This window comes from Pezoporus flaviventris, unplaced genomic scaffold, assembly GCF_033815535.1.
Source record: "Pezoporus flaviventris isolate CSIRO_AGI_PZ_B2104156 unplaced genomic scaffold, CSIRO_AGI_Pfla_v1 ptg000020l, whole genome shotgun sequence".
NCBI classification, from domain to species: Eukaryota; Metazoa; Chordata; class Aves; order Psittaciformes; family Psittacidae; genus Pezoporus; species Pezoporus flaviventris.
The window spans coordinates 6294386-6366474 of NW_026892568.1; the positions used below are offsets into that span (position 1 = coordinate 6294386).

The 72089-nt window shown below is 46.2% G+C and overlaps 1 long non-coding RNA gene across 2 annotated transcripts; it reads right to left on the reverse strand.

Moving 5' to 3' along the window:
* Positions 1-5029: 5029 nt before the first annotated feature.
* On the reverse strand, positions 5030-47647 carry LOC133270388 (uncharacterized). Of its 2 annotated transcripts, none has more exons than XR_009743756.1 (3): positions 47375-47647; positions 46310-46438; positions 5030-5485 (listed from the first exon to the last, which is right to left on the reverse strand). It is a non-coding gene; the product is annotated as an uncharacterized LOC133270388 (long non-coding RNA). The 2 variants fall into 2 exon arrangements; XR_009743755.1 differs by having other exon boundaries at positions 5030-5481; positions 46302-46438.
* Positions 47648-72089: the final 24442 nt, after the last annotated feature.

The window sequence follows — 72089 nt, forward strand, 5'->3', positions numbered from 1 at the left end:
GACACTTGCAATAATATCTGTGCCCCTCATCAGTGGAAAAGGTGGTCCTGGGTGAGGGCTGGCGGCATTCCCCAAGGTGTTGGAAGGGGATTTAGGACAATCGAGAGAGATGAATTCTCCACTTCCTTTGCTCACCTGTCTGTTGACATTGGAGGAAGCCCAGATTTAGTTACTTGGGATGAACTCTTCTCCAAGGACAAGTCTCTGCCCCAAGGAAGGCAAAGGCACCCAAACTCAAACTGAAGCTCTATCTGCCCCATTGATACTGAACTCCTTTAGCTCTGGTCCTACCAGACCCCTAATGCAAGTCAATCAAATCAAAAGGAAACCTCATCAATTCAAACAAGCTTTGGATCAGACCTACAGAGCCCGTGTAGGTGGAAATAAAGCCACATACCTCACAAATGCAGGGCAATGAGAAGCTGCATCTTTATCATGTAGGGTCATACACATATTTATTACATTTTCTTTCAGTTCTGATTTTTTTGTATTAATCCATTTCTTCTGGACCTGTAACTTAACAAAGCCAAAACCTGCAGTAGCAAGGTGCAGCCAAGCTATTGCAGAAAAATACCTACACTACAGCACATGAACTTCCCATTATAAAGGCTGTATATGCACACTGATTGATCCCTAAACTGGCATTTCACTTTATTTCCCACTGGAGGACTCATTCATTATGGAGAAATAAGACTATTAAATGCATGATAAAGCACATGCATCAATAGATGAAGCTGGTGGTTACTTTACTGTACCTATCTAAACTAGCTGGTAAATAAATCTATTTGTGATCACATAGGACCTTTTAAAATGAATAAAGAAGCAGTAATTATTAAGCAGCGGATTACAAAAAAGGCAAGTAATTGCTTGCCAGCATTACCACCATGCACACACACACAGAGCACATTTTGCTGCTGCAGCTGTGACTGCAGGGCAAAGGCAGGTCAGATGCACAGATTGCAAGGAAACTACCAACAGAGCTGCTCAGAGCCCCAGTGGCCTCTTTCAGAGGCGTGCAGGTATGTGTGTGCTTATATGGGAGCAAGCTCTTATCTCCAGCAGCAGGGAAAGATGCCCAGAGGAGAACACACAAGATGTTTGGTTCAAGAATATGAGTGCCCATACTGCAGTGGATGAAGGCAACAAAAAGAGAACCTGAGCACATCCATGGTAGGGGAAGGATCCTTACATCATGGTCTTTCTTACCTGGCGAATGAGCCTCTCCCTCTCTCCTCACTTTCTACAGCCATTTCCCCTTCAACACACTGCCTTGCAGGATCTCCTTCCCAGCTTTTGGCCTCCGAGTCCTGCTGCTTCTTATTGCTTCATCTTCTCGCTTTGAGAAGATGCTCGAGACCACTTACATTGACCTTGACTCACTATTAGGCCTCTTGTCCCAGACCCTGGTGTGCAATTGTTTCTGCCTTGCCAGGAATGCCTGGCAGCAGGATTTACCCTTTGTCTACAGTCAAAGATACAACAGCTTGGAGTAAAACTGGTAACTGTGATTGTGGTTGGGTGCTGGGTGAGGAGTGATGAAAATGGAGCAGCTGGATGGGAGCACCAAACAGTGCCCTCATCCCTTGGTGCTAAAGATTGCCTACTCTCCTGTCAGTTTTGGTGAGTTAAGGGTTGGCATCAGGGAAACTTACCCAAATCGGATGTAAAGCTACTGCTCCCATTTGTTCTACTGAATCCCCTTTAAAGTTTGAAGGGTTGAAACAAAAGCTAAAACACAACCCCAGATTCTGGAGATAAAGAGCTCCCTGAATTCTTCACGGAAGTCATGGAGATTTCAGATGAAACATCTGCCACTGAAATAGCTAAAAAGTTATTTCCACATCTGGTCAACATTTCCTTCTGCTGATCAGATCTCATTTTTACCTTGCTGCTAAACAAGCTCTTAATGTTTATCACTAGGTAACAGTGGAGAACCTGGGACAAGCTGAGGTGATCTGCTTCAAAAGGGACAGGAAAGGTGGAGATGGCAGCGACAGACAAGACAATGAGAAAGGAAGAGGAAGAAGGATGAAGAAATGAACTGTTCTAAAATGAAGAGATACGAGTCCACAAGAGTCTGAAATGGGACATAAGAAGCAGCAGTGGCCAGAGTCAACTTTCCTTGAAACTGTTGTTCAAATCGAACCAGACTGGTCCTTTCTGTGCCCATTTTTGAGGACGCTGAAAAGTCCCAAAACTGCTCCAACAATCCATGAAAAAAAAAACTATGCCCACATTTTTTTTCTTTAAATAAAAAAGGGCACTAAACCCCCCCAAAACAACCACCATGTTGTTGGTCATGTTCTTAGACCTCCAAGAAACCAATGTCAAGCTAAATAGATGGGACGTAACTCAGCAGAATTGAACGATAAGCCATTACTTTATGGCCAAGTGTTCCAAAGCCTGCCTAATTCCTTACCCAGCAGACAGTGATTTACCAGGACACAGTGGGCAGGGTGGGCTATGCACCTTCCAGGGACCATTCCAGGTCGTGGTGGTCAGGAACCATCTCAGCTGAGCAGGCTGGTGGTGCTGAGCGTCTGAGGACAGACTGCAGAGCTATAACCAAATGCCCTCACGCGCTGATTTAAGTGAAACAGAGGGGGGAAGCAGTGACACACGAATGGCCGTTGTGGTCTCCATCCTCAGATAAATCAGTTATCTGTTTTCTCTCACTGCACAGGCAATGGCAGTTTATGAAGCAGCTGTCTGAAAGGAAATTTACTGGACAATTAAAAGTGCTGACTTTCAAGCAGTGCTCTCGAGGTGGAGTCTAAAATTATTGGGTGTGAAATGCAAATAGATTTAACAGTTTTACTCCTATTTAGGTGACGCTCACCCATTCCCAGCTATTTTTCCTCCCCTCTTTTTTTTTCCTCTTTGCTCTGATTTTAAATGGCCCCAACTTTCACGGGTTTTAGCAATCTCAGACTCACGCAGTAAAACCTGAAGCATGCTCCAAGGCTGAACGAACCCACACCAGCGGTGTGTGCAGTGCAGGAAAGTGGGTGAAAGCAAATCCTATCCCCAAACCCTAACAAAATATGAATTTAGAAATAAGCTGGTAATTGCATTCAGCTTTGGGTCTGCCCCACAATCCTCTGAGGCGGTTCTTATTCAATAAGCGTTTGGCCAGGCCCCAACAAACTCGAATAATCACAAATTGACCAGACTAGCTGCTCTAGGAAAACCTTCCCTAAGGAGGGATGTGGGAACCCCCAGCCTGGCGGTTGGTCAGGCTCCGGGGCAATCGTGTTCCCATGGGAGCACCCATTCCCATAGATGCTCCCCTGAGGTTCAGCGTGATCTGTCAGAGCTAGGATGGAGTTTTTATGAGGCTTAACTCCCTGCCTGCTCCATTACATTAATGACCAAAACAGTCCATGGCTTAATTAAAGATTAACTGTTAAGATCAGGAAAGCAAGATTGTCTCAGCTTGGCCAGGCAGGGCCCTTGAAGAAGTGTGAAGGGATGAAAAACAGTGGGAGAAGCAAAGTGAAGCAGCCCCTACAGAGCCTCCAGCACTGCAGAATTAGGAGTTTCATGCCTTTTGGCTCATCTAACTTCCTAGTTTAATCGAGGGCAAGTATCTATTATCCCTGCATACCTCCTCCTGCATCTCACTTCATGAAAGGTGCCACCAAAATGCTTGCTACAAAGGATTTTCTGTGCTACTTGTAATGATACTCATGTACATGTAATATCTGGTGCTACAAGATTTACCACTGCTAGGGAGAAATATTTGCATCTCAGACATTCTAGGTTACTTGTGAGATCTATTGTACCCAGATAGCTCTAATCTCAACCTAGCTTGTAGCCAACTCAGCACATTTCTTTGCTTATCTTATGGTTTCCGTGCTTATGGCTTTCATTATCTTTCATGGAAGGGATCAACAGCCTCCCCTAAGAGAATCTCGCATCCCTATCTTGTTTGTAAAGTCCTATTTGTAACTGCTGGAAGATGACCACAGCTGAATTCACATATCCTGTTTATTTGCTGTTAGCATGTTCAGATAGGCACATACACCACCTCACCTGTCCACCTGCCATTCCACCACTGACACCACAGTTCTGCACCATTAACTCTAATAAATAGATGTACCTACACCAGAGTCCATACAAAACCCACCCATTTGCCTCTCTTTCCTATGGAGAACTCTATTCATTTTATTGCATTTCTTTTGTATCTTTCTCTTTGCATCCAGCCCTGGTGAGAAAGATTTGGCAAACAAGTGTTTAAGTAAAACCATAAATGTGATTTGTCTTGATTTAGTCTCACCAAGGGGCTCACATCCCATCATCTCTCCTCTGCACTAGATGTTCCCCAGCTATGGTGAGGACATATGGTGAGACACTCTTCTAGGCATCGCAGATACAACCTACCTGAACCAAAAGCAAGAACCAAGTAAAACACCATATCTATCTCTCTGCAGTATGCCAAGGTGTCTGCAATCAGTTTCACTGTGGCCCTAGATACTATCTGAGAGTCAGCACCTATTTGCCATGGTCTGGGGTTGAACAGAGAGCTGATAGACTGGGACAACCTTCAGCAGGTCTCTCTCTTCCTCCTCCAACCCCCCAAGCGGTGAATCTGAACCACAACTCTGTTTGCAGCTCCAGTCGCAGAGAGCTCTTCAGTTTTTCCTCCATTTCTCCTTCTATAGAAATCAAATCTGATGTGGAGAAAGCAGAGCAGTGCCTTGAATGTGAATGCCTTTCCCTCCACACTTCTGTTACAGAGCTCATGTTCCTGTAACTCACCCATCAAGATAACCCCCCCCAAGATCCTTCCCTGCAATGCAATAAATAATAACAACCCTTCTACCAACTCATATTTCTGCAAGCTGGCACTGATTTATCCTTTTTGGCTCTCACATCTGAAATAACTGAAAATATTCAATGGGATAATGAAAAATCTCACTTTTAATTCCGAAGCAAAGTTTGCCAACCTGGAAGGGCTTTAATAATGATTTTCTGATGAACATACACTCACTGGGTCTCCATTTGGCAGCTACATTTTGATTAAATCCCTCTATATCTGTATATAATATATGCAAATGTAATTATAGTCAGCTGGGGGGGGCTGAACTGTACAAATTTGAGATCTCACTCAAATAGCCTTGACCTAGAAGAAATTATGCTCCTAATACAAATAAATAGGACAGTTCAGTGAAAACCATGCCCATGCCAAAGGGACTGTGCTCCTGGTGCACAGCAGAGCAGGAGTGCTCACAAGCACTTTTATCATATTTATGTCTGGGGTTTCCCAGCTGGAAATGTCTGTGCTTGCAGTGTATAGCTTGCAGGCGATGAGTCTGACTCCTCCAAGAAGCATCACAGCCACTGCTCCACCTCTGTATATGGCGAGCAGTGTATGTGTGCTCATGGGGTATGGCTGTTGTGCACAGAAGCTATCAGCCTTATAAACAGCACACTGAAGCTCTGGTGTTCCCAAACAGAAGAGGACACATCCAGGAAAATCTGCCTGACGGCCGTGACCAAAAATAAGGAGTAAATGAAATGCTTCCTGCATGCACTGGAATACCTGGACATAGCAGATTCACATCCCAAGTGTCAGGCACCCAAAGTTTGGGGCTCCCCAGACTGGCTGCAGAGCTCCCAGGGCAAGGAATGGCCATACACGTGCAGCCCCAAGAGCCATGTGCCTGAACCTCATGCTCCATAGACAAGTCTCTGTACATCTTTCACCAAGTGCTGGACATGATGTGATGGATACTTCAAGGGTGGGTCCTACTGAATTGGGGTTTGGTGAAAATGATGTCAACAGCAGAGCAGACAGCGTTAAGAGCAATGTTCTTGTTTTCAAGTGCACTCTTAGCTGCTACTTGTGTAGGGTCAATGGGGGCTATTTTCTGTTGTGCAGAAATGTGATAACCCCAGATCTTTGGTGGTACTTCCCAAATCCCTAAATGAGTGATGAGGGGGAATATGAAAAAATGTTGAAATTACAGGATGGGCAGCTAATAAATATAATAATAAATAGTAATAATAGTAAATAAATGTCTGGACTTCCTCCTGTATACCTTGGATTCATTCCCTTGGGATTCTGTGGGAAACAAAGTGCAAATGAAAAGTGAGCTGCGCTCCTGATAAACACACATATACATAAACGTATGTATAGAAATATATCTCTATATTATTATTTTGCTGTGAAAGAGTGGTCTTTAATTCTTTGCCTGTGTTCCCTAGCCTCCCACCCAGCAATTCCAGGCTGTAACATATCCCATACTGGCCTCTTGGAGAGGGGGAAGGTCCTTATCTTTTCCTGGTTTGCATTTCCCAAGAAGAACCATTTGGAAAACAAAATCATGTCTGGCCTGCATGAGATTTTCTATTAACCAGAACAAATTAATACAACCTTCAAGTCATGGTCCAAGTAGTGAAGAAAGTAAAAGGAAGGAAAACCAGAGCAGAGCTAAAGGGTTGCCTCGGGCATGTGATTTCATCGCTGCTGAAATAGCAAAGTACAAGCCCATACCATGGGATGGGGACAGACACTTCAGGATGGGCTTGTAATCTCAGAGGGGATTTCTAGATGGGATTTCATGGTGAATGGAAGATACGGACCAACAGAGAGGAAATATTTTAACCACAAAAATACAAATTGAACTTTTGGGAAGAAATTAGGGGCGGGGGGTCAGAAAAGAAAGGGAATAATGCGTAAAGTTGTGTTTGATCATTCTGGATCAGCAATTAGCAGGAAGAAATCCAGGCACTACCTGTCTCCCATCTAAGGTATGGGCTAGCCATATGTTAACAGAGAATATGAGACATCTCTGATCTATTGGTTTAATAAGCGGAGATCAAGCAAGAGCTACACATGCTTCCCTAAGGAAAGTGACCACATTCAGTGGTCAGTGCTGAGCCAACCTTCTTATCAAATGTGGCCATTGAACCAAAAGAAGTCTAACCACCACATCTGGAATGAAACAGCTGGCAACCAAGCAGGAGTGGAAGGGGGAGCAGGGCGGGTAAAACCTCTCCCATAAGGCTATTTCATTTCAACAGTGTAAAAGGATTTTGTTTCAAGTGTCACATTGATTCATTTCATTTTGACTTTTATATTAAACCACTAATTGTATTATATATAAATGTTGACATTCTATTAATATATTAATACGTTAATACTGTGGTATAATATAACACTCCATACAAAACGAATGGGAATGGCAGTGCACATACCAGATGTTTCATTCTAGATAGGGCTCGCACACCTCACAGCCACAAACATTTTCAGCATTTCTTTCTGCCTCCTATTTCGTCTGTTTCTCCCATATTGGATCAGCTCAGATTGTCTCAGAGTTTCAAGAAAGAAGCATGTAGATTGGCTTCTAATAATTGCACATCCTGTGCGGGTTCCCACATGTCCTCCCGTATCCCAGGGCAGAAGACATTTAGACAGAAGTCCTAATCCCTCAGTCTCATTTTAAATGTGTGGCCCTTTTCCACATCTTCCTTCTCTCTTTTTCATTTCCAGGTTCCTGGGGTCCCCTCTTCCATGCTCCCTTCAGCCCATCATGCCCCACAGAACACTTTTAGTATGAAAACCTTCATACTAAAGAGGACCAGTGCCATCCTCTTCTGATGACATTGAGAGGAAAGGGAGACAGTGCAACTGCTTGAGCATTGGTATGAGAAATGGAAAAGCTTTAACCCGAAACAAAATCCAATGAATCTGCAAAAGTTTTGGGTTTTGGCTGCACTCCTGGCAACAGCTTCTGCCCTTGCGCACGATTTATGCAGAGCTTTGCTGTAGTTAAGTACCCACTAACACTCATTTTCTTGTGAGCATCTAGGGCTGGTTTGAAAGAGGGTCCCCTCCAGCACATGGAAAATATGGCCACATTTTTCCTTAATTTTTAAACAAAACTAAAAAGAAAAAAAAAGTAATGTTTGGGCCTCTTGGATTTTGGAAAAACAAAAACTTTGGTTTTTTTTTTCAGTTGAATCCCAGATTTTAATCTGCTGCCAAACCCCCCAAGCTTTTGGATTTTTGTCCAAAAAAATAATACAATTGGGTTTTGAGGTATTCTTTTGGCAAGAAAGCAACATTCTGAGGCGAGCAGATGCTTTCCGTAGGAAAATGTCATCTTGTCAAAAGCACAATCTTCCTTCTTAAAGGACATTTATGCCAGAAAGTATTTGATCAGCTCTGTTAGCATCCCTTATCCTCTTCCAGGGATAGCGACATGGTGACTGCTTTTTAACAAGATGAGCCTTCCAAGAATAGTTACTGAGGAATCATGAATTTCTGATCATATCTGGGCTTGGTACATGGGATGACAAAAGGAACCAGTCTTATATTCCAAACCATAGGATCCACCTATAGCATGGTGTGCGATTGCTGTTAATAAAGTGACTCCATACTTAAATGCAATTCCTCTGTTGTATAAATATATATTTCCTCTGCGGGACGTTGTGGTTACTCTGAGAAGCTGGAAGACATCAGAGCATCACGTTCCAAGCTTGGCATTGAACAAGAAGCCACCAGAATTAAATCAAAGTGCTTCTTTCTGGCAGGCGAAGCAAGTGTAATGAAAATTCCAAGCCTTGATCCTCTGCCAGGGGTAGGCAGCAAACTGAGTGCATGCCTACCACTCCCAAACTGAAGTCCTTCAGCCTTGCCTGGGATGCCAGCTACCAGAAGTACAAAAGATGAAAACAATCTTCCAGACACAGCAAACCAAAGCGCACTCTTCATTAAGAAGAGCTTATTACTTTCTTCCAGCTCCACCCATGAGCACAAATCCACCCTGCTCAGTCTTGTTGGGAACTAATGAAGGGAGGTTGCCTGCTCTTGGTGAGCTTGGTATTCCAGGAAAGCTTCTGAGGTGTCTCCTTCAGCCACCGGGACCTGCCCTGATCCCCTCCCCAAAAGGTTCACATTCTTTCCAACTACAAGGTACAAGATCTCTGTGGTTATAAAGGCAATATCCCTTGAGGTTAGATGGAGAACCAAGGGGAAATGTCAGCAGGAGGAAAGGAGACTTAGTTTAGAGAGGAGGCAGGTTCACAAGGCTGGTTTACTTTCTCTCAGTCTCAAAGATCTGAGTAATATCAATTATTAAGAGGAAGCGAAGCTGCCTTTCTTCAAAGCAAAAGTATTTTACTAGTGGGACATGATGTATACATTGCAGCTGGTGCTATGGGGCTGTGTCAGACTGGCAGCTGCCCCTCCACTGATGACAGAGGGAGCCATGGTCCAACCTCTGCAGAGAGTAAGGAGCCTCAACTGTGCACCCAGCCCTCCAAAACAGACATCATAGCAGTCACAACTGGTATTTGAGAGCAATATTCAGATCACCTGCCTTTTGATGCTGGTGTGCTGAGATTTCCCATCTCACTGATGGGTTCCCTCCACCCCCAGCCTCCTCTCACCCTCCACCTACATGAAACACACATTCACACACGTTGCACAATGCTCATACCACCACCCACTCCTGTGCTCGGCACATGGGCCCAAGACATCTGATGGGAGAGGGGCAAAGACAAAATCCTTAGCTGGAGAAAATCATACTTTGCCTTCATGCACCTTGTGCCTCCAGAGCATCTCTGCCAAGGCTAGAGATTTGCTCCAAATTAGTAGAAAGGAGGCTAAAAAGCAAGCTTTACCTGCTGGCCTGATGGAGCTGCACTTAAAATCTTGGGAATATTGCTATAATACTGGAATCAGGGGGGCAAGGGAAGAGCTTTTGAAATGGCTCAGACCTATTTTCCTAGGGACTGCGGTGAGAACAGGGTTAGATCAACACTGGGTGCTTCTGAAGGTGCCACCCTGCACTGAGCAAGAAAGCGAGGCTTTGAAAATACTGAACAAAAAAAGGGGCCTTTGAGATTTTTATCTGAAAGGTGGAAGCAGCAGCAGCAGATCCCGATCAGTGAACCCCCCCTTTAGAACCCCCCCGCAGCCGTCTGCATCTATACATTCATTTCAAGAAACGTGGCCATTTAATAATTAATGTCTATAAGTGCCTGGCTATGAAAATGCAAAATGAAATATTAACTAGCGTCGGAACCAAATGGGAGGACTTCCGAAAGAGAATGAACAAGAGCCATGTCATACACTATTCCCTGGGAGCAGCCTCGAGGATCTAGAGCAGAACGAATCCAGGTGGATGAATACAAAGTGCTTGGTAGCAGAAGAGAAGGTGGGTCTCTGATATTATTATCAGAAGCCCTGGTCCCTCCAGAGGTCAGATATAGGAGACAAATCACTCCCAGCCATGGTTGCCTTGTTCCCTGCGCCATATTTAGCCCAGATTTTGGATATCAGCATACCTTCTGTGTCACCAACTGGTAAGGCCTGCAGCTGAATATGAATAATGAAGAGTGCAGCTCATGGAGATAACAGTGCATGCAGAGATGCACGTTTAAAATCCCTCCCCATCCACTTGTAAGCTCCTGATCCACTTCTGATAGAGAGGATGCTTTGAAGTGACCTGAGAGTAATCAGCCTTAAGTCAGAGCAAACCATTTCTACTGTCACTGCTGGTGAGAGCCAAGGCTGTTAATTGTCTCAAGACTAAGAAAACCTGGGTTAAGATGTTGGTACAGATTATCAGGAGTATTTAGTGCAATAAACAGCTTGGAAGTTAAACCTCACACTCCAGAGCTCAAACAAATCACTCTTAGAAACCAAGCTGGAATTACTGTGGGTTGCAGATAACCACATTTCTGCTTTCGCTAGGAGTTTTACATCTTTGCCTGGCAGAAGCAGCAGTTTTGGGAAGACAAATTCTTTTCAGGTTTCCTTGGCCATTCCTCCTTAGAAGTTTTATGGGGGAAGGAGAGAGGGGTTACCTGTGTTTTGGTTTTCCCGGATTCCCAATTGGAGCAGATGTTTAGCATCTCCAGCCAAGCTGATGACTAGCAAGGCATGTGCCAACCAACAAACAGTATGTCTGTGGTAGATCCAACACTTTGGGTAAGTGCTGGCCTTACCACAAGTGTATCACAGCGGTGCTGGCTGCACATCAGCCTCCAGAAAGGCTGGACATGAGCCCCACATCTGTCTGGGAAACCCTCAACCGATGTGCAGCAGCGCTGGGTATTGGCAGTGAGATGTAGGCTGTGTTTGACAGCTCTGTTCCCATGCCTAAACTCATCTCTGTGCCTTTACGAAGTGCTGCTTTATAGTATGCAAGTGCAGCAGGGTGCCTGCCCCATCATATGGGCTTTGATTTCCAACTATACCTATATATAGGTACCCTCCATGATGAGACTGTTCTCTGCCTTCAATAGGCACTGCTACAGATAACACCAGCAGGTAGGTGCTACAGTGCTGTGTGTGGAGGGGTAGGAGCAAACACAGATATACAGAGCATGAGAAGAAGCCTGCAAGACAGAAGGATGTGGCTCTGATGTGGGATGCGCTGCAGCCATTTCCAGCAGCAGCAGGAGCTGATCAAAACATGGGATTTTTAGGGAAAAGTAAAGACATTGCGTTGACTACAAGCAGAATAAGGAACCAACTCGGGGCACAGGGCAGCTCTCCCTCACTTGGGCTTTGTAGGCCAATTCCACACATCAAAAAGGGCTTCCTTGAAAGTAAAGAAGAGACTCTGGAATCCCATTTCATAACATGGGGCTGAGTTTTCAGTTGGCTGAAATCTCCATGAGGCAAACCTAGCAAATTTACAACCAGCTCAGATATGTCATGTGCAGCCTGAAAATGAGAACCTCCTCATATGTTTGCTCTCCAACGCGTCACAACGAATACTCTGAATCATCCCCAGCCAACTGTATATTCCTTATTTTCTGTATTTATTTACAACTCCAGGGTTAAGCAAGTGACTCCAGTACTATGGCATCCATACAATTAAACGTATCATTTTCCCATCAACTGCCTGGCTGTGCCAAGCCGGGCAGCTTGGATCCTGGTGCCATATGGAATGCATCTCTGCCTGCGCAAGACTCAAATGTGGCAATTAGAAATGGGCTGGGCTTTTCCCCTACCTCCATAAGCAATAAGGGACTCTGGAAGCATTTAGTGGGGCTGAGAGGACTTCGATTAGCAGAGCAAAGGGTATTTATCAGCCCTTTCAACTGAACCATGGGCTTTAACTGATAGCCCTTATGGGAGGTGATGTGGACGTGATTTTCCTTATCCCCTTTACTGGAACAGAAGGTGCTCTGCAGTAAAACAGCACCATGAAGGTTTAACTGCAAAGCAAGTGCTTGGCACCATGCAAAGAGCACTAAGAGACGACTCTTTTGCCAGAATCATGGCAGATCCTGCTCATCTCATGCTCATCTTCCATCAGATGATCTCTGGAGAAAAAGAGACTCTGCTCTGCAGGGCAAACTGCTGCCAATGGCCTTTCACAGACATGGACATGACAGAAGAATTAACCTGAGCTGCTCTGCAGTTATGGAACCAGGTCTGACCTTCTCTTTTGCAACCTCCTGTGATGACCTTGAACATATTCATGTTCCCACTGCTCCTGAGGTTGGGCTCTGGACTCTGTTTTAAGTCTCCCATGAATAACAGTGTCAGATCTTCACACAGCTATCTCAGGAATGTGGTCAGGCTGATCCCCATGCTTACTCAAGGTGACATTGATTCATTCTCCCTCTCACTGGCCAGATTACATTATGAGAATGTGCTTCATAACATCCTTGCTTACCACCACCCGGCTCCCATCCCTGACCTCCACCTTTGTCAGCCCCCCAGTCTGGGGTTTAGGGTTTTCTCACCAACAGAACATGCAACCACTAAGGGTTTGGGAACAGGCTGAGAGATTACATTTAGAGAAGCATCAGAGGTCAGGGTTTGAACTGAGGCCCTATACCTACACTCCAATCATTTCGTGCTCACACACCAATGCAGAAACCAGGCGTATCTCCAAGGAAGGCGAAGAGCTGGGGATGAGAGGACCATGCCCAGATTCAGATTCATCCGTAGGGGAGGAATTGCCTCTTAAGTGATTTGCAAGCAATTGCTTTCATATTCAAAGTTCTCATACAGATCTGCAGCCTATTGCCTTTTCATGGCCTGGACCCAACATCGCCTTGTGAGTATCTATGCTTGAGGCACCACATAAAAAAGAGACATCTCTTCTTACCCACAGAGGTGATGTATTTATGATACATGGCTGAAAGGTGTTTAGACAAAGGACTTTAGGGTTTTGAAACACATCCAGGTCTTTGTTTTTTCCAGGCTTGTGTGGAAAGCTTAAATAAAGGATTCAGCTTTGGAAAAAGAAAATAAAACAAGGAAAAAAGACAGACATCTGGATGATGAACAAGGCCCTCTCCTCAGGCTGACCTACTTCTGGCGTTTGGGGAGAGCGTTACAAGCCTGTTCAACAGGAGGAACAAGCAACAGAGGATTGAATTCAGCCTCGGAGTAAACAAACACAGCTCTCCCCACGTGAGCTCTGCCCTTTTCCACCAGGTCTCCATCCGATCACCATCATCGCATCCGGCAGGGAATGGCATTCCGGAGCAAGCGCTCCTGCCCACCTGATGCCAGGAGAGCCCGGATACAGCATCCCCATGGTTGATGTATGTGCCCATGGCTGACAGAGCTCTCCCCAGCCCAGCCCTGTGGCTTCTTGTGCACAAACAACAGGGAGGCCAAACAAACAGGCAGAGCCTCTGCCAAGGGAAACAGCAGCAGGAGCAGCCCTGCCTCTTCCCTGCTCCATGTGTGGCCCTGGAGACGCAAGTCCTGTGGCAGTGACAATGCCACACCACAGCCTGTGTCCAAGTCAAGGATGCCAGGGCAGAGCCATGCCCTGCTCCCTGCTGCGTGCCCAGCTTTTGCTGTGGGTGTTCCTCACCGTAGGGCAAAGGAGGTTCAGCATGAAAGTCACAGCAATGCCCTGGAATGAGGGCAAGACCAGCCACATGAAGAGCATGCCATTGCATTGTCACTTGCTGGGGGCAAAGGCTGCCATGCTCTGCAAACCCAGCAGGGTGTTGGGTTGACTCCACGTGTAAGGAAAGTTCCAACCAAGACTCCAACAGTAAGGTTCATTTCTTGATCTTTTGGTTGCAGGCATTGAATGGAGGAAGCAGAGAGGGTAAAGCAGATGTGGGGGCACGAATGTGAGACGTGGGCTGATGCCAAAGACCACCTCCTAATGAATGAATGGTGGAATCTAAGGTAGAAGGCCACAAACACTACTGCCATGCTATGACACTGGTCAGGGAAATCGGCCATCTTCAATCTGGCTCAGAGAAGCAATTCTAGCTCTCAACAAAACTCCCTTTAGCAAGGAGCAGGAAAAATACCCCAAAATCTTGGAAATCAACCGAAATTCTAGTTCACTGCCTGCATTCCAAATGTTGACAAAGGGCCCTCCTTCATGTGAAATTATTGCTGAAATATCAGCAAGTTCCCTGCACATAAAAAAATAGGAACTAATAGTGGTGCCCCCAGGACCTTCTTTGCAGGTTGAAGTCCATCCACAGCCTGCCCTGGGAGAGCTGGGGCAAAGGGCAGGTTTGATTAGACATTGCCAAATAAACCTGCTGGGATTTCTTTATACTCGACCTTCTCTCTTCCAACTCGCTACTGACAACCTTTACCAAACCCATTTCAACTTAAAATCGTGTTGTTGACAGTAAAAGAGGTCAGCCTGGCTGTTCCCTGCGATCCGGCTGTTGTCCCCTTAAAATCACACATTGCTTCTAAAAGGCAACGTTTCATAAAGCAAGCTGCTCATGGTATTTTGGCACGAAGCCTACCAGTTGTGATCAGGATAACACAGGCAACACAGAAGTGAGATAAACAAAAGGCTTGTTTTGGAAACACGTGGGTTTAAATCAGTGCTTTGGCCATCACGCCGGCTCAGAGATAACTTGCGCGGTTCTTGCCCAACGCAGAGCAAACTTGGGAAAACGTTCTCCGATAAAAAGGGGTCAGAGGCAGGAATTCCTGAACTGAAAAGATAAAGTCAAGGAGAAGAAGTCAGGGTGAAGCCGCTGGGCCCTCAGGAAGGGGTCAAAGAGGAGAAAGCTATTTAGTCACAGGCAAAACAAGCCCAAACATCTCCGCCTGCGAAGCCCTGGAGAGATGCCATGCACTGTAAACGCCACCTCCCAGGTCAGTGTCCTTCAATTCATGACCAGGACAATTTGTACTGTTAATTTAGCTGTGAGGGATGTGCACTCTGGACAGACAAGAAACCCAGTGTTTGCTGTAACAGCCTCCCCTTCCCGATAAGGGCTGCCCTTGGAATAGTCCCATCAGTCTCCAAAACAACCAGACCGCCTGTTAGTGCTCAGAAGCACCCCAATAAGCAATTTATTTCCTATTATATCTTAAGACAGTTCACAATATGCCCATAGGCTGCAGCACATTGTGTCAGACCAAAACCACATTTCTATTAATATCTTCACTCCCTTCTCCCCACAAAACCTGCTCGTGTTTTTTCTTTCATTCTAAACACAGAAAAGCCTGGCCTAATAAAAGAAAAGGCTGAGGAGCAAAGGCAGGACTCCTCTTCAGATTTGAGCATTAAAATAGCTCAGGGATCTTGGCACTCTCTAAACCTGGTCTAGATGTGATGCTATTTGGGGCTTGCTTTGCAGCGGGTCCTTAGAATAAACCAATTTTAAGCAAAGAAAGGAAAAACAAACCCAAAAGCTCAGCTCCTCATTGCCCCAGAACAAAACCAGATTCTTTCTCTTTTAACAAAACCTCATCATTGAGGTGAAAAATGTAAGTTCAGGAGGAAAATGTGGGGCCTGCTGGTGAGATGATTCAGGGTTTATTTTATTAAAAGCAACCAAACAGGCTGGTTTGAAACTTTCCAGCTTTCCCTGTGTTTTCCTTTGCTGCTCATCTTAAGATTGCATCCACATAGTTTGGACCCCTCCTTTTGAAAAGCCACAGACAGCTTGCTAAATGCAGCTTAGAGCTGTGCCCAAGCCACTCTTCTCCCATTATCCCTCTCCCATGTTTATGGGGCTGTGGGGAGCCAGTGGTACCCTCTGGACCTTAAATATTCCTGCTGGGCTGCTGATGCTGCCTTGGGAGAAGCCTCATGCTGGGCAAGCTCATGGTTGTCACTCACATGATGCTCTGAGAGCAGCACCCAGCTGCAGGCTCCCCTCTGCATCCTGCAACCCCTGTGATGGACACAGGTGGCCACTCACTCTGCCAACCTGACATCCATGGATGAGGACTGTGCAAGTCTGTTTGCTTCCAAGAGCACCATTGGAGACAAACACCCCCCGCTGCAGCACAGAGCTGATGCTGGGGGCTGTGACTGACTTTGGTTGAAGGTACAGGGGCCCACATTCAAACACATGATACCAAGAACAAGACAAGGGAGCGGCAGGTGACAAATATACCCAAATACACCCTTCCTGCTGATATCCAGCCCTTTTCTTCTACTGCCTGTGAATGTGTCCACCACCCAAACCCACCTCAGAACCCACAGCAGCCATGGGGTAATGAGAGCCAATGCCACCCCTGAGGCAGCAGTGCCAGCGGTACAGCCATGCTTTCCTTTCAGGCCACTGCGAAAGGAAGGTCCTTTTTTGCTGGTGATGAACAGACAGTTTATCCTTGCTCAGCACAGAACGTGCCTCCCGCTGCCCCATATCACGTGTGCGAGCAGAGGTGGCACAGTCTGCCCGCAGCCTGATAAAGGCACACTGTGCAGTCCAAACAAAGATAACTCTGGGGGCACCGGGTCAGAAAAAGCTGTGTTTTTCCTTCAGGCTGAGCCCCTGTAAAAGAAGAGCCAGACTCATTTCAGGCCAAGTGAGAACTTGTAAAAAGAGCCTTTCTCCATGCCCACTGGGATGCTAAAAGCTTACAGCAACTGCCCTCAAAACAAAGAACAGCAATGAGTGAAAGAGCATAGAATGGAGCGTTCCGGGCGGCAGAGCACCCACTGGTAGGAAGTGAATCAGTGCTGATCAAAGGGAAAGGGTAAGCCTTGCACGATGCAAAAGCCAGTCCCGCTGTTCAGAACAGGTTGCACCAGGAGTCAGCAGGGAGCTTTCTACTGGAGTTGGGGCTTTTTTTTTCTGATAGAAAATAAGATTTCTACAAAGCTGAACTATGTCATGGGAAATTCTTTCTTTTGCCTCCGCACAACTAAATTGAATTGTTCATCCAGCAAATCAAAATGGAACATTTCCTTTTGGGCTAGTTTAAGTCAAAAGGAATGTTTAATTTTGTTGGAATTACCTGAAATGCTGTATTTTGAAAGCGGGCCCTATAAAATCCAGCTCCATTTCCCTGTTAGCTATTGCCTACTCAAAGGTTTCTTCTCTCACATACTCCTCTTTTCCACCTAGGACTGATCCCCCTGAGAAGCTACTTCTCCCATCAAGTACTACGCACCTGGGGAGCCGTTTCACCCCACCAGACCCCTGGTACAGCAGATGGGTTCAAATAGAAACAGGGGAAGTTCAGGTTAGATATAAGGCAGAGTTCTTTACTGTGAGGGTGGTGAGGCACTGGCACAGGGTGCCCAAAGAAGTTGTGAATGCTCCATCCCTGGCAGTGTTCAAGGCCAGGCTGGACAGAGCCTTGGGTGACATGGTGTGAGGTGTCCCTGCCCAAGGCAGGGGGTTGGAACTGAGTGATGTTAAGGTCCTTCCCAACCCAAACCCTTCTGTGATTTCTAAACAAACACCTCCCCAGCTCAACACATCAAAGCAGAATACGTGACCCACGCTTGCAGCATCCTCCATCCCCCAAAGCAATCTTCCCAGCTATATCTAATGTTCCTTTAAAACAGTCTTTCAGCTCCATTAATAATCTAAACAGATACCAGGGCTCTAATTAACAGGCTAACTGGAGAGCACAGTTGGGCCTGTACTCAGGCAGGAATCACAGTGAATATATTGTCAGTGGCAATGAGCAAAGAAGAAACACTCCTTTGCACCAAGGGCCTGGTTTGATCACGGATTTATAGTCAAGGTCTCAACTACACAAATAGAGCCTTGGTGTAAAGCACTATTTGACCACAACGAGAAATAGCTGAGAAACACCTTGGCTTCACCACCAAGGATTTTATACATGCGTCCATGAATTTCACATCCCACACACTATTTAAAGAGACTTTCCAAACAGCTTTCCAATTTGTATGACACTGGTGGGGGGACTCTGTTGTCTAAGACTTTCCAGAAGTTTCAGTTATGTCATGTATGTGTCACACAAATGTACAGCACAGGAAATAGCTGAATTTCAACACCTAAAATTAAACATTTTCCAGGGTAGCATTCCCCTTAGCAGCCTGCAGGAAAACATCCTCTTATTTCACTCCTCGAGGTTAGCATTAGGTGAGATGCAAGGTCCTTGTAGCGTGGATCTCCTGTGGTGTTAAGGGCTCTTTTCACTGCTATAAACTCATACATGCATACACCATCTCATCAAGTAAACAATTCCAATCAAACACCAGTTTCTCTGCCTGGGAGTTGGAAATTATTCCTGCCCTGCAAATATGTTTGATGCTTTAATAATACCTAAGTCCCCTTAAAAACTGGAATTTCCACTTCACTGCCTCTTCTTGTCAGTTCAGCCTCAAATTGCACCCATACGGGTGATGCTGCCCCTGCTCTGTGTCCTGCTCAGATCTCACAGCAGCAAAGCCATGTCCTCAGGGACATATTTCAGGTCAGGGAGTAAACATGAATTACTCCTGAACTGAAGTTTTTCCATTCCCTTTGGGGAATGAACTGTTTCACTAAACCTCAAGTGAAAGGCGCTGGTTTTTCCTGATGGGAATTCGTGTTTTAATCGAAGCCCTGGTTTTGTGGGAAGCGTGTTTTTCCTACCCCTTCAGCAGCAAAATCCTTGGCAAGCTTCGTTATTCCATCAAGGCCACACTTAAAGGATGCCACAGCCTTGGGAATGCCACGTGGCATTGGCAGCACCACACGTGCTCCAGCCCTGTGGAAAGGCTGACAAGCCCATGTGAGCCTGGTGTGAAAATCCATCACTTTATGAAATGCAAGTGCTCTGCCAGAGCATGTTCTCTCCTGCTCAGAGATGTGTCTGACTGGCAGTGGACATGCTCGGGGGCTTAAAGGATAACAGGCACAAGCAGCACAACATGTCTTCATTGTGCAGTTGAGCATATGCCAGCAAATACATATACACATACACGTACTTTACAAACAGAAGGCTTGGGGCTTGCACTAAAAGAGTCCCCATGCTGCAGACACTCGAGGTGGTCGGAGTTGTACATCTCCCCTGGATCACTTTTGGCTTTGGAGCTGGGCAGTGTCAGGCTTCACTGGGATACAGAAACACCTATTTGTTTTGACAGCCCCTTCCGCTGCTCATCTGAATTTCATAGCGTGGGCTTCCAGGCTGTGCCAGCACACACTTCCAGGTAAGGTTCCTGCCGATTCCTCTCATTTACACACACAGTGAAGACAGCCACGTGCAGAGCATTTTAACTTGCGTGCCTCTAGTCCCTGGCCTCAGGAAGCTGAGATCTGCCTGGCTGTAAATCCTGTTCTGCCCTGTGACATTTCCCAGCCCTTTCTAAACAAAACCCATCTTTCTTCTTTCTCCAGAAGCCATTCCTCTCTGCCCTAGGAGACATTTCCCTCTCCCACATTAGGGAGTGGGGCAAGTATCCTTCTGCGAGGCAGGACACATTTGCAGCACATGCCAGCTTTGCAAGAGAGCCCTGCGTTTTCCCTGAGCTCTCGAGGGGGTGACAGTCCTTTGGTGGCTTCAGTCCCTCTTCTCACACAACCCCTTTGTTCCTTGGTGCCTGCTGGTGCTGCAGACTTTTAAGTGTCTGTTCTGGATGGCATTAACTGGGCAGGACATCATGAAAAGAGATGGATGCTTTGGTTTGAAAGAAAAATCACTGCCTAAGGAAGGGATTTGGCTTTGCCCCATAGCATTCCCAGTCTGCACAGAGGGGACCACCCAAGGCCTCTGGGCCAATGGATCAAAACAGACCAAGAAGGAATATAAGCTAGGGACCCACCACCTGCTAAATGCTCTGTTACAGATAAGTTAGAGCGTTCCTCCCAGCTGCAAAGCTCAACCCCTTTATCTCTGAGTGCATTGACTCCTCTGCTCGGTCCTGCATTCACTTCACATGCAATTTAGCCATGCTTTTCCTCCCAGTGCAGAGCCCCAAGAGCAATTAAAGACTAACCAGAGCTGACAGATGTTAATAACATGGAACCCAGGCAGGGAAACTGCAACCTGGGCAGATGCAGAGGGGAGAGCTCTGTGTCTGTGGACTTCTGATAGACTAGGGGCTGAAGGAGGCTCTGCTTCAAGACTGTTTCTAGGCACTGATGGAAACGCAGACCAATAGAGCCAGCCTTTCCCCACACAAAGAAACCCATCCATGTGAAGGATCAGCTCAGGCCACCCTTCAGATTCAGCCCTACAAGCATGGGGTGCTCAAACAAAATAGTCCCTTGGCTCTGGTCCCAGCCATGCAGAGGTGGCCATTCCCATGGCTGATCCACTGCCTCACCCAGACACTGCTGCTGCAGCTTACCATCAATGCCAAGCACTGATCTCCCCACCCAAGCAAACCCAAAGGCTTTGTCTCCTATCAGATAGTAGGTTTTAATTAAAAATGCCCAATCCCTGTAGCTAACAAACAGTCTCTAAATTCCTTTTTGCATTGCTTTGAGTATAGGATTAATCTGAATGCATAGTTTACACCACAGCTTCTAGCAAGAGCGAGCCTCTGGGGCTTTCATGTGTCAGGAGGTAGGTTTGGAGCAAATCCCCAGTCCAAAGAAGGTCCCAAGTTTATGTGTAACTCCTGCAACTGGCTTTATGTTGCTCTCTAGTTTTTCTATTTCCTATCTATATTTAACATGCAGCAGCTCTTGGGATTCTGTAAATATGGTCCAAGGAAAACTCTCCAAACTCATTTATCATCTACCTCTCAGCCATTCAATGGCCTTTTGATGCTATTAACTGCCACATAACCCTTCAGTTCCCCCCATGATGTTCATCGTTTGGAGCCGGGGAGGGGGATGAAATGAATCAGGAAGCAGGAATTCTGTGCAGAGCTGGCACGGGAGGGCAGCAAAACCCTCCAGGGACTTGGAGAAATGCCCTTGGGCTCAGGAGCCAGCCCTCGCGTGATTTCTGCCATGGGTTTACACCAGCTCCGATTTACTCTGACCTGGAGGTTGCACTGGGCCACCAAGTTGCCACCAAGCAGGGGTTGCCAGAGCCTGGGAGGGAGCAGGGATTCGGAGAGGTGCCAAGAGGCTTTTGAAAGTGCTGAAGCTGTTGAGGTCTCGGCTGCCCTCCTTGTGCAGGCGCTTCTGGAAATCCCCCTTAATGTTTAGTTAGTGAGAGCCAGTGCTCAGCAAGGGGAAGCCTTCCTCTGGTGTCTCATGAGATCCCTCAGCCAGCACAAAGTCATTCCCCTCAGTCCCCACACTTCAGTTTCATCCGTATTCAGGATTACAGCATGCAGGATGTCAACTCTGACCATGTACAAAGAGAGGAGCACCGCGAGCATCAAGGCAGCGCGGTGCCTCTGGGCTCTGCGCACCTCCAGCATCACGGCTGGTCCAGTGTCCAACAGGACACCTGATGTCCGGGCTGGACCACAGTGAGCCCTGAAGGCACAGGCACAAAACACCATCACATCAGGCAAACACTGTCACTGCCCACAGCCAGGTTACACTCACAAACAGCTGATTTGCAATGGAAAAGGGGGAAAAGCCACCAAACCTGCTGCCTCCTCTCCCAGCAGCAAGCCTCCATCCCTGGTAGATGACAGGGGCCAGCCCTTCCCTCCTGCGCGGTGGCTGAGAGCGGGATACACACACACTGTTATTCTCAGTAATAAGATGCCTGTCAACATATAAACCAATTAGGTGCAGCTTTTGTGTTCGTAATAAAGCTGGGCAAAATGCTTTCTGTGAGCAAGTGCTTTCAAGTGAAAAATAGCTTCTGAAAGAATCTGACAGTTCGCACATGAGGTTTTGGTTTGCTCAGGGTTTGGGTTTCTTGCTTAAACAAAGCTCCAGTAATGAAAATTCTGACATTGTTTCAAACCAAGAAACTGCCTCAGTTTTCAACAATCCTCCTGTCACACACACTCGGTTGCTTTAAGCTTTTCTTCCCTTTCCTCCTTTTCTTTTAACCACAGGAGAAAGATGGAAAAAAAAAGAGAAGGAAAGAAAATCCGTGTCCGAGAGGAACACACTGGAAATGATTATTTCCTTCATTTTAATCATATGAACTCATTTCAAACCTATGTTCGTGAGTGGTTCCATGTACTCCCAACTAAGAACCATGTTTTGCAATGGGAAGTATTTATCATTCTAGTTTCAGTTTTCGGATTAGCAGTTAACCACTGTCATCACAGACTAGCCTTTACCTTAAAGATAAAACCCGAATTCTGGCTTAAATCAGGGATGAGCACCCTTGTACGCTGCCCATGACTACAAATGCTCCCAGACCTGTTTCTGTTCCAGGTAGAAAAGCTGAAAACCAGCAGTTTAGTCCCATATATCATATAGCTTTTCAGAGGACAACGGGAACAACTCCACTTAATCTAAATGGAGGTGTCAACCAAGTTTTGCATTTGGGGCTCAAGCACAGAGTGCTAGAGTGAGGAGGTGTGATTTATATTAATAAAACCCCAAAGATGCTCCCAAAATACGGATCCAGCAACCCTGGCTCAGCTTCCCTCTCCAGATACGGAAAGGTCTCAACGAGTGACTTTATCCTCATTCCAGCTGTGCAGCTACAAAGGGTAACTGCTGTTCGTTACAGATAACATGGAAATTACCGGTATCAGGAGTCATTATCATCTCCCTCTAGTGGTTACTCAGCTCTCCGGACTCTAGACACGGATCCGTGCCGCAAAAAGGCAGCCGTGCCTTCGGAGAGGACATGCGGGTAGAAAGGAGGAGCCACGGAGGAAGCGGAGTTTGCGACAAGGCGCTTGTGCAGAGCCCCGTTTGCACAGCTCAGAGATGAAATACTCGCAGTTTCATTTTGGCTGGCTAAGCACCGCAGCTCTCCTCCTCCCCGAGATGCTGCAGGTGGCCCTAAACCATCATGCAGCATCCTGAAATAACTACAGAGCGTAACTCACTGAAAGCAGGGTGTAGCTGAGCCATCTGTGGTACAAAGAAGTCGGCAACTTTACTCGTGTTGTAACCACAGCATCACTGCTGGCCAGGTACCTATGGCTGTGCAGTGCAGGACTAGCAGAAAGGGAGATGGGATGGAGTGAACCATCACCTTGACATAAATCTGTGCCTTTTAACAATGACCACAGGAGAGCTATTTTGTAATCAAAGGCAAAATCACCCACCCTGGCACCTGCAATCCCTTCCCAATCCATTAAGGTGTTGCAGAGATGCATTTACTATGGAAAGCTGATTTGGTTTAGAGATGGAGCAGTGTAAGGGGGGAACCAGGATCTGTCTTCCCACGTTCCTGCAGCACGATGCCAGGTACCCAGCGGTCTCTGTGTGTTCTGCTAAGGGCCCACCTGTTACAGCTGAAGGGGTTTTGTTCCACCTTCCAGAAAGGAAACCTGGGAGGGAGTGAGACATGAAACCTACCCAGATGTTGAAAGGAAAGGAACCCCCTCCAGTCACAAGGCACAGCCAGCCTTGCAACATGTGCAAAAGCCATTTCCAGAAACAAGTGGAATTCAGTTCCCTCTTTATACGACAGCAAGGAGGTACAATAGCAGCAGTGCAGGAGAGCAAGAAGACACAGAGGATTTGGGACTCATGCTTGATGTTTGGGGCCAGCCAAGTCTTCGGGTGGAAAATGCCTCTAGCCTTGTGGCTGGCTTTGCAAAGCAGCCCAGTACCTGCAGCCTTTGCCTCCCATAGCAGGACAAGCATCATTCAGGCTGCAACCTCAGAGTGTCCCCCTGTGCAGAGCCATCAAGGCACAGTCAGACACAGCAATTCATGCTCAGACTCATCTCAGCATAATTTTCTTGTATACGAAGAAAGAGCAAGTGGAGGAGAGGGGCCAAGGGGCTGAGAGCAATATGTACCTATGGATGTGAACAGATAGATTTCAATTAGGATGAAAAGAAGGATCAGTAAAGGTCTGTGCAGCCTGAATGATCTGGAGAATTCCCCAGGGCTGCTTTGAAATCCAAAGTGTTGTGTTTTGAAATGGACACAGACCTTGGTGGGAAGTGGGGGAGCAGACAGTAATGGTTTAATAGACTGTGGAATGGCCATAAAGAAAGAAAAAGGGGGGGGCGAAAAGAAAAAGCAGATGGCAGCCCCTTTGCAGGAGCCATAAAATTTCATGGTGTATTTTCTATCCATGGCTTCACTGTAATTCAAGCCTTGGGGGCCAGCTTTCTCTGGCAGTGGTTACTGAGGGGCCTTGGAGGGCAGCAGTAACAAAGGATGGACACTTCTTGGCCCCATTGACCAAAAGGTCCTGCTTGGGCTGGGGTAGGAAACGAAAAGCAAACGATTGCAGAGCAACACCTATCGGAGGCTTCCCAAATGCAGCCTCAAAGCAGAAATGAAATGAGGGAAACCCAGAAAGGCCCTAGGAAATAGAAGTGAAAAAGGAGGCGCTTTGCATCTGCAGACAGAATGAAAAGCTCGAAGGAGAACTACTGTCCCTCAATGCTTCTTGCATGAAAAAGCACTGTAATTTCCACAGCCATGTCCTGCCTGGGCCACTGGGCTCTTGGGAAGGACACATGGTCAGGCCAAGACTGCATCTGACTTACAAGCAAACCTCTTAAACCTCTATCTTTCGCTGGTAACTGTGCTTAAATGCCACCCTGTGACCCAGGTACCTGCCTCTAAGTTTGACCTAAAAAAGGTCTAACTCACAACCACATCTAGATTTGACTTTGGCTCATTACCATGTAAAATTTGAACCAAGATCGCAGATATAAATGCAAATAAAACAGACTATAAATTTTATGTACATTTTCCAGACCCATCTCCAGTTATTAGCAGCATCCTGCACTTCAGTAACAGAGCTTGGGCCAGCTCTGGTTGCGTTTCAAGTTTACAATTTACTTTCCAAAGTCCACGCTTGTGCCATCAGTTCTTGTTTGACACCATCTAACTATGCAAACAGAGCACCCAGCACACGTCAGAACACTTATCCTGGTCCCACATCATTCATTTGCCATCCCTTGCATCAGGAGATGCAAGGAGACCATCACCAAACCCAGAACTACAATACACCTTCCACTATTCCATCCTCTCCTTCTCCCCAGCACATGGTCCTTTGGGATGTGAACACAGCACAAGAGATGAAATATTAATTTGGCCATGATATATAAATAAACCAGCACTATTACTATGCTGCATGAAAAAAAAAGGGTGGAATTATTTTAATTTGATCTATCTTGCAAATGTATTTTGACACCGTAGTTCAAAGATTAAGCATTTCACACCCATTAGAGATAAAAAGCAGTAATTAGAAATGAATGGAGTGAAAACTCAATTTTTCTTCCACCTGTTTCCCACTGAAACGTCTGCGGCATGGAACATAAGGAGAGAAAGGAAGGGGAAAAAATAAGCCCTGTGAAGCTGTGTGCTTCAGTTCCATTTACTCTCATTATACCAAAATTTGTCTGCAAGAGGTTTACAAACCTCTTTGTTTCCAAATGATATCAAAACAACTTGGAAGATGAGAAACATTTTCTCAAGTATAAATGAACTTAGGAAAAAATCTTCACTTAATGGCTACAAGTAGCCTGTGATACACAAAGCTGGGGTAACAAAAAAAAGGAGGGATAGGACAAGGGGGAATGGCTTTAAACTGAAAGAGGGGAGACTGAGCTGAGCTCTTAGGCACAAGTTCTTCCCTATGAGGGTGCTGAGGCACTGGCACGGGGTGCCCAGAGAAGCTGTGGCTGCCCCATCCCTGGCAGTGTTCAAGGCCAGGTTGGACACAGGGGCTTGGAGCAAGCTGCTCTAGTGGAAGGTGTCCCTGCCCCTGGCAGGGGTTGGAACTAGATGAGCTTTAAGGTCCCTTCTAACCCAAACCAGGCTGGGATTCTATGAAGATCTTGGATCTGAGGTCCTAGCAGCAGCACCAAGCACATGCTCAGCCCTGGACATAGATGCATCCTAAGCATGTATATAAACATCTGCATGGTCCAAGTCTACTCAAGACAGACCTAAAGATTCAGGCATTACACAGTGATGTATACAACAGCAGAGGGAACAGGCAAAGGATGCTGAGGGTAAGAGCTCAGAAACACACCAGAGGGGGTGTGTATGTGTGCTTGAACACCACTTTCTCCTGCAAAAACCCTGGCTGGCCCCGTGCTTTATCTCGGGGCAGCAGGCATGCCTCATTGCCCCGTGCCACGGCTGCCTGCCACCAGTCCAAATAGTACTGCAAGGCCTTCCACATGCAGGCTGAGTTCTGCTATTGCTCCTCATGTCTTTTATTGGGGCAGGAATAAGAGTAATGAAAACCTGATGATTTTGGTGATAATGCAGCTGGGATGGGGGCAAGAGGCTGTGAGCTCTCTACCTGCATGGAGAATTAGAGCAGCTGCGAGAAAAAATGGCTTTTCTTTTCATTTTGTGGTGGCACAGGATGAAACAATCAGTTTCCTCACTGAGGCATAGGGCAGGAGGAAAGGGGAGAAGTGGGACTGACTTTCCCTCTCCCCTCCACTGAGCTCCCTTTTTTGCTGAAGAACCAAACCCCAGAGATGCCATTGTTTAGCAAATTACTTATTTCAGCTATTTCTTTAGAAAAAGCTCGCACCAAAGGTCTATTTTTGCCATTTCTGAGCTCTCAAGATGCATAAGAAAGGGATAAGTGAGATTCCCACTGCTGGGAGGCAGCGCTATCCTGCCTGGCCATGGTTTTGTGTAGTTTCTGACTGTGTACAAGGCACAGGCAACATTTCACACTAATGAGCAATTCCTCAGGAAGGTTAAAGAAAAGTCAAGGTTTTCATTAAGGGTTTGGGCCATTTAATTGGTCTGTTTGACAAATGCAATAATATTTGTAGAAAGGGCAGATAAAGGAAAAAGTAAACAAGGTCAGCAGCATCCGTGTGAAACAGACCTGGGAACCGCTACTGCTCCTGCCAGGAAGGGGATGCTTCACTTCCTCCCACTGGCTGTAGATTGCCCTTAAGGGCAAGTCCCTGCTTGCTGTGATACACACATCTGCCTTAGGGATGAGCAGATTCATGCTGCATTAACACAAGATGTCCAGACACCCGGGGCACAGCTTGGGCAGGCACTACTTGCCCTTGTATCATAAATGGTGCCCTGGTGCACCTTGGCTGGGCAAGATGAAGCTGTTCCATTTGGATGGACAGGAGTGGAAATGAGCTACGAGAACATGTTTTTCCTTTAAACTTGACTTTGATAACTAAAATCATAAAGCAATGAAAGTATATCCAGAAAAAGAAAGCAAAGCCCCAGAATTAATTTTCCCTGTAGTTTTGTGCCCTCCTGCCCCATTTCATTTATTTCTTTAAAAAGGGAGAAATTTCCACTAAAGAGTGTAAAAAGCTGTGGCTGTTAATAGCCATTTTCAGTAAATCGGGAGGAAGTACAAAACCTGGCAGTAGACCAGACGGCATCACCTTGTCACCATCTGCAGTGATCTTTGCCCTGTTGTCACCAGCATTTTAGGGCTATTTCAGCTCCTTCAGGGAGGCCGCTCCCTGGGAACACCCAGAAACAGCCCTGCAAGTCCACGGGATGCTCCTCTAACACAGAGCACCCGGGAAGATGAAACGTGAAATGTTCAAAACAGACCAAAGGAAGCATTTCTAATGCGAGTAATTATCCTGTGGCGCTTCCTGCCATGCGATACAAGGGAAGCAAATAATGCAGAATAATTCCTCAAAGACTCAGTTACCGAGTTGAATAACAGCATCAGCTGCAGTTTCACTGCCTAGGTCTAGCATTATGAAGGCTCCTGGTCCTCGTGCTTCAAACTAATCCCCTGCTGGGATTAGAAAAGCAAACAATATCTCAGTATCAGTGACACTCACAACTCCAGGTAATAAGGAGCACCGCTTCCGGAGGCTGGCTGGGGAAGGAGATAAAGCATTAGTTTTGTTTGCATCTTTTCCCATGGACTAGTTTGCCCACACGGTTTTCCCTACAGTGCAAAGGAAGCCTCTCTCTAATAGAAATACCTCTCTTTGCTTGAAGCAAACTGCTAAAACAAATACAAAGCACCTTAAAAGTGTATAGAGCTTGCATTTTCCTCAGCAAGCCAACCCCTCTGGCTGCAGGGAGAGTCCCATTCATGCTTGTGATGTGCCAGCACCTCCCAGGCACATTCATGTGGCTTTTTGGGTGCTGAACCCCTCTGTCCCAGCCCTTGGTGACCCAGCCATCCCCATTCACAGGCACGATGCACAATTACACCCTGCCCGAGCACAGAGGAGCAGCAGCTTTCACGCTTAGGTTGGCACAGCCTCTCCTCCTGGAACAGGTGCCTGGGCCATTGCTCTGCTCTATCATTAAGAAGCAGCTATTTCGTGTCCTTACACAGTAACCTCGATGCTACTACATGGGTAAACTATAAAGTTACACATTAGGTCGTAACATTTCAGGACCTATTAGGAACAAAAGTGCCTTTGTGGCCATGCAGGTTACTGAATAACCTCCTCCAGCCCCATAAAAAGCAGCAAGCGGGATCAAGCTTTTCTCTTCCTTTTAAACAAGATCTGGTTTATATGCAAGTCAGGGTCTTAAGGCTCCTTTTTGTGTCTCCACTGCTTGCTTGCCTTGCTCCAGCCTATCAGCTACCCTTGGAGCAGAGTTTCAGTGGGACTGAGTACTTAAACAGATTTTAGGTGCTGGGGTAAAGGGATCTGAGATTTTCTTGCTGTTGCAGGGCAGAAGCAATAGTACCCCTAAGCCCATCCATCTTTGGGTGCACTACACATGCTCTACACTGCCCTGGGGGGCTGATGAGAAAACAAAGCAGGTTTATTTGCAGAGAAAGCAAACGGGGATGGAGGGAGGAAGAAAACACAAGCCATGTGTACGTGTAGCCATGCTGCAGCTCACCTACTGCTATGGGATATCCTAGTTAACAACCTCGAGGTCAAAACGTGACCTTCTTCCAGTCCATGGCAGTTGGACAGATTCAATGATACGGGTGATACCAGTGCACTGTGCAGCTGCTGACTGGGCCAGCAGCAAGGAGGGAGGGTGTGCATAACCCCTTAGCCCTTTCCTGCCCTCCACCAACCACATGTACATCACATTTAGGGGCTTGATGTGACTGTTTATCACAGGAATAGTTCTCAATCACCTGCAAACCCACTGGAGAGCAGCCAAAGCTGCTGTAAGCACCAGACCCTGGACCCTGCCCAGCAGGCCCTCATCGAGCACATCTGAATGCTTGAAGGCTGCTTGTTTTCCTGCTGCTTTCCCATCTGCCCTCTCCTCTGGGCCACCTCCGACACAGTTTTCTCCATGTCTACAATAGCTGTGGTTCTTTATGGATGAGCCATAATGGAGGCACCGGTGTGCACCAAGCACTGAAGGACCCCATTATTGACTGCTGCTTCAGATGCACGTTTGCCATAGCACTTTCTGATGCAGACCCTGTGCCTTAAAACTGAGCGTGATGGGGAGCCCTGGAAGTGGCAGGAGCGACCTGGACTTGAGTTATGTATGCCTGAAATAGCTGGTTACCAATACTGAAGTGACACACAGCTCCCTGCTCTAGCGCTGAACTGAACTGTTATCACTTCCTACCAACAAGCCCTTCTTTCGCACGGAGCCAGCTGGGTCCTCTCGCCCTTCTGCTGAGCTCTCCTCTTTCTGCCTGGAAACCTCCCCAGCACAGAGCCCTGGGAACTCAGAAGTAACAGCTCCGTGCTTTTTGACCCTCGTTTCCTCTTCTGAGCCATAGAGAGCGGTTCTCTCATAACCAGACTTCCCAGACCCTGCGCTTGAAGGAACGTTCATGTCCCTGTAACTCTAATTACATTACTCACATTGAAGCTGATTGGCATTTCCCACCGTCTTCGACAGGCACTGTGCTGGGTGATGCTGGGCTGCAGGCTGCGAGACCCAGAGGTGCTTCTGCCATTGGAGACTCACCCAAAATCACAGCAGAGGCAGGGGCAAAGTCAGCCCAAGAGCTCCCATGTCACAATCCTCAAACTAGCGCCCTAACCACTGGATAATGCGCTTAAAAGCACATCTATAGATAAACTTGGGCTTTATATAAACCCAATTAGAATACACTGGCAAATTATTCAAGGAAGCTGGCAGACACATACTTTACTTCAGGTGTCAGCCACAGGAGAGCATTGTGGGGTTTGCATTACAGGGAATGCATTGTGACTTTGAGTTATATTGCACTTAGCCTGGAAGTGAAACAATAACAGCTTGGTCTACGGAGATAACACCCCAGATCAGCTCCCTCCAATAAATTAGTGAAACATTCCACTCCCCAGCGCTGCAGTCTCACACCTCTAAATATCAACACAAACTCCAAGGGTTTGATGGAAAAAATGGTGTTAAGTCTCATGGTGTTTGAGGAATTTCCCAATATGCACTAAATTAACTTTCTGGCTCCACTAAACAGAGTGGTAGAAAACAGCCCCATCTGAGACAGATGCAAGGCGAGAGAGATCCAAGCAGCTGTTTTGCACATGAAATCAGATTGAGATTAACACTTACCCTTGGAGCTCTCGCTCCAGGGATAAAATATAGCTTAAGGGACCCCTCTGTTTAAAAAACCTTCAGTTTCATCAGTGCATTGGGATGAATTGGGAATTTGAAATCTCCAGGCTATGAAAAGTCAAAGAATAAAAATCTCTCTCCAAAAGCAAAACCCCTGACTTAAATTCATCCCTTTTGTTTCCTCCACCCTGGCATTTTAGGGATTTGGCCTAAATCATGAAAGTCTCGTTCATCAAATTCAGCTGGAGAAATCCACTTATTGTTGCACCTCACTGTCACAAGAGGACCAAGGCAGGCACAAAACGTGATTAAGGAAAGAAGGGAAGCTTTGTACAAGGGAGTGATGTCTCTTAGTGGGATAAACAGGTGAAAGCAAATAGCAAGGATTTCATGGATACAGCCTAGTGAAGAAATGCACCAGAGAGATCAGCCGTAGCTTTTCTTCATCATTTGTTGGTGTTTCCATGAATTCAAAACCCTGGAGGAGGGAATGAGCAGTCCAGGTACTGACAGGCCATCCCCTGGATGCTGGCCTCTCTTTTACCCCTTCCCTGCTCAGACATGAGCCTGAGCACTCCAGCAGACAGCCGGTGCATCCCCCATGGCCCAGCAGCACATCCCAAAGGATTCAGCTCATTTAGGCCGCTCAGCAGATAACACGAGTTTGTTTTCGGGAAGGCAAAGCAATCTGTCCATAAGGATTTCTCACGCTTCATGTGCCAGCCCTGGCCAGGGAAATACAACATTAACTACATCAGAAGGAATTGTTGAATGAATAAATTATAGAAGCATCCAGGGTACCTATCTGGGGTATTATTTTCCATGCTGGTGCCGGGTAGGTTAAAGGAGCATGTTTTGCTGTTATTGCATTGCCGGGTCTGTCTGCAAGGGCTCGGCATCGCTGTGAAAGTGAGACTATGGACACAAGCTCCCTGCTGGCACAGCAGGACCAGGCACAGGTTTCGCTAATGTCACCTCGCCTCAAGCACTACCCTTCAGAGGAAGGCAGCGCAAACGCTGATCGTAGGCAGCACAAGAGGAAGAAGAACCCTCCAGACACAGCTAAACACAAGCCCATTGAAACAAGTCCTCAAATTGCAATAGCACAGACCCATGCTGCCTGCTTAGCCCTGTCCTCCTCCTCTCTGCAGCCACACAGCACAATATTAATGTCTTGTTTAGCCAGCATCCATCGCCCAGGGACACGCAGCTCTTTACACAGACAAAGCTGTTGGAGCACTTGCGCACCATTCCACATTGAAGGATTTCTAAAAGCTTTGCAAATATTATACAATTAAGCCTCACAACCCTTCTGTGGATGGGCTGAGTATTATTCATCACAGTTTCTCACTGGTGGAAAGAGAGGCAGAGAGTCATTAAGTGATTTATCTTAATATCACACAGAAATCTTACAAGAGAATTAGGATTAGCACCCAGATCTCTGGATTACCAGCCTTTTTATACGCAATTTATTCCTGATCAAAACCATACAGTCCACTTCAGGGCTTTGCTCATGGGAAGACTGCTACCCATGCTGAGTTTATGCAGTTGCTTTTCTTCTAATGGGGAAGAAAGAAATGAAAGAATAGAAAGAGAATTGAAAAAGGAGCTAACTACCATTTCAATCAGCAAGCATACACAAAGTCTTGCCTTTGTGCTAAGAACAGCCACCAAAGGGCTTCCAAGTCTTTCCTAAGTTGCACAGGGAGGAGGACCCAAAAGTTTTGGTGCTAATCCCAGAATTACCTCTTTTGCAACACCCAAGCCCCATTCATGGAGCAGCAGGGTGAAAGCCCGACTCCATAAAAGTGATGGGATTGCTGCCATTCCCATTGGTGGGGCCAGGGTCTCACTCGAGGTGGTTTGTGGGTGAACGCTGTTGCCTTTGGCATGACAGACCTCCCTGGGTCACTGTAAATTATTACAAAATAGTATTAATTTTGGCCTTTTACCCAAAGAAATAAAAGGCTGTTCAGAACTGCAACCTCCCCACATGTAGATGGGCTACAAGCTACAGCCAGGGGAGGGCAAAAAAGGCAGCTCAAAGCCAGAGGCAAAAAAGGGGATCTGCTGCTGCCTCGCATCGAATTCAGACTTCTCATCACAAAGGATTTTAATTTGGCCCCTGCTGTACAACCACAGTCCCCGTTAGGCCGATCTCCCCAGGCAAGGCAGTAAATTATGTGTCCCTGCATCTGGCCCCTCTGGTCTCCTGTCCATATGGTAACTCTCAGTGCTGGTTAACAGGCCTTGGTGAACCCAGGCTCTTGCCCTCAATGTCCCCCATTTCCCCCCCCAGCAAGCTCTGTGGGTGATTTCAAGGTATATCATCGCAGCTACCTCCCAGAGGTGTTATTTGCCATCTGGAGCTGGGCAAGCATTACAAATGAGCGCGTTATCCATCAAAAAACCCACACTTTTCTGCAAACTCAAATTGTTTAAATTTGAAATATATCTTGGTTGGGAAAAAAAAATGCCATAAAATAAAAATATTGGTGTTTTCAAAGCAAAACACATCAGTTTCCCTTTGAAAGAAGCACTTATTTTTGAAGTGAGAACAAGCTTCATTTATAGAAAGAATTTGAAAGAATTAAGAACTTAAAGCCAACAGAATACTTTCAGACTGACTCAGGACCAGATGGCCAAATAGAAAAAACAAAAACCCAAATCAATCCCTTCGTCTCCATTTCTCTCTTTTCCATGCTCCCAAAATTTCAGCTCAATGTAATCCAGCTTCAGCAAGTCCAGCTAAAACCAAAACCCAGTGAGATCAAGGAGCATGGACAGAGGTGCAACACATGCAAACACCCAGCTTCCATCAGAAGCCCACAGGAACAGGCTCCCCTGTCGCACCTCGCTGATGGAGCTGTGGATCAGAGAAGGAGAAGGGGAAGTTTAGATTGGATCTAAGGAGGAAATTCTTTCCTGTTAGAGTGGTGAGGCACTGGAATGGGTTGCCCAGGGAGGTTGTGAATGCTCCATCCCTGGCAGTGTTCAAGACCAGGTTGGATGAGGCCGTGGGTGACATGGTTTAGTGTGAGGTGTCCCTGCCCATGGCAGGGCGTTGGAACTGGATGATCTTAAGGTCCTTTCCAACCCAAACCATTCTATGATTCTATGGGACTCAGCCAGGATCCCCTAAAATCACATCTTCCTTTCTGGTGCCCTGTGGCTACTACATGAAAAGGAGAGATACCATTGCTCCCATTGCCTTCTGTCTGGCACATTTGGCCCCACATTCCTGGGGAACCCAGGATTTTAACCTGAGCTAATTTACTCCTGCTGCAGTGAACACAACCACTATATGAGGGGATGATATATAGAATATATTCTATATATGGAACATGTTCCATGTATTCTATTCTGTGTACAGAACATATTCTATAAGACATTCTGGCGCATTAGCCTTGCTGTTGGCCACCCTTCCTGCTTTTCCACCTCCAAACCCAAGCTTCGTAAGGACCTCCAGATGTGCTAACAGCTGGGTACCCCTGAAAACCACTGTGGATGCTGCAATAGCCCAGCCTGCTGAGCCAGCACCCTGGGCAAACCATTCCTAGCATTCAGCAGATCCCTGCAGAAAGGGTGCTCAAGGACAGGGAATCACAACTACAGCCTGAGACTTCCTTTTATGTAATATGTCTGCAAAATGAAGTCATTTGGACTCCAGGCTGTTTACAGCTGTCACATCTGAAACGGATTTTGCCACTTTGGTGTCAGAAGGCTGGGTCTGCAAACAGAGACATAACATAACAATCCCTAATGGCAGTGAGGCAAATCATGTGTAAATTGAGCCATAGTGTCTCTGGTTGTGTGACATTCATTTAATTCTCTTACTGCCACGCTTAGGCAGAAACACTCCCTACCTAGCTAGTGATCATGGGGGGGGGGGGGGTAATAAGCATATAACAAGGATCCCCAGAAACAAGTAATGCTGGGCTTTTGAAAGGACTGTGCTTTGGAGCATTTGCATTTCAATGCGATGGAAAGCTTAGTTTCTCAACTGTGCCTTGCCAAACTCTCAGGAACACCCTTTTCTTTCTATTTGATTAATCATTTCATGCTTAGAGTCTTTGAAAATACTGCTACTTCTAGCAAGCGGATAAATGCGCATCTCTGCAGATAAATGCCTTAAGGCTCTGCTCTGTGTTGCTCTTTTCCTCTTTTAGCTACTCCAACTCCCTAAATCAGCAAATGCACAGCACAGATTTTCTGCCTGGGTAAGAAGAGTTAGTGGATTTGAAAGACTAAAGCAGTGCTGCAGGTTACCCTGCTTCAAGCAGGACTGGGAAAGTGCAAAAGCCGATGTAATGAAAAGGTGAGTTATTCCAAGTGTGCACCATGATTAAAACTCAGCCAATTAAAGTTCTGCTTCAATATAAACCCTGAGTGTTTCCAAATGTACGAAACAGTTGACACCAGCATGACATCTGCCCTTTCCCTGCAGCTCTCCAGATGGAAAAGAGATCTACCCACCGTCTCTGCTGCTTTGTAGCAAAGGAGTTTAGACTGAGCTAAGTTAGATTTACCAAGAAAGTCTTTAGCCCTAGCACAGGTCCTAAACATGGACCTGTTTCACTTCACACCTCCTTAAGCTGCTTTGTAGCATATAAAAATGCTCTATGAGTTCAGACTGTCTTGTCCTGGATCTGTCTCTGGCAGTGGCAGCAGGTGATGCTACTTAGAATGAGCTTGGCCCCTTTCTGCAGCTCCTTCCCCTGGTACCCACCAAGCATCCATCCACAGCTGCTGAATGTAAGAGACTGAAGTCAAACCCGTGCCCAGGCAATTTATCAAGCTGCTGTGCCTGACTTTTTAGAACTCCCTTTAAAAGCTGCTGACTCACCACCTGCATCACTTTGCAAACCCCTCCCATACTGCAGCTCAGCTTCCTCATCTCCAAATTGAAGAGTCATGGCCACAGAAAGCAGCTTTTCCATCCCTGTTTCAGAATGATACCTTCTCCAGTTATACGATGGTCTCCACAGGATTAATTTTAGTTCATTACAGGACTACATATAATAAATGAGATGGGTCAAAGTGCAATTTGGGCAAATCTGCTGCCAAGGTGACCAAGCACCACAAGAACTAAGCTGGTGGACTCTCAGTGCAGACAGCTAGAAGATCAAGGAAACCAGCTCAGGTCCCAGACGCAATAGTTTCTGTGACCCAACACTGTTTTTGCACATGAAGGATCCCCTTTCCCAGCACCATGAAGCCCTCCAGACACCTTTCTGCTACACTGTTCTTCCCAATCCCAGACACAGTTTTGTCCTGCTCATTGCCTATAGTCCTATGCTGCATTGCTCTGGGTGGACATGCCCACCATGAAGGCTGGAGCATCAATCTCTTCCCCTCAAACTGAGGAGAAGTGCAGTGGCACAAACAACAGGCAGCTTTAAAAGTGACTGATGCTTCTTTTGAACCTCAAGGGAAGTTGAAACCTGGTTCAAATTCCATTTTAAGTGATCACTCTTCATTCCTAGGACTCGCATCCATCAATGTCATAGGCAGTGGGTACTGTATTATGTATGTATTTCATGAGTGACTGCAGGATCAAGAAGTGTGAAATACTTTCTGTGCTCACTTCTGTACATACAAAACTAGTAATCAGGAAAAATATAGGTTGGACAAGCAAAAAATCCAAAGCTTTATTAAATACCAAGTGCTAAAGCAGCCTTGAAAACAAAGAAAAGGGAAAAAATCATCTAAAGAAGAGAAAGGGAATAAATACACCAAATTGCAAACCAAAACTAATGTTTTAGCCTGGGAGAGGGCGAAAGGAACCAGCCTGTGTTTTGAGAGATGAACCCTTCATTCCTGCTCTGTACTGTTTTGGTGACCTCCACACGCTGTGACAAAGGCTATTCTCACACTTCTATTAACCAGATTAACTCACAAATCTGCATAAATGCTCACTGTGAAGCCCACAGGAACTGCTGGCGTTCCTCAAGGAACCCTCTGGGATGTCAGACATCCCTTTGGGCAGCACCATGTGAGCAGCACTGCCCCTGCCTGCAGTACCCAAGGAGCTGGGCAGAGCAAGAACTCCTGTAGGAAGAAGAGGCCTTTCAACTGAAACACCATGAAGCAAACTGCTACTCCATCCCATTTCCTTCCCCAGCAGTCTCCCTGCAGATCTTCACCATGCCTGTGAGACAAGAGGAGCACACCTTGTAATATCCCTCTGGCCTCGTTGAGGATCCTTCTACCCTTACATTAAGGGGATTTGAGGCATGTGCTGTCTGTGTACAAGTTCCTGGAGCCCTTGTACCTCCAAGGTGCATTTCTTAGTCTTTTCTGAGTACAATTATACATAGGAATTGTTTGAAAATCTCACACTTGGAGGGGAATGAGAGAAAACACATGGCAGGCGTTAGTCCCATGGCCTAAAGGCTGCCCAGAGTGTGCCCAGACATAGGTAGGGTTTGGCATTAAGACCTTCCCCAGGAGGATGAGGGGAAAGACATGAATGTATTCCTCCACCCTGCAGCTCATCCCATGGGAACATATTTATCTCTGTTCTCCTTGGAGAAGGGAACAGGAGAAACTGGTCCAGCTTGAAGCTTTTTTGTCTTGGGCATCCAAAGAGCTGTGTGCTGCCTTTGGTGTACCATCTCTTTTGTTTTTAAAGAGACCATTGATTCATATCCCAAAAGATATGGAAGGATTTTGGTTTATTTTGAAGCCAGAACCATTTCTCCCTTCACTTTTACTGCTTTGATCTTGGCTGAAATGTATGACTGGAATAACATCTAATGGAGTACACTGAATAAAGCCCAACCCAAAAGAAAAGCAGTATGTCTTCAGAAGTGTGCATTGGCCACCCTGTTTCAAAGACATCAGATCACTCATACAAGGACCAGTGCTGGAAGACACAATTGTACATAAGCTGTCAGCTGCAAGGAATTAGATATCTGGAGCTGAAACTCCCAGTAAAGCAGTCCTAGCTTTGCAGAGCATGCAAGCGAAAGAGCTGTAATATGTTGTAATCACAATTGCACTGCGATCCAGTATTATTTTCATAGTAAGCCTGTTTTATAGTGTTTTATGTCCAGGTAAGCTCTAAAGGGCTATTTCTCACAGAGCAGCTGTATCTCACTCTCAGGAAGCCTGTTTAACATCCACGCTACAGGTTAATAAATGCCATAGTGTCATTTCCTCCACTTGCTGGTTTTAGCAAATGTCAAAGGGCAACAACATCGTAGCAGAAGCCAAGTGCAGAAAAGGGAAACAGGAGGCACCAATAATCTCAGAGAGGTTTATACATCCTTCATCTAAATTCTTCCAGGTTTACTTCATGTTCATGTTTATTTGGGAGAAAAGCTCTGATTTATTACCACTGACCAACCCCATATTGCACTAAATACCAGCAAGTTGCTGGTGGAAACTACTAGATCGAGATGTCCCTCAATTTTGAGCCCACAGACCATCAGATAGCCTCCCCCTTTTCTAGACTTGTGCAGTAAATGGAGCAGAAAAGTGAGTTTGGTTCAGGTTTTCGGAGATTCGCAGGTCCAACTGGCATTTCACTTTAGAGAGCAGAGCAAACAAAACCCTACCAACAGCAAAACCCCCTTAAACTGCTACTTCAGTAGTATTAAAATGAGATAGACTGAAACTCGTTACAAACCAGAATTCTAAGGTTATCATGGGGTTTGGAACACTTGAACCATCCTTCCTCCCCTATCCTGCGCTTCAGTTACAAAATTAGGAGTAAAAATACCCTAAAACAACAATTAAATAATAATTGTTTTTCGTATTTTATTGTTTATTAAATAAACAATAATTTAATAAATAATTAAAAATACCCTAAAAAAAGGCTTTAGAGAGCCGTTGTATCCAAGCCAATGCACTGATACAATTATAGCTGGTAAACACAAACAAGCATGTATTGTGATCATATTTCCAGAGTGAAAATGTGAATGGGCAGAGATGCTGTCAAAACTGTGCTCTTGCCTGATGTATTTTGGGATTGATGCATTTGAGTGACAGAGCATTACCTAAAACCAGGCCAGTCCTCCACACAGCAGTAGACAGTAGGAGTGAGCAGGCAGCGTATCAGCCCACACCTCTCACCATAGCTGAGCCCACACATCCATGCACCCACCACAAAGGCTTCCATCCTTTTGTAAGGGAATTCTGCATCTCTGGAAGTGTTGTTACACAAGAAAGACTCTTTTATCCACAGTTTGGAAGCAAAAATCCAAACAAGCTATTCAAATCGCTCAGCTGCACTCCCTGCTCCCATGGTGAAACCCCGTACCAGAGCCACTCCTGCTGAGGATCAAAGCCCATGTACCCACCAGCATCAGCTGGTTTTACCTAGGATTTCAGCTAGGATATGAGCAGTGGTTGAACAGTAGCTAATCTGTCAGCAGAGAAGGGAGAGAAAGGCTCTATAGTGATAAATTGGCCCTGAAGTAGGAGGAAGAGCAAGGACATCCCATGAGACTGGTCTACGTATGCACTTCCTTGATCATCCACCCCAGCTATGGGAAAGCAGCACCAAGACAAACGAGCACAACATGATCTTCCACAAGGAATAGCTTCCTGCCAGTTTTCCTGCTTGTATGCACTGTCACAGGCTGTGGATGGGCTGCCGTTCAGAGGAGAGGCCAATGATGGATGCTGCCCTGACCTACCAGCAGCAAGGCCACCAAGCTTTGACCCATGTAGGTTCCAATTAGCCAAAATTAGTCAGCTGTGGCCAGGGTTTGGCTTCTTTTAAACACCTAATGGTGTGAAAGCAACAGCCCCTTTCTCCAAGTTGCCCACTCAACCCTTTGTGGCCTTACACCCTTCCCCAGGGAGCCTCCTTCAGTTTTGTTTCTCCCCTTCATGAGCCATGCCAATCATTAAAGAGTCTTAGCAGCCCCATTATCGTCCTGGGCAATTCTTAACTCATTAGGCTTTAAAGTTGTTGGACTGCAGGAAAATAAAACCCCAAACCAAGCAAATGCTTGAGCACAACAAAAGGATGTTAATGTTTTACCCCACCGACAATGACTGAATCTGTAGGACAATTATTACGGATATTTCCATGGGTTTAGTGTTACTTTTTTCCTGACATGAGGTACTTTGGGCAGCATCTAATTAAAAATGGAGGAGTTTAATCTGCAGCCAACCTCAGAGGTCGATTTGAATTCTCCCACTGTGAACTTTCAAACATGGAAGCACGCCTGTTCGCACCTGCGGGATCCAATATCCTGCCTTCACAATGGACTTCCTACATTTTGGCAGGCTGCATGCCTACACTTGTGCCAGTCTGCAGCATAAATAATTCACTACCTGAACTGATCTTTCAGCATGAAACACAAGTAAAGACGACATTAAGTGCTGCTTGGATTCCCCTTCTCTGCCATTCTCCTATTGCGTCTTCAGATTGTGCTTAATCTAGTGGGAATTTAGTTTTAAATTAACACAAAGTCACATTTTAGGAGGTCAAAAGCACATCTAGTGCTGAAGAGAGAAAGCAGGATTTCCTGCCGAGTTTACCTTTCAGCCCAGCGTTCTAATTTTCATCTGAAACTGCATCAGATAAAGATGAGATGCATTTCGATTAGGATGCAGGAGAGGATGGCAGGAATTTCAGATTCCTAATGAGCAGCATATTAACACTTTTCCCCTGGTTGTGTGAAAAGGCAGGACACCTATGGAGGTGAGAGAACACTGCCCTTTTTGAGAGGAACACCATATTCTAGCAATATTTACAAGTTTTTTCTCTGCATTGCAACAGAAGGAAAACCTCTTCCAGGAGGGAAAGCAGCACCAAAACATGTTTATACAGTTGAAAATTGTCTGAGCCATTTCTCTAGCGTCTGGTAACAACCTCACACGCAGTTGCACTGGTTGAGACAAGGAGTTATGGAGCAGGTACTGCGGGATGCTTTCTGCAGTGGCAAAGCTGTTCTTACCAGAGTCTTCAATACCCCAAAGCAACCTAAAAGCTTTGGCAGGTTTCAAACATCTCATGTCGCAGCTCTTCCCTTTATCAGGGGCTGGATTTTAAGTTAAAAAGCCCACTCCAAAAAAATCCAACCAAACCAACCAAAACCTGGGAAGTTGAGGAAGATAACCTCAATTCTGATAAAACAGTTGAGTGTTTTGTGGAACATGCAGTTTTTCACAGTCCTATGTGCTTTCTATTTGATGCCTTAATTATTGCATCCCAAAAGCTATTCTAAGGAAGGGAAAACACTTTGCTTTCTGTTCCAAAATAGACCGTGTTGCTATTTTGCACTCATCCACGGTTCTGGTACTGTTATCGCATTAACACTTAGAGATCCCAAATAAGGTCAATGCCTTTGTCTGTCAGCCTTTGTACAGTCAAGAGACAGTCCTTGCCCCAAAGACCTTAAAATATAAATAGATAAGACAGACAAAGGGAGAAAGAAAGGGAACATTTCTATCATGTTCACAGATAGGAAACGGGAAGATAAAACGGTTTGCTGGAGGTCAGTGACACAGAGCTGGGGAAAGAACACTCTCAAGTCTCTGTCAAGTGTCTTTAACCATGAAGCTGTCCAAAAAAAAGGCTTGTATTTGCTCCAGTGTTCCGTTCAGGTCCCTGCAGAGAAGCCCAGAAAAGGGAGGAATCACTGCAGACTTCCAGAGATACTTGGTTTTCAAGAGAAGCTTCTGAAAGGGGGACAGGGCAGAAGTTTGAGCGAATCTGAAATCCAAAAGCAGAGACCAGAAATGCCAAGTCTGGACTCAACTAAGAACACACAAATAGAGGACAGCAGTCAGGGCTGGCCCAGCCCCAGAGCTGCTCCTGAGCGTCCGTGTCAGCAGAGAAAAAGGAATCACTCTCCAAGCAATAAGAGCAAGAAAAATCAGACAGCAGTGGAGAGAAGGAAGGGAGAATGTAACAGCCTAAATTGATCTGCCTTCAGTGTGTCGATGGCAGCACAAGGATAGGGAGAATGTGCCTAGTTGAATTCCACTTGTCCCATAAAGACTGATATATTGAAAAGAGAGTGGGGCCTGTCTTGGGCAGAATTAAAGGAACTGAAGGACTAAGTCCACCACTACTCTCTTCACCTTTATAGAAAGTCACGGAAGTCAGGGAGGGGAAAAAGAGACCTTATAGCACATGCCATTCGGCAGAAGAATTTGCACTTCAGCCCCATTTAGTGGCTGGTGCTTGCCCTGTCATCTGAGATTCTCCATCCTTTATTCATTTCTCTCCTTGTGTTGCAAAGGATGTCAGAGAAAGAGCTCTCCCTGACAAGCTTTATGTCCCAACATATCTGGGGGCAGCTGGCTCAGTGATTAACTGTGCGCTGTGTGGTGGCTCTTATCCCTGGCTATGACATGCCAAGCAGGTAATGTTAGAAGTCTAATGTTGAAACAGAGTTTAAGAGTCTGTTTAGTTAACCCAGGTTAAGTTCTGCAGTTACTCTGCTTTCTTTGCCTTCCCCCAAGCATAACTGGTCACAGGAATTTACATTTTTGGGGCTTTTATTTGAAGCCTTCGTCTTCGCAGTAGCTGGTGTTAGACCACAGCAGCTGTACATCTGCTGTAAGATAAAGAACCAACAGCAGGGCAGTAAGTTGCATCTATATCACCAGCATCTTTCAACATGGGATTTGTGCTCAGCGTTATCTGCTCTGACCCAGGTCAAGAGGCTTCATTTTGGAGCTGGAGTGCAAGTGAGTATCCTGCCCCATGCAGCCAGAAGAGCCCAGCTTGCCTCTGGATTGCTCCTTAGCCCATAACAAGTGGTGCTGAGATTTGACACAGCCTGGGTGAGTGTAAGAGCAAGGTCATGTTTGCATCAGGCTGTGCATTAGAGGAGAGCTTTATAACACCAGCCTGGGGCAGGATTAGCCCCCTGCTGTCACTGTGTCTTTATAGCCCAGAGGGAAGAATAAAAACTGTTATGCCCATCCTGTAAAGCAGGCCTAAGATCTCCAGCAGAAAACAGTTCCCACCAGCAATATGGGGGACAGGTGTTGGCACAGTGATACCCTGACCTATAACTGGGTCTTCAGTTGCTAATGTACCCCAGGAAATCAGGACAGCCTGTATTTTACCCAAACCACTGTCTCTTTCCAGTCCTACAAGCTGTGACCCACCTTGGCTTTGCCATTCAAGTTTCACTTTGGAAACCATCACCCCTCTTCCTTAAACACAGACCTTCTTGAGGACTGAGCACAGACTGTTGCTGTAGGTACTGTGCCCATCCAGAGCTTTTACCAGTGTTTAAGGAAAGCTTGAATTACTGATGGATGGGAGGCACTGGCTTACGGTTGTCTTTGCTGCTGGTGGCTCCATGGCTGTAACTCTGCCAGTTTATGCAAGCTTTTCAAGGGACACTGCAGAGCTATGGGACCCGCTGCTTTTGAAGGGAAAGATCCTTCCCAACATGCATGGGACCAGACCCAACCAAGGCTGAGAAATGAGAAGGGAAGCTAGCACAAAACCATGATCAAAAGCATACCCTGGCTAAACAGGATTGATGACATGTTGCGTACCATCAATTTGCCCATTCTTAACCCAACTCCTGGAATACTTTGTTGTCTTTTTCCTCACATCTATTACTCTCTCCTCCACACTTCCTACAGACTGTAAAGTCTTCCAATTCCCCCCTCTCATTTTTCTCCCCAAACACACACAGAGCCTGCTGAGCAGGGCGGGGAGCAGAGGCCCCATCTAATTGGAATGGTCATGGAGATAGCTCGTCTCGCAAGAGCAGTGCGCACAGGGCAGCGGGGATGCCACAGCATCCCATCCTGCCTGCAGACCCACACCTGTCCTTTATCACAGCTGGGCTGCCTAGACCTGGAATCTAATCCCAGGGAGGTTATTTTATCTTCAGAGAAAGGCAAACAGGATGGGCACTCATCGATCTTGAGAAAGAAACATTAGCCAAGTCAAACACACACCGGGGTCTGAAGCAACAGGATGTCCGTGATGTAATGCCTGGATTCACCTTGGCATCTCCTTTTACACTAAGGACAGACTTGGAGGGAAAATGAAGGGATGTGAGCATGGGACAAAGAAAATCTGCAGAGATCATTGACCAAACGTGGTCTAAATCAGGGCTGGTTCCCCACAACAGCAAGCAAGTTCAGGCTTACTACTGGCAACCATCACACACAACACTATTAGACACATGAATCTACCATCATTTATGCTATATGTCCACTCAAAGTGGGTCCCAACCTATGATGAGTATTGTCTTCTACTGCCTTGAGCAATACAGCCATCCACCAGAATGCCTTTGCAGGGCCCACTGCAAAAAGGTTTTCCTCATTTATTCTATGGTAGTGTCCCTGGTGAGATGGAGATTTGCCTGGGAGAAGAGCCCACTCATCTCCAGCTGCAACCAGCCATGACTCAGCATGAGCCGAGACAAAGGCACCTTGGCAGGAGATGGGAACAGTGGGACATCAGCTTCCCCTCACATCACACATGATTGTGTGCTAGAACGGATGTAGAGATTCCTGCAGAGAAGCTCCCGCTGGCAAACCTACCTTTATCCAAGGCTATGAGACTGTATTTTTAGTTATTGGCTCAGACCCTCTCACTTCTGGCCAAAGAGCATGTAGGAGGCAAACCAGAAAAGCAGTTGTAAGCACCCTCACGCTGTCCCTTTCTGGAGCCAGCTGACAGTTGTCCCAGATAGCCAAGCTCAGAGCAGCAGTAGGATGACACTGGGACAGTGAGAAACAAACAGCTCCAGGCTCAGCCAAAAGGCCATCTCTCAGAAGCAGAGAAGCTGCTTTACCCTTAATTATAGAGATTAGATAGGTACAGCACAGAATAACCTTTAAGCTATAGACTCTGGAGGGCAAGACTAGATCTCACAACACATGGTGGCTGGAACCCTTGAGCCAATGAAACTGGCGTGACTGCAAGCACCAGCACGCGGAGGTCTGGTTTGCAGTCATGGACTATCCAGTGATCTCCATCAGGATTACACTGGCCTGAATTTACTTCTGTCACTGATGAAGGTTCACACTGTCTCTACACCTTCACTAAAACAGTCCCCTGGCAAAACAGACACCAAAAGAGCCACCACTCCTCTGAAAAACAGCTGCCAAGGGGCAAACAAAGCTCCAGCGAGCATAGTCAAAAGCAAGGCTCTGAAGTCAAGGTCATGCCAGGCCTCTAGCAAGAGCTCCAGCATTTTGAAGTGTCTGGTACTTTCCAGGTCTAACTGGCACAGATGGTAGCAGGAGGAACCATAGTCCTTCCCCTGCAGCCAGTTTCTGTCCCCAGAGAAAAGGGAAGAACAGAAACATAATTAAAAAGCATTGGGGAGAACTTAATGGAAAGTCTGCAGAATGGGTGGTGGCTCTCTTTGAGCTGAACGTCAAAGTCCTGTTTGATCTACTCATTTACCAGAGCTAGTTCAGGGAGCTGACTGCTGGCATGGACCTCAAAAGTTTATTTCCTTGCCAGTATTCCCAGGCTTGTTTTACCTTCTTGAACAATAACACACTAAAATTGGACCTTTGTTAATGCTGAATTGCACAGTAATTCACAAAAGAGAGCAAACAGACTTAATCTGACCATTCAGGTGTTGATTAAAATGAACACCCCTGAGAACACGGTAATAAAGATTCAACACTTCCAGTGCTTGCCATTAGAGACCTGTCTTTCTGTAATGATTTGCCTCATTAAGCCAGGCACCACGGATCTGCCATCCCTACTCAGATGCTTCCCAACACTCAAAACAGTTGCAAGTGGGAGGCAACACTCATCCCATACCTCTGTACCCATTCCCTTTACCCAGACTGTTTCTGGTTAAGAACTTCCAGCAACTAATTTTAATACAAAAAACACAGTGTTTTTCAGCTGATAGGAGATTTGCACATTGCCAGTGGGAAATGAGAGGGGTTTTGCTGAAGGAATGCAGTCAGTAAGTGGGGGGTCTTCTCATTGCCCACATTTCCTGAAGAAGCAGTTCATATTTCCTTTGGAAGTTTTCATTCTTTCAGTAAAATCTAGTTTGGGTTTGTAAAATACAGTTTGTTTTTCAGCTGGAGGTTTTAGTTGTTTTGGCTGAAGCGATGTGTTGTTACCTCCGGGGCTTTCACAGTTTAATTTTACTCTTTGGAAAAAAAAATATTAAGGAAGTTTGCCTAAATGGGAGCCTTTACCAGAAAAAAAAATATTAAAAGCTTTGGAGAAACTTTTGTAATTAAAAATTGCTCTTAAACTACACCATGAGTCCTGCTCAGATTTAGTTTTTCTCTATCTTATTTACGTTCTGCACCATGATCCCTAGCAGGAAATTTGACTCAATCCCAACCTCAGACATATTAACAGCCCTTTCTTGAGCGTGCTACCAGAGATTTGTGATTGTCGGCTTTGATTTCACAAACATTTGAGTGATACACCTTTTAAATGGAAGAGTTTCAGTAGTCTCTCATCAGCATCGGCACCTTCTGAATTCACACGTAACAACTGATTCTGACACTGTTCAAGTTTGAACTCAAAGTGGAACGTGCAACTAAACCGTTACTGAGAAGCACTATTTAAAAGGAAGGAAAACCAGATTGTTGGCAGTCTTTCTGATTCTAAGCAATAAATAAATCAAAATAGGCCCAATTTGGAAGTCTACAGAAGGTAAAAAAATTGACACAAAAGATCCCCACCACAGAGACACCTCACAGTGATTTTCCATTTCTGACCAGCTCTAGAAGTCATTCAAATCTAGCAGTAAAAAGAAAAGCTTATTTAAGCACACTTGCCCACCTCTGCATCCCAGAGCATCTGAAGACCGTGACTTCCCAGGCTGGGTGAGCAATCACATGAGTCTGGCCTGACTTAGCACAGCAGGGAGGGAGACAAGTCTTTCCTTTGGTACTTTTGTGTTCTCATAGCCTAAAAAGGGAAAAAAAGATGCAGAATGAACCTACTGATCTGACAGCAGCAAACCTGACACTCTATTCACATGCCACAGTGGAGCCAGCCCAAGCGTAGCACCACAGAGAAAGAGCCAGGAATAATTCCTCATGTTTACTTTCTCTTGGTGTGCGAGGCCTCTACCAGGCTCCTAGCAGAGAAGAGACACCCTAAACCTTGGAGCCTTCAAGTTTTCCCTAGCGTGGAAAATCCCAGTTTACATTCCCAGCTGAAAGAAACCCCATCACTGTCCCTAGCAAAATCAGTGCTCCTGGCTTCCATAGCTCTAGAGGGAGACCTGATATCAAATGCAATGGAGATTCCTTTCACAATGGCCTGCTTCAACCCAAAACCAGAGCATCATTAGAAGCCCTGGCATATCCTCAAGTCCCGTAGGGACTACAAAGACTGCTATTATCTGAATAACATTGAAACTTTGGAGGTCTGCAAAGGCTTTAGTGAGGCTCAGCACGGTGCCCTCTTCCACCTTGACAGCTCCACAGAAGACACCTAAGGGGCCTGAGCAATGAAGAAGGTCTGTTGACTACCACCCACCTCCCAGTAGAGCAAAATGGTTCTTCTGCACTACTGAACACAGACAGGTCAGACCACACACCCAGGAGAGCAGCATACATCAACACAAGCCTACTTGGTCCTCCCCCAGGCTATCACCCATTGACTGCTCTGTAGAGAGGGAGGGCAAATACCATGCAATGGCCATTAAAGTTCAGTTTACTGCATCAGCATTTGTTCAAGTGCTCAATCCCTCAACCTTCTAAAGAGGTGAAACATCCCCAGCCTAACCTCCAGCACCATCCCTCTCTCAGGCCATGAGACCCTTCTTTCACAGGGCTAGGGCTCCTCTTCCCCCCAGGCACTTCTGCAAGGGCTGGTTGCTCTGAGCTCCTTACTTACTTCATTCTCTCCTCCAGAGTTGCCACAAGATGCTGGTTCTGCCTCTTACAATGGTCCAAAAGACACTTGTTTAGGAGTAATATGCAAGATGGGCTGCTGAAGCAGTTCAAAAGCTCCCAAACCCAGCTCCAAGACATTTGTTTCTCATAGAAGATCCACTGCAAACCCACTCCAGAGCAGGAGATGCAGTGGTAGAGGAGAAAAGCCCCTGTGCTAGCTGAGCATCCCAGCAGAGGACCAGCCACTGATCTGTGTAAGGGCTGCAAAACTCAAACCCAGCCCCTCTAGCAGGTGGGTTTTAGGGAATGCAATCACTGCTGGAAATGCGAGCACCTGCTGAGGAGAGATGGTGTTGCTCTTGGGAGGGTCCACAAATTCCCAAGCTCTGTGAAAGTCACTGATTACAGCACTCCAGCCTTCACCAGTGCCACAGCCATACTGGTGTGCCTCTAGGCTATTCTGCAGCTTAGGGACCTGCATTTCTTTCTCTCTTGCGCAGCAGAGGCACCAGGCAGGAGCCCTGCAGAAGGTGATAGCACCAATTGCTTTATTCCACCTTTTGTTTTCACTTTCTTTACAGTTATATAGAGCTGAAAAGAGCTCTGAGATACTTGCTCCTAGCAATCACCCTGGTTGCAATGTGGATTGGCTGTGGCTGCACACTGAAGCAGGGGAAGGGTGTCTCATCCAGCAATATCAAGCTGATCCACCTCCACCTGTGTTCTATAACAGTGAAGTGCTTGTTTCACAACCATGGTGGAATACATGTTAAGACTGACATTAAAAGCCTCCAGAGCCACACGGAACCCTGCTGCACCACAGTGTGGAGATGCTCAGCCAAGGCTGACAGCAGCTCATCCTGCAACAGCAAGGGGGAAGTTTTACTTGTATACCTATATTTGCCCAACAAACGTCCATGCTGCTGTCACAACAAGCTGAGATTTCCCCTTCCCAGCAGCTGGCAATCCCACCTGGAATTAGTGCTGGTGGCTGCGTGGGAACAAGGGAATAAACATGGAAAACTAAATGCTTGCAGTAGGAGGATTGGGCTTTGGTAGGGTCTGCTGCAAGATCCAACTCACTCACTGGTGCTGCAGAGGAAGGCAGTGGGTACAAGGGTCCAGGAGGAGCAAAGGGGAATGGATGCCATGCATGAGTGAGGCTGCAGGTAACTGAGGAGCCTCATCCCATCTTCCTGAGTGGCTTTTCCATGGATTTGATCAGGGGGAAGAATTCTCCACATAGCAGTACTTTCTAGTGAGGGTTTTTCACCTGAACCTCTAGCACAGAGCAGAGCATCTCCCTCTCACAAGAAAATGCCTCTATTTTTCTCCCTGAAAATGGTCCTTGAAAGCCCTCAAACTGCCTCTTTTCGGTGATTTGGTTTTGTTCCATTACTCTTCCCACTGGCTCTCTGTCCTGCCCTGCAGACAGTGATCCGTTCTCATCCTCTGCCTCTCCAATTTACCGCTGAAAAAGTGAGGTAGGAAGAGAAAAGCAGAAAAATGAATGATAAAATCACGTTTGAGGAAAAGCTGGGAGCAGTTTCCTTTTCCGGGTGTTATTCTTGCCGAAAACATTAAAACTTACATTTTATCATTATATTTTCCCTTCGCAAATTGATTTTCAGCCAGGTCCACTTAAGCTTCTTATAAACATAAGGAGGAACTAAGGCCAGGGTTGGTCAAAAAACCTTCCACCTTTTGTTATCTTGAATCTCCACTGATTATCCATTTTCAAACCAAATCCCCACCCTCACAGACAAGCAGTGTTTTGCAATATTTTCACTCTATTTTTCTATGTTTTTTTTTTTAAGTGCATTTATTTTGTTGTTCATTTATTTCAGGATTCTCTTTATTTGGCAGGGGCAGAGTCAATCGCACACCTGCAAACCTCAGCTCACAGCCATCCTGCTGACCACAGCCTATGGATAAGCAGAACTCTGGTCTTCAGGAGAGAGCTGCAAGTACTTCCCTAAGCAGCTAAACTCACCTGCTCCAAGCCAGAGGAAACCTGTCAGGTTTATCTTGGTTTATTCTGGCCAGAAGAAAGCCTATAAGGAGGTATGGCAATGGGAGGATGCAGCGAAGGAAGAGCGTTTTCATCCAATGCTTGGATGCTTGGAATGTGGCTCATGAGCTTCAGGGCTGCCCATGGAGTACCAGCCCTCAAGTGCTGCTGGTGCTCTACCCCAGAGCACTGGGGTGTTTGACATGTCAATTATTTACGTGTTCATGCTGTGGGTTAATGCTGACTGACACTAAAACACTGCCTAGATTTAGCTTCATAAATTTTTTATCCCCGCTATGAACTGCAAGTCTTTCTCCAATTTCATTTAAAGGAAAGAGGGTATTGAAAAGCCTACTGAGGAATTCATAAGCAACCAGCTACAACCTCACTTTTCCTCCTAGCCAAATCCCGGGACTTCATTACCATGGCAACGTATCATAATTTTAATTCCCTTCCTGATTGCCACTGCACAGAGCAATACATCTGCTTGCTTTGCTAGGAGCCTGCCGCGCACTGTGCAGCGGGTGTAAGGTACATGGCACTTGCTTCCTGGGGCTCATAAGGGACCCAGGAAAAAATGCTGTGCCTTTTTGTTGGATGAAACACCCAGAAAAGGTCGATAATATTCAACAAATCCAGGCAGAGCTTCTGGTGCTCTGAGCTTTGGGCATCTCAAACATGCAGGCATAGCCCAGTGCGGTGGGAACCTCTGGAAAGAACAAGTTTTATGTCCTTTGTGGGGCTTTATGTATTATAGCAAGAAGGAAAGGCAGCTTCCATCACTGTAATGAAAAGTGGAAAAGGGATGAGCGGTGTTTATGAAGACACAGGGTTTACAGCAATCACTTTGGGTTTTCTCTTATTTTAACAGTTATCACACTCAAAGGCATGTACAGGATTATCATCTCTATTTGCCTTGTAGCAGATTGCAGGCACTGGATATGCCTTACTCAATTCATCCACTGTACCTGCATGGATATAGCATAGTTGCTGAGAACAAACAAAACTCACTTTGCTGCAGCATACAGTGCCTTCTCACCCCCAGCTGCCCTGGGCTGAGCTCTACAGCATTCCCCTCTGCATACAGCCAAGCAAGGATGGAGAAATGCTGTAGGTATTCCTGTGGGAAATTATATCTATTATATACATTTTTGTGTGTATATATAATATTTATTATATATATGCATTAATGATGTCCAATTTTGTTGCAGACATCTGGAGAACCACAACTTCTTTAAACACAGAAAAGGCATGGGAGATTCACCTTTCTTCAAGGGCAGGAATGAATGCTCCATTGAAAAGAGTAGAAATCTTAGTAGTCTGTGTGTAACTACAAGCAGCCTTTTCCTCCACATCTAAAGATCCAGCTCTTCCTCTTGCTGAAGGGTTAAACATTCCGAACAGAAACCACAGTGTTTTCCTTCTTTTTCTGTGCTTTTTTTTATTTAGTTATCCTTTCATTATTGTTTTCCTTCATCTAAAATAAAAGTAATCCAAGTAATTATAATCATAAAATGGATGTGAGCAAAACGGGTACTGAGGGGTTTATAAAATACAAATTTCCCTTTTCTGGGAAACACGGTCTCTCCTGCACTTAAACCTTTCAAGCTGTGCCCAGACTCCTAAGGTGGCACGAACCCCACAAGGCTTGTAAGGCCCTGAAGAGGAAATCACTTAAATCTCCAGCCCGCCTCAGCAGATGCAGGAATGGTGAGTGCTTCAGCTCTAGTGTGTGCTTCAGCACTGCCTTTAACAGGGATATGTCCTGCATTGGAGCAGGAAAGGATCATTGTCAAGCATAAATCAGTAAATCTCCAATAGATGATTAGACAGGGGAAGTTTAGATTGGATATAAGGAAGAAGTTCTTTACTGTGAGGGTGCTGAGGCACTGGAATGGGTTGCCCAGGAAGGTTGTGAATGCTCCGTCCCTGGTGATGTTCAAGGCCAGGTTGGACAGAGCCTTGGGTGCCATGGTTTAGTGTGAGGTGTCCCTGCCCATGGCACGGGGTTGGAACTGGATGATCTTAAGGTCCTTTCCAACCCAAACCAGTCTGGGATTCTGTTAACACTGGGCACATAGAGAAATGTCTTTGGTAGGGGGCCAGTTGTACAGCTCAGCTGAACATGATCACACCTCACTGACTGCCACCAGGCTGAGTACCTGACCTGTGTTTGGTAACCCTCACCCAAGCAGGAGTCAACCTCAGCCAACAAAGGACCCCACTTAGTTTTGGGGTTTTCTTTCTTTCCTTTTCTAAACTGTGTTCTGAAAGTGACCCAAGAAAAGCCTTCCTTGATGTTCACTAAGCAGCTATCGGCAAAATATCCCCCTGACGTGAAAACAAGGAATCTTTCTTAAAGGCTGAATGTATCCAAATTGCTCCAGCCTGGTCAAGGCCTCTTTTCTTTTTTGTTATTCCTTTATTTATTTTTTAATTGACAACTGCTCTCGACACCAAAGTCAGGCAGAAAGGGGGAGTTCTGCTTCTGGTTTAAGAAAGGAAAACACCAGCAACAGCCTGAGATACCATGTAAACACCAATAGAAATTGAAGGCAGGCTCCTTAACTCTAGAGAAGCTCTTTGCTCCCCTCTGCAGTGGCAGGTCAGCACCTCGCAGCTTGGCTTTAGGTTCTGTCTGTCCTGGTCTGTTTGCCACCTTAGCAGTGGGGTATGAGCTGCATGGCAGTGTTTGCAAATGAGTTATCCCAGATCCTCTGCACTGTCTGAAATGGACTGCAGTACATCCCAAATAACGTGTAGGGCCAGTGTAGGGCCAAAACTCTCTCTACAGATCCTTCCAGAGCTGTTCTTTTGCCCAGAAATATCAGTCAAGACTTTTATAAGAGGTCTTTGCTTCACAGCTCCACCTTAGACACCAGCATCCTCAATGGCTAGAAATGTATTCTTATTACTTTACATAAACCCAGCTCATTTCGAAAAGACCCACAGCTTTTGAGCTGAAGAACTTCTAACATTAAAGACCTCCATCTCTGCTGTCTGGAGTAGCCTCACCGTGCAACCACCAGGAGTTCCCCATGCAAAACTGCAGACATCAGGTAGTGCAGGATGGACACCCAGTGCTCTGCAGCAGCTGTGGCTGAATCTGGTGCCTGATTTTGGAGGCATCCCTGCAGCTAAAACATCACCAAGGCTTGGGGAAGCTTCCCTCTCTGTTGTCTTATATTCACCGCAGCTTTGATCGAGCTGCAGAGAGGCCAGGTAATGAGAAGGGCAAGGGCTTGGTACCAGTTAAGGTACTAACATGGCTCTAATACAGAGGGCACCTGGTCTTCAGCAAAGTGGAGATGGCTGTGGTGCTCCTTCATAGCCTGGCTGTGTGATCTGGGCACCTTGCTGAGGATGGAGTTGCTCTTCAGTATCCACACTGATCCTCAAGAGATGAAGATGCAAGTCTGAACAGTCATTACAGTCTCCTTGCAGTCAGAGCAGAGAAACAGGCACTGCCAGAAGATGGTTCAGTTCACAGTGAAGTAAATGACCAAGGTTAAAACATGTTCATCCTCCTTTACATACAGAAAACGGTGAGTTTACATCTACAGCAGGCTTCCACTTGCAGCAGCTCTATCTGAACTATCTATACGGCCACACTCTATCTGAACTCATCTGCTGGGCAAACCCTGCAGGCTCTCCAACATGAGTGCCTCCATCCTGGCTCTCGGTGGGAGAATCAGCAGGGTCTGGTGCAGCACAAACAGCCCCATTGCAGGTGGCAGCAGGACAGGGTATGGACCCCTGTGGCAGTGCTAGGAAGAAGGTATCACACAGAGATATGCCTAAGCTTCACCACAGCATGCCTGACCTCCACAGCAGATTGATGGGTCTTTGCTATAGGGGGATCAATGATTTGATTTTCTCCTCAGGTTTTCTTCCCAAATCCCATACCCCAGTGCAAGACTGACTCCTGCACATAGACCTTGGTGGAACTCTGGGAAGGCAGACTGCAGCCCCGTGCAATAATGTACATTTTTATGCTAAGTACACTTTGGTTTGATGTGCTGATTTTTTGGCACCATGACAGCAGAGTTAATCAGACCTTTCATTTCTCTAACCAGCTTTAAAGGATTTGTAACATTATACTCAAGCCATTGGAGAGCAGAAGGAAATTGTTTGTCTGATTATGAATCTGTTATTTATTGTGTATTAAGAGCACCATCACCTAATGCAGTCAACAGCAGGATATTTTATCCCAGTTTTAGGGAGGTGGGGGTGGAATTCCACTGTCCCATCCTACCACATGACATAAACCGACTCTGATCTCAGAAGCCACCTCCTGAATACTAAAGAGCTGGGATATAATGGCTTTTAAAGAATATAGTTTCCAATTAGGTCATTGGTTTCAAACACAGGGTGTACTAAATTAGTAACATTTGGTGGTAAATTTCTTTGAAGTTCTCATTAATCTTGGTCTTGGATTTGAACTTTCCTTGGCCATGTTCCTCATACAATTTGGATCCCGGTTATGTCAAAACAACTGATTAGCCCCACAGTCTGTAGGCAGGGGGGATTAGGTAGGGCGGGTGTTAGGTTTCATGAAAGGCCTATTTACCTACTCGTTTAGCACGACCAAATGGGAGGGCAGCCAACAGGGGCGACGTGCTGGAAAAATTCCAACGTTCCTGCCTCATTAGAGATCTCCACAGCAAACGGTGGGGTTTGTGATAACAGCCACTGTTCATGTTCAGCTGCCTACTGGGTCCACACAAGGGCAGAGGGCTTGCCTTGACCCGTGGTGGCTCTTCTGCATAACCAGACTGCCCGCCTCTTTGGCTCTTGTGAAGTCAGCGGAAAGGAAGAAGTACTTTCAACACATCTTCAGGTGGTGCGCCGCCTTCTTCATGAATGACCTAAAGCAAACTTCCCCCAAAACCAATGGAACTCGTTCCATCTACCCCAACGCATACAAAACCAGGCTTCTGAATAGCTCGGAATCACCCAAACCAAGAACTCAATGGGATGCTCTCATGTAACCTCTCTCTAAAGAAGCAATGAGTTTAATTCATGAACTGATGAACCATAGCCCAGAGGAGATAAATATACAGTGAGTCATGGCAGCAGTGAAGCTTGAGGAGTTCTCAATAGGACATACTACAGTGAATCGAACCTGTAGCACACTCATGTCCATGGTGCACATCTCCTTCCCGAGGATCCAATTAGTCAATGAACAAAGAAATACACCAGGAGGCCTCTCCTGGAGATCACAGCCCAGCATCAGAGACCTGACAAGCAGAAGACTCAAAAGATACATGAAGAAAAGGGCTGTGTCTTACTGAAGCATGGAACAACTGAGAGCAGATTGAGACAGGCCACTGTCAGTCCCCAGGGGACATCTGATCTCAAGCCAGGATGCGGTGCCAGCCCCAAGGGTTGCAAGGACAGTGTTATTTACAGGTAAGGTGGATGCACGCAGGCTTGGCGCAGCTTCAAGCCCCATCTCTTGTGGTTACCACTAGCTTCTGTGGTACCAAAATGGGCAGGAACAATGTTTCTGGGTGGTAAAGCTGCGTGAGACATGAGCCAGCCTTCACAGGGCTTGAATGCTCTCAGCAACGCCCAGTGAGCAATGCTCTGAGCAAAACAGCCTCAGGAGTGGAAATGACTACATTGCTTTAGAGATGAAATGCATTAGGAAACTGCAACTGGTGCAGCAACACTTGGTAAGCAGCTCTGAAGACACCAGTACAGTGCTCAGCCACAATAATGTGGCATAAAAATCCATTAAACTCATATTTTCCTTGAAAGGGAAAGAAAATATCCTGGAATTGTGCTTTGAGGACGTGATTGGTTCAGTTCCTATTTTATTTCATACGAAACTCTTGCTTCCACCTTTAGACAATCTACCTAAAAAGACTGCATTAGTGATCAAAAAGTCCTCTAGGAGCCCTAAATGCAGTGAATGTCAGGGTGCAGACCTTGTACTCACCAGCACTAATAAACACATTCAACTTTCAGCACGGATTCAGCCTCATTGGCTTTAGCAGGAACTCTTAACATCAATAACGTTTGTACATATGCAGAGGTGTTTGTAGGATCGTGGCCGTACAATTAAGATAGAGCTAACTTTAATAAGCCTAATTAGGGTCATTCCCCAAGAGTGTGAAAAGTAGCACTGATACTTATTGGCTGGGGAGGCAGAAATCACAAGTCTGACTGACCATGTGTTACTTCCCCACAAGTTGGTGACCTCAGGGTAGGGCTTCAGAAGCCTCTCCTGTAAAAACTGGAGCTAGAGAAAATCGTGTTGGCTGTGTTCAGATGGAGCCATGGAAAAAGCTCCTCTTGCAGCAGAACAGTTTGGCCCAGAACCATTTCTTCCACAGTTAGGAGCTCAGTAATGTCCCCCATATAATGATGTCAAAGCACGGAAAAAAATAGCTAAGAGGAGGAGCAGTTGTGTGCAAGAGCCCTTTTGGAAGTGCTATGTCCTGAAGAAAGGGAACTTTTCATGGTGTTTAATACAAGCTTCAGAGGCAAAAAGAGAAGTCTGTTGTGATGCTGCTTGTCTTGCCTTCTTCAAAAAGACAAGAACATAGAATCATAGAATAGTTAGGGTTGGAAAGGACCTTAAGATCACCCAGTTCCAACCCCTTTGCCATGGGCAGGGACACCTCACACTAAACCATCTCACCCAAGGCCTTGTCCAACCTGCTCTTGAGCACTGCCAGGGATGGAGCATTCACAACTTCCCTGGGCAACCAATTCCAGTGCCTCACCACCCTCACAGGAAAGAATTTCCTCCTTACATCCAGTCTAAACTTCCCCTGTTTAAGTTTTAACCCATTACCCCTTGTCCTATCATTACAGTCCCTAATGAAGAGTCCCTCCCCAGCATCCCTATAGCCCCCTTCAGATGCTGGAAGGCTGCTATGAGGTCTCCACGCAGCCTTCTTTTCTCCAGGCTGAAATGAATGTAAGCTTACATGAATGTAAGCTGCAGCAATGTCACAAAACCACTTTGGTTACCTGCTGTCTTTGGGATCTTGCTTTCCTACCATTCATCAAGTTCTCAATCGAGCAGAATCATTTTCACCTCTTGTCCTCATATCTCTGTAGCTCACAGGACCTGTCCCCAAAGCCAACCAACCCAAATCCACAAGATGCTGTGGGCTCTCCATCACTGCCCACCTTGAACGCAGCACTGAGTCTTTCCCATGTAGCCAAATCTTCAGCATGCCCGAAGACCTTGAGCTGTCCCTGAGCTCTCAAAGGAGAGGATGACAGTGATTGGAGTGCCCTTTCCTGAGGTGGACCGTGACCCTCTCTGACCCATGGACACTGTGGTGCTTCCAGCAGGAGCATGGCTGCAGAGAGCAGGCAACAAACGTGTGTGCTCTGCAAGAGAGGGAGGTGTGAGTTTCCCAGGATAAAGCGTTTCCTCTGGTTCATGTCCAATTAAAAGTCATTTGGGGGCCTACAGCAGCTTCTCATCTGGCATATCATGAAACCACTACTTCAACACAATTTACAGCCTTTTGGGGAAGGGAGAACTTGGTTATTTAGTAACTTCCCTGCTCGCCCTTAGGAAGGTCAGATCCTTTTGTTCCCTGCCAGAACAGTGAAAGCCGTAAACTACGGGACGGAAAGCATGTTAGGAGCTTGTACTTACAGCACAGTGCACCTGGATAACCCTGCAAACAGCCATATGATGCAGGCAGGTCACATATGGAGAAGCAGAATATTATGGGATTGATGCATCAGATAATGGTACGCAGCAGAATCGCTGGAGGGCAGCTTATGAGCTGAGTGCTACAACACAAAATACATGGATTAGGTGCATTTTACCGAGATTTGGATCAAATCTGCTGCTTAAAACCAAGCATTCAATGGAGACCAGGAGGGGCTGATCCCCATTGATTTCCCTCACTAGCCTTTTTCCTGCTAGGAGATGGAAAATAACAAAGAAGCCTCAGATGTTCTTCCCCACAGATGCTGGCACCTCCAAAGCATGGTGTGGTACCCAGATTTGCTCCCGGGCTGTGCTGTTCATGGCTGCCTCAGCTTGCAGGCTATTACAAGACTAACTTTGCATTGATCTCCCCCTTCCCAAGAGAATATTTGTTAATAAACATTAAAATAATAAGGATTTTTAAGGAAAAAGAAAGTCAGCAATGTTATTTCTAATGTTCACTGCCTTGTGTCTAAAGTTTTGTGGATATTTCATTGTTGTTATTTTCTGACACCTCAGATAGGCTCACATCACATACACTACAGCCTCCATCGTGTGGAGAAGCCAGCTCAACACACAACTAATTGTTGCACTGAGTTTCCTCGTGAACTCACTGCATTTCTAGCCAGGGAGTTGAGGAATAAAGGTTAGAAAATCCTCCAGGCTCAGAAAATTCACAAGCGAGAGGAGGAAACATCTTCCCTTGCTGCTAACACATTTGTTAACATTTCATTTCACAAGAAATCAATACAGCCCAAACTGTTTCTGCCACAAGCACAAAGGAACAATGGTCAGAGCCTGCAGCCTGCCCAGAGATTTCTTTTATCACCCCACTGAGGTATAAAACAAACACTTTTCCTCTGCCTCCCTATTTATTCTGACAAATATTTGTCCATGAAGAGCTGGAACTTATCTTCAGGAAGTTTGCAGAGGAAAGACAGAGGATGAACAGAGAATGAAGAAAAGCATTTAGAACAGTGCAGGCGAAGATGGCAAAGCAGGAGCTCCCAAAGTCATCTTCATCTCAGCTTGCTCAGCCTGACAATCAACATCTTATTATGCAGTCCTAACACTTCTCTGCAGTTTCAACAAGGCATCGGTAATGGTGTGTGATCTCCAAGGTCACTTTCTGGAGAGCTGTCTTTAGCCCTGTGGTCACTAGCTATTTAGGAATAAAAGCTAATTCACTAAAACAAATTACATCCTGGAAGTATAATACACTTCAAGTGCAAGGGAAATGGAGATCCAGTTGGAATACCTTAACTTCTCCGTGTATAAAGTCGGTTTCTGGGGTCTAGAAACATTCCAGGAGAGAAAGAGTGCCCCCCTGCTTCATGTATCTCCAGGTATATGGGATTATAATTACAGCCCATCTAAAAAAGCAATCTCTTGCTATTGTATTTGGATACAACTGCCTATTTAGAGTGTATTTCCTTGGAGGTTCTTTACCTTGCAGAAAAGCACTAATCTCTGCTGCAGACAGGGAAATATTACTTTCTGCACATAAAAAGCTCCTTTAACCTATCATGCAATTTCCTTTCTTCCTTCTCCCATGCACTTATCTGAACAGAATCTTTTTCTTCCTCCATTCAAGCATCTCTCTCCCGTCTCTTTCAGCCAGTAACTGCCTGGGGCATCATAGTAATTCCTGTGATGATTAACTGATGTCACAAAGACCAGGCTTTGACATCATAGAATAAGCAGGTTCCTTTTGGGAACAGATGGATTTATTTATTCAGATATAACCAATGTTGGTAAATTCCACACAGCGTGTATTTGCCAAACCCTCAGGAAGGTTTCCCTCGCCTCATAGTGGAATAAAAGACAAACGGAGGTTGAGGAAAAGGGGGAACACCTGGCAATGCATGTTCAAGTCAACTTGAAGTGAATGCTTGGGGAAATGGTAGTCTTACATATGGTGAAAAGAAGCCCTGATGGTTGGGTGGTGTTTTAAATCCATGGGCTCACTGGAACATGGCACCAAGGTGGCAACAAGACAGTGGATGGAAGAGGAACATACATAAACTTACCTGCAGCGGGTCGGTGATTTCCAATGGGCAGCTTTTGCTGCGCTTCCCCATTTCACAATGGCTCCATGCAGAATGACTTGTAAAAGCATCACATTCATTCCTATCAAAGTTCATAGCCTACCAGTTCTGCTTTGCAGATAAATCTAACACATCCTCAGCCAGGACTGTGCCACTGACTTGAATGGAGAAGCAGGACCAGCCCTGGAGCAGGGGATGTGTGCCTGGGTTCTGGTTCTGCAGCCAGACTGAGCCAACCAGACAGCGAGGCTGGCTCACTCTGGCTGCAGAAACCCCTCCACAGGTGTCTGAGCAGCATTCAGATTCTTGGGGCTCGTATTTATTAACATCTCAATTTGTTGTTTAAGATGAAAGGATGGGGAAAATCTTTCACGTAAGCTTGTAAATAGGATTTTTTTCCATAGTAAAATGACAGCTTTTGTATGTGAAGTGTATTCCCTCTAGCTACAGTGCACGTGAAAGGAGTTTTTGAGCAGCGAAATGCCACATGCGCATAGACTGCTAATTTGGAAGAGAAACCTCCCCAAAACAAAGTCTAACATCAAAGACAGAGCCCTAAACCTGATCTGGTTATTGCCAACAGCCTCCTCAGTCCTACGAAGCCTTGCAATTCACTCAGCCCTTAAAGCTGGACAGAGTGGAACCACTTGTCCTCTTAGTGCCTGTCAGAGGTGTGCACCTCTGAGGGAACACCATGGCTACCTTCAAAGTGCCAGGAGGATGCTAGCTGTGCTCCTTTGGAGACTGTGGTCAGGACCACAATGTCTGCTGGGCTGGACTGTCCTTCAGGCGTCTGTTTCCAAGGTGAAGGCTGGAAGGACAGAACAGCCCCACCTCAAGAGCTCCCTGGCTTTCAGCAGTAGAAAACCTCTGAGGTTTCCCAGTCATTCCCAAAAATTATCTGTCATTTTTCCAAGAAATTGATAACCAGATTTGGAAACGTCACAGCTGCTCTCTTCAAAAACACGCGTTGGAACTTCAACCACAACTTCACCAGTTACACCTAAAGCGAGTTCAGCAATGGCACAAGCAGTATGCAGGGAAGAAGGTAGGACTGGAAGATGCTGTCCTGGTCTACCTTATCTCAGTGACAGCCATCACTTCCTGGCTGCTGGCAGAGCTGTGCCATCCAGACCTCCAGGAGCAGCTGTTCACACCCCATGTGCCCCAGTGTTATTTTGGGGCTGAGTCATGCCCTTTCATACCGCAACATCACAAGTGACACATTCAGGGCCACATCTCCCTCTGCTGACATCATTATACACACCGGCTCATGAGCCCACTCATGTTGCTTTTTAGATGAAGCAATAGATATCTGTATGGTGAGACGCTGGGAGCTTGGCTTCAGCCTCCAAAGAGCGAGAGTTGCCTGTGTTTAGATTGCATTGCTCTACCTCATGCAACATCATCTGGCCAATAAAGCTCTGTACTTCTCATTCTATCGAGGAGGCAGCTCACAGAGCTACCACACATTCCATACCATGATGCTTTAAATGGGAAAACCTTGAAACTTTCATGAAACTCCAAGCACTGAAAAATAATTGCCAAGCCCATGTGTTTGCAGCATGACATCCCTGCTGTGCTGCCCAAAGTGGCTACAGAATTCAAATGAAGTCTTCAAGTCTGCCAATGCTTTTTGATCAGAGGCATTACCTCAGAGCATCCCCATCTGGTAGGAAAAGCCAGACCAATGCCACCTTTATATTGATTTTGGGATTGAATCACTCTATTTACCATAAGGCTACCTCTCCTTGACCTGACACCCTTAGAGAATGATGGAACCACTGCCTTGACACACCAGCGTTGCTGGAGGCTGAACAGATGGAGAAGAGGCATCCTTCTTCAGGCAAACCTCAGGAGGTGCGGAGGAGAAACGTTCTGCCTTGTAAACAACAGCAGGAGCCCAGGGCTCTGTCTGCAAAGGGGAGCTGGCTGGTACTGCAGTGCCAAATCCAGCCCTGGTTGCTCCCACATTCATGCCTGGCCCTTGCACCATCTACATTGCACCCTTGCTTTGCATCCACCGCCTTGGCCTCCCTTCTGCAGACCCGCAGGGTTGTTTGCTCCCACATCCAGCAAGCAGGAATGCAATGCTTCCATGAAAACACTGCCTCTTCACCTAAGACTACTCCAGAGCAATGAGCAGAGGTGGAAACACCCATATCCTCTCAGCCGACCAGAGCACACGGAGCACCTAAGGGACACCTGGGACAAGCACAAAGAGCAGTGGCAGCAACCATTGTGACTGAGAGACAAAAGAGGCTTGTAGGATGTGCTACGGTCACTATATATACCTGGCCAGGCCAAAAGCCACTGAAATCTAATGTCAAGTGTTTCCTACTGACTGGACTTAAACCTTGTGAGACAACTGGACAGCAGGAAATACATGGTTCAGTCACGTCGCAGTGATTTATCCTACCTTAAAATGTCCCTAAATCTTCATGTATTGCCCAATTTTATGGTGACAACTGTCCCAGCACTTCAAAAGCTCCAAACATCCCGAGGCTGGGGACAGGACCAATCTGCCAAGAGCTCACAGGCACAAGATTAAACCTTAAACCATTAAGACCCTTCTGGGGTTTGGGTTTCCCCCACTTCCTCTCTCACTGGAATTAGGGAAGTACAAAGCAGCAACTGTGAAAATAGAAATCACTTTCTTTTCACAAGGTTCCTTGAACTTCCTGAACCTTGTGTTTCGTTCCCGCTTAGGGCAAGGATCCAAGACAGTTATTCCTGTACTTGAACGAGGCTCAGTTATCCTTAGTAATTAAAGGCACTAGATCAAAAATTACATTTATTGTACCAGGAACACAACCACAATGGATCCTCATAAAGTTCAACCACACGGAGAAGTGGGTTGCCTGCGATCTGCCATTCAAGCGGGCTTTATTGCGTTTATATATAGAATCATGAAAGATGAAATAAGAACAGGGATGACCCTTTGTCTACCTAGAGGCCTAGGAAAGATGTTTGCCCCTGATACGGTTGGAAAATTAGCATTTTATAGGGCCTGGAATGCTGCCTGACACACAAAATACTTTAAAATTCTGTAAATAATGTAAGGAAATTAACAAGAGATAGTGACTGCAATGAATAAACCATACGTTAAGTACCTTTCTAGTCCCTCTGAAGCCTAGAGGAAAAAAGTGACTAGACTGGGGGGAAATAATTGCAAGTACTTATAATGTTGTTAAGAAAACATAGAGATAATTTAGAAGCACACTGAAAAGTCAGTCTGAAGCATCTTCAATGTAACTAGGAGAAAAGCCAGGCTTTTGTGGCAAAGACAAGTGCCTTGGGTTGAGTTTTAGCCTTGTTTGGGGCAGTCCAACACCCATTAAGTGCTCAGGAAGATTATCCAGGGTCCCCCCTCTACTCCCTCTTCACCATCCCATCAGGCTCTTCAGAGGAGGTTGCTCCTGGGGAAGCTAAACCCAGCTCAGGTGGCTTCCTCCTTCCAACATGGGCTGCTGAGCCCCACCGCAAAGTCCTCCGCTCTCCCCAAAGCAAGTCAGAGCTCAGAGAGCCAAGGAAGAAGAGGGAAGTTCAAGTTCAGTGCTACTTGCTCTGCTGTAAGGCATGTGACTGTAGCAGAAGTGCTTTGAGCTATAAAGCACGACCATCACCAACCCCATGCCACTTTCCGCACTAGTGAAGCAGGGAGAGCCCTGTCCTAAGTCCATCTGAAAGGCTGGGCATGCCCAAGCAGTCCTAGCATGGCTCTGCCAGAAGGCTGCCATATAGACTTATCTAGGGACAGAGGTGAGTTTGGACCTCTCATAGCATCGATGCATAGATAGGGTTGCCCACTTGCTTGCACAGAAATCTATTTTTAAATAGAGAAACTGCCATGGGGATTTGCTATGACCTCAGATAAGAAAATTAGTTGTCCATCAGTGGAAGAAAAGCACGTGTCCCAAAGAATGAGGTCAAATGCATTCCAATTGGTGAGGCATTAGGTGGACACCACCTCTTACATTTACAGTCTGGATCTGGCCTTGGAGCCCTAACCTGACATCCCTGGCTAAGGCAGAGCAGGAATCCTGCAGCAGCATGCCGGCTTGGAGGCGAGAGCCTTATCAGATGGGCTGGAAATACAACAGCAAGAGCCTCTCCCAGGATGTTTTGGCTTGTGATCCGAGATGAACACCTGGAAGCCAAGAGGAGCCTCGAACAGATTAAGTGAGTTGGCCAGACTCTCTCATCTTGTTAACACGCTGCAGGCTTCATTTGTGTTTTGGGCAGGGATTCAGAGCGGTTCTTTATTTGATGCAAACCAGATAGCCCATCACAGATCCAAAACTCCTGCTCCTATCGGCATCACCCAGATACTGTCCCTGCAGAAAAGGTCTTTGTGACAAGACCATCTCTGGCAGAATCAAACAGCACACACACAGACCAGGGGTTTGCTGCAGATGAAAGCTAGCGGAATATTTCATGTAGTCTCTTCCACCTTTCATCCTCTTTTCTGACTCCTTTACTTCTAGTTTCACTGCCCCAGATCACAGGAAGATTTGAACCATGGCAGCTTCCAAACCCTGCATCAGGAAGTTCAGCTGCAGCCTCTACAAGTGCAAACACTAATAACATCCCCTTGGAGACCCTGTACCACAGCCACCACGTGTGCCGTGGCTGGGATGTGGCTGATGCATTGTCTCCCACCACCCCAGACAACAGCTTCTATTAATTTTCCCCCTGAGCAGCAACTTTCTTATGTCATGTACATGGAAATGACTCAGAGGTCCTGCAGAGATTGTATTTCTGTAGCCATCTTGTGCCTTCAGATGTGTAGCCAGGACAAGTACATCCAGGAGACACCAGTGAGGATGCACGCACACTGCCACAGCACTGTCCTCTGACCCACAACCCCTGCCTCACCCAGCACCCACAAAAGCTTTCTCTCTTTATGTCCCATAAGACACAAATGAATTGAAATGCAGTTGAGTGGTAATATTCAAGCAAGAAAGGCACAACGCAGGTGGGGAACCAAGACAGCAACACCACAGGTATGAGACAAGGTCTCTCTCTGTGCTGCTCTTAGACCAAGTGGTTTTGTGACCAGGAAAGTCCCATCATGGCTGCATTTGCAGGTAGCAAATACAGGCCAAATACTTCAAGAGAAAGGCAGCTTCTTCTCTTGCCTCTATTCCTGCCAAGGATCCAACATCCCATCTATCATTTCCACATGGCTCATGCTGACAGTATGAAAACATGCTCCATGCAGGCATTAAACAGCTAACATCCATTACCAAATCAAGGAAATGGAAGGATTTTATCAGATACCATTACTGGAGATCTGCCCATGTCCAAGAACTTCCAGCAAAGATATACATCATTACTTAAGCGATACGGAGTGGGGTGTATGGCCCTGCTGTTAGGAGAGATCTTGGCTGACAGGCAAGGGAAGTGGTCCTGACCTGCACTTCCAGGCAAGCAATGTTAGCACTTGAAGCAGGAAATATTGGGTTCTACACCAAACTCTGCAATTTATTCATTTTATGATCTCGGCCAAGGCCATTTTTGCCTCAGTTTCCCTAATTTAAAGTGGAAGTGAACCCAACCAACTTCTGAAAGCTGTTTTAATATTCATGGGGAAAAAAAACAACCAACGAAAATACCACCATCAAAACCAAACAAAGGTTTTACATGAATCATCCGTATGAGCAAACAACAACAACTGTATTTTTCCTTTGCAACAGCAGAAATCTATGATAAAGACATTATATGGGTAAAGGTACTCCTAGCAAGTAATGGGAACAACACAAAAAGTATAATTTTCCCTGTTTAAGGATTTTGGTCAAATGATTTAGCCATTGGTTTGGGGCTTTTGTCTCAGAGGATATCAGGATTTAAAGTCCATTGTTTTACAAGCAGGCAGAATAGGTTTATTGTTGTTATAAGCATTTTCCATTGAGAACTACTCAAATAATTTGCTTTCTCTACCCCTTTCCTATTCCCCTGCCCTTACATACCAATGTGATCAATTTAGATCTAGCTTTGTTTAAACACTATTGAAAGACAGCGAGTTCAGGGCTGTCTTGGATATTGGTGGGACAACGCAGGGTTAGCTGCTTCTGTGCCCATTGGTGCTCTAAGGGAAGCAGAGCTGAGCAGGGCTGCTCGGAGTGCTCAGTAATTTGCTATTCCTGAAGCACAATCCCGACTTACACCAGGAGCTGCTCCTGGAGGAGACCTCGACTTCAGACACATCTGTGAAGCGCCTGATGCTGCGGAAGGGGCTGCAGGAGCTGTGCTGTGAGACCCAATGCACAGGATGGTGCATAGGGTAGAATTAATCAGCCTGCTCTGAAGAAGGAATTCTCCTTGCAAGTGAAGGAAACAGCTTGATGAAAGATTTAAGAACCCCTGGCCTGGGAGTTTCCTCCTGGGGATGGTTAAAGCAGCAGCCTGAAGAGAGAGGCAGATCTTCCCCTTCGCATATGAACTGCACATCCACTGCACCATCTCAGTGAGTTTACTGAACAAATTGCCCTCCTTGCTCTCCTCAAATCCAGGGGGATATTCATCCCTTCCTCCCTCCAGAAATGAAACAGCTAAAAGAGGAAGAAACCTTCTTGTTTTAGTTAATATTTTGCTGAGAGTGAGCTCTCAAAGCTGCACCAGCCCAAGCAATGCCGATCCCAGCATCTCCCTCACGCAGCGCAAGCATTTGCTACTCTGATTATGTAGGGAAGAGGCTAAATTTGGGCATTTAATAGCTCTGGCATCCTTCCCTGTAAGCCAGCCCTGACCAAGGAGACTGTGTAGTTACTCAAAAGAGAAGCAGCTCCTTTTCTTTGGGATTTCACCCTTTCCCAGGTTCAAGGTGACGGGAGCATCGCCCTTCTTGTGGCTCAATTTCTGTTGATAGAGACATTACCCAGGTAAGGGCACTCATGACTGGTGATGGGAACCACACAAGCAGTGCAGACAGAGGCTGTATTTTTCCATCCTGCCCATCCCTTCTCCATGGGTATCCAGCTGTTTTCTCTCCAACCTCAGGACACGGACAAGGTCAGGGAGAGAACTCTGCATGAGGGTCCCTGGGGAGCTCCAGCACTGGCCCTGCTCCATCACCACCCCTGCTGAAACCCAGAGTAAGCTCAACAGGGGCTTCAGCAAACAGCAAACAGGGCAGGCAGCAGCTCCCATAGAACAACCAGGGCTTTATGCAAACATCTGCCCCTCAGCTCCCATCGCCCCTTAGGCCAAACAAAAACAAAGGCACAAGCTTTCCATTTTCTCCTTTTATTACCCACCTCCAAAACTAAACCAAAACACTGGTCAGCCACAGGATTCCTGCTTTTATGGAGACCATCCTGCCATGCTATTGCTCCACAAGGACATTATTAATGCCATTTACAGCTCAGCTAATAACCCAGCCTCGGCCGCTCTGTAGGCGAGAGCTGTGGAGGAGTCATTCCAAAGGTGATCCCAACAAAACCTAATCCTGCCTGGCCGCATGCTGGCAAGGCCAAAGCAGCAATCATTCTGCGTGCTGGCTGTAAAATCAAATTAAAGAAAAGATCCCATTTCACCAAGGGCCTAATACTAATTTGTGTAACATTTCCATTAAACAATGCTGCCTACAGAAAACATCCACTGAAGCACTTGGACAATTTAACAGGGAACATTCCAATAGGAAACATTATTAGATTTTCCTATTAAGCTGCTCAGGGCTCATGCTCGCTTAATAGACATTAATTACATTAGCAAAGGCTGCATGTTCAGTCCTGGTGGAATCTAAGCGACTTGACTCAGTCTTGGGATTTCTATAGGGACAAAAGGTAAAATCCAAACCCCAACACACAGATAGCAAATTGGAACGGAGCCACCGTGTCACCACTTCTTCAGCAGTAGCTTTTGAACATTTTAATGTGCCGGCACATTTTGCTTTCACCTATTCAGAGTGGAATTTGCGCTGATTTCCCAGCTTGGCAAAGTAATTGGAGACAGCTCATGATATTTGATTAATGGATTTCTCATTTTGCCACTGGAAAGAACGGTTGAGGCAGCAAAAAGGCTGAGTTATTTCAGCTCAGCATTTTTTGTCGAGCCACTAAAAATATTTCATACTTCTTCAGCATGTGCTTGTGTCCTATTACGTTCAATGGGGATTTAAATACACACTTTGAGTTAACAAGGCATATAATGATTAGCCTAAATCAAGATCTAATTACAGAAGATTGTTGACAAATGATTTCAGACAACATGTAAATGCAAGCCAAACAGTATTTCGCTCGCACCCAACAGAATTACTCTTTTGGAGGTAATTAGCTTTGGCCTACAAGTACCATAGCTACCATTTGGGGCTGTGCTGCCACAGACAGCTAACCTCAGCCACATTTTGGAAGCATCCCCAGTTCTCTGCTGACTGCTGAGGGAGCCTAAGCATGGATTTAGGGCTCCACAGCTAGGTAAAAATCACTTTTAGCTCAGCCCTTGATATTCTGGGGGTATAATTCTTCTTTCCTTGTGCTGTCCATTCTTACACTCCAGCTCTTCTTCACTAGTAGAAAGCAAGAGCCTTTAAAAGCTCTGCGATAGCCTAAAGAGTGATTCCCATTCACAGGGCTGGGAATGGAAAGCCATTTGCCAAGGCCTGTGGCAGAGCTGAAACACACTCTGATACCCCCAGCCTTGCCTTGGTGAATGCACATGTATGCACAGACCCCTTGGGGGTTGCATATGGTCCCAGTCCAAGGGGTTCTACAGGAACCACAGTGCATGAGACCCATATGAAGGATGTCTGACATTGTCTCTCTTCCCACATGCAAGCCCAGGAAAGGCACTTGTACATACAATGCGATCTCCTAAATCTTAATTAGTCATCCTGCAGCTTAAATTCAGTAATGAGCTGATGACTCAGGGCCCTGGAAAAACCTTTGGGTCCATTTAAATATTTCAGTATTAGAAATACTAAATACAGCAGGTACTTCAAATGTATCCAAAACCTTATCCTAATCCTTCCCCTTACTTTGAGCTTGTATGATCGCTAGCAGATGCTTTGGATTAATAATTAAGATAAATTTAAAGGAAGATTAGGCTTGAAAGCAAGTTGCTGGAGAAGTGGGAGGTTATGGAGTTCAGCACAGTGGCATAGGAAGGTAAAGGACCCACCTGAGCTGTATTTGTTACTGCTGCGCTGGAGGAACACCATCTCTATCCCTTGGTGGGATAGAGTCTTCACCTCAGCGCAGTGTTATCAGCCTCAGCAGAGAGAAATCAAGCCTGAGGTTCTTATTCACTTCCCCTTCTGCATTGCAGAGCTGAATCATGGCTCTTGCAGAGGACTCTCTGGTGCTGGGTCCTGCTGAGTTGCTGTTTCCCATCAGAGTGACAGCAGCTGACAGCTTTGCTCCAAAAAGAGTGAGCACACTGGGCTTGCTCCTCAGCATCCTGAAAGATGCTGTCCATGCTGCCTTACAGACTGGTGAGCCTCCGTGGTTCATTACTTTGAATTCAATCTAGCATGGGTACAGCTCTTGGCCTGACTTACCCCACGTGCAGTGGAGATGAAGCACCTGGAGCCACCCTGCTTCTCCCCACATCAGTTTGGCAAAACAAAGACCTGCATTTTCCCAAATCCATCTCTAAAACTCAGCCTCCAGAGCTTTCCACCTCAGCAGCCAGGAGAGACCAAATCCCCGCAAGATCCTCCCAGTCCTGCTCCCCTCACGTGCTCATCTAACCCAAGTCTTCCAAGGTATGAAGGGGTCGCATTTTGACCTCTTCCAATTTGAAACTGCCGAGATAAACACCTGAGGAGGAATCTGATGCTTAGGTACCCTTGTGTGCCCTGCCACTTCACTGCAGGATGACCCCATGCCTGGCAAGGAGGGACTCCTGGTGCTGACTACCAAAGGTGTGCAGAGAGCTGGGTGAAAGTGGAAACCCATGGAGAACAGGAAGGATTTCATCATGGTAGTGCTGGGTAGACCCTGGCTTTGGGGGAGCTTTGGGTGATTCTCTTCTCAGTTCCTTGACCTTCATGGACATCAGGCAAAGAGCCTTTATACAGCTCCATTTCCATCCCCTTGGGGCACGTATGTGTCTGCCCTGCACCTTTTGGTGCCGTTTCCCCACAATGCACATACACTGAGGAGGTGGAAACAAGAACCTGCTTGCCTTGACGTAAGATTTCTGACAGCTTTTAAGCAGACAGGCAGGAACTGAAAGCCACCCATTAGCAACCCGCCTCCCAGGCAGTCACTCATGTTCTTGTCCTTTGGGCTAAAGCCTCATTTAGACTAATTGGCCTTTTTCAGAGGCGAAATGCTACTTATGAACCCTGGGTTAAAACTACATGTAACCAATGGCATCTCCAGAGTGAAGTCTTTCAGGCTCAAAACATCTAATTAAGTAGATGATAACATCAACACAACTCCTGCTCCACTCCAGGAGCTGTCATCACATCAGAACTACTGTTTTCTGCAGTTTTTATCATGAAATCCATTATATTTGGCATTTCTCAAGTCCCTAGTGCAAGGACACACGTTATTCTATATGCAACTCTCAACTCTCTAATTTAACTCCATTTCTAGCATTCATGCTTGAAAGGAAAAGAAAAAGGACTCTAGAAATCATGACCCCAGGAGAATTCAGGCCTCAGAAGAAGCTAATTCAAAGCAAAACAGACACCCCCCCCCCGCCCCAATACACACCCCATCATGCCCTCATTTCCAACAGCAGAGCTCGATTCAGAATCACTTACGATATAGCTCAGCTCAAGTGATGCATCAGGAGCAGGGCCCTGGCTGCAGCTAATCCTCTGAAAGCAGCACTAACCACCTAAAAGCATGGAGGGATCTTGTACCATGCCCCACATCCTGCTGTATGCTGGGACAGCCCAAGAGGCTGAGCTTGGCTGGACAAGACAACCTCATGTCTTCACAAATTGAACTGATAGCCATGAGCATCCTTCAATGGGCAATTCCACAAGGGCTCTGAGGACACAGCTAAGTCTTATTTTAGGAATAAGGGGCTAAAACTGAATAAACTGCTCCTTCACCTCAAGAAAGGCCTTTGTGTCTATTCATAGCTGTTCTCTAGGTAGGAGAACGTAGTTCTCCAAATCAGAAGCTCTCCTTCTGTAGATCAGGCAGATTCAGAGCCCACATCTGGCCATCTTGGGGGCTGCTCTCCTCTCGCTCTCTGCCAAAGCCCCTCTAGCATCACTCAGCACCATCTGAAACTGCTTTCCCACTGTGAAAACAGACCTCTGCTTTCCTTTCATTAAAACCCTTCCGAAACCTGCTACACCTTCAGCTCGCTCCTGGGAACAGCGACCGATCAACAGTTGTTTGGGTGTTTATGCTGTTCACGTGCCAAGAAGTGACTCTGGCGCCTTTCTGCCGTTCGGCACCCCATAAAAACATTGGAGCATATCAGGAGTTTCAGGAATGATCTTTAGACAGGAGCTGTTGCTAATCCATGTGCAGCACGTATCTACCCACCGAGTTCTGTCAGTGGGTCTAGGATTGCGAGATGATGAACCTTGAGGGGTTGGTGACCTGCCTGCCATGGCCCTTGCTTTCAGGCACCAGCAAACAGCAAGCCCCCCACGCTCATACCAGCACACAATTCCCATTAGCCCTGCCGTCCACATGCTGATATTCATCCAAGAGCTGATCTCGTCTGACCTCACTTGGCTGAGGAGATCACAGCCCAGAGAGGTATGGCTGCAGGCCAGTGAGGAAACAGATGTCTGCTATAGACACCTCTCATTGATACTTTATTCCCATTTATTATTTATTTAATACACCCTCTAGGTCCATCAGGGCTCTGCTCTTGTGAACTCTGCACTGATGCTTTTATAAACAAGGTCTGGCCAAGAATAACTGGAGAGACTCCCTTGCCAGGGAGCAAGACAGCTATAGCAGTTTGTTGCAAGAGGGAGATTGTCTCAGTGATGCTTTGGGGTTTTCTCCCCACTCCTGCTTTGCTTTTAGAAAGCTTCCTGGTAAGAAACACTTCAAAAGCATTTTGGACCAGCCCAATGGCATCCTCCCCAAGGCAGAGCTTACCAGGAGCTGAGTGCGAGTCCAGTCTTCAGGGTCAAAAGAAGCTGACAATCAGATGCAGTGCCCAAGTCCTAGTTTTCCTGGCACAGCACACTTACTTCAGAGACAGCTATGGCATATTCTGGATGCTTTGCAGCAAAACCCCACTGTTTGTAACCCAGCCTTACCACCTCTGTGCTGAAGATTGCACAAATGACTTTTCTTCTATTACAATTGAGGGAGATGGGAGGAAACAATCAAGGGAAGATAAAGAAAAGGAGATGATTGTACCCTTAACATCACAAAAGCACCTAACAGAACAGTGCAAAGATCGATCATGTGAATATAAAAGCAATTGGGGGCAGAAAGGGAAAATGAGGGAAGTCAACCCATGGGGACAGGGAACACCTCTGCCATTGTTGGGAGCTCCTTCCATGGGGAAAGACAGGGCTGGATACTAAATTATCCTAGGGATTAAAAAAAGGAAGAAGATGCTGCATTGGCTGTGGTCTTATGACAAAGAGAGAAATGATTACTCATGTATGTGCAACCAGATCAGCTCCCAAGTTACCAGTGCCTTGCTGCAGAGAAAACCCCCTTTCCCACTTCACCAGATCCACCCTGGGACTAGAGATCAGCCATATGGTTATTTGAGTCCAGAATCACCTCAACCCCATGAGACGTCCAATTCAGGGATATAACTGACCTGGGATCCCTCCACCCTCACTAGCCAGAGAAAGGCACCTGGACTCATCAATGCCAGCCGGGTTTGTTGGTGAGCCCTAGGCTGCTGGATGTGATGGGCATTTTATTCCACCCATGCTCCAGCATGGTACCGGACCATGCATAACCCCAATATAGCTTGTCTCAGCTTCCCGACAATCCTCAGTGGAAACCAGAAATCAGTACAGGTGTGCTCCAGAGCCCTTCCCTGCTCTGTGTTCCAGGGGTGAGGGCTAGGGAGCAGC